We start from the raw sequence: 72,089 nt of genomic DNA, 5'->3' as shown, positions 1-72,089 counted from the left end.
GTTACTATTTTTGGATGAGATTGTTTGCAACCTAGAAATGTCTTTTGTTACCACCGCCTGTCAAGACTATAAGAATACCTCAAAGGCATTCAGGTACAGAATGAACATCTGGAGTTAGGTAAAATGAATCCAGAACTTTTGGCAATGACAATTTGTATATAATTTTCAAGCCACCCTATACAAATCAAGGTTATATTCTAAAGACACACACCAACAAACTTTTCCTGTCAGTTAGGAGCTCACTCTTTTGTTCCAAGATAAGCTGGTATAACCCAGCTTCAGAAACCAAGCAATGATTTTTACTGCAGTACTAGTTTAGGACTAATAATCTCTACTGCCTGGCAATGAAGGAGGATGCAGCACTCTGCTAACAAATTCCTAACACTTGCTCCTTGAGCTGCTTTGCACCCAGGTCCTTTGCCCACAGGGAGAGCCAGTTCACTCCAGACTGAAACAAAGATTATCTAAATGTACTGAAATATGAATATGTTCAAACTCCAGTCTTACTTTTTATGCAAAAATCTTGAGTGAAGTTCTTCTCAGGGTTATATTCTTAGAACCCAAGGTCATCTCTTGATCTTTTTACCCTGCAAGCCTTTGGCGTTTATATCAGCACAAACAAGGATGCTACCACAGAGTTACATGGTTTATTTTTCCTTGAGAACAGAGATTAAAATGTTAATGAGGTATTTCTTCATCAGGTAGTAGTTTGTTTCCATTCTACCCATATCTGTAAGTCAAGTTCAAATATTTGCAGCTTTATTCTATGGTGGGACAATGAGCTAGAATTTCCATAAAAATACAGCTTAGCATAGCAACATTTTGAAAAAGATTATTATTCATTATTTGGAGAAATAATGAAACATTTTCTAAGTGTAAAGTAAACCCCATAAAATAGAGTTCTTTTTTTGCAAAACAAATAGCAATGGAACAAAACCCCAGATAACATTACCAGATGGCATTATATGCAGTCAATGCAACAGTACCTGGTTTTGGGGTGTTGCAAAAATGAAGAATTGCACAATAAACAATTTCTAGAGATTTCTGTGGCTAAACTTTAAAATAGAAAAACATTTTGGCATCAATAAAATCATCTAACTGTGACATATGTCAGAAAAAATAAATGTGCTTCAGTGAGCTACTAATGCAAGTTCCAATCACCGTAGTCTCAGAAGAAACGATGTGGTTTAAAACTTGGCAGTCAGTTTCAAATTTTACTTTCTGATTTCTAGTCACCCGTAATTTAATATATAGCAATAAAAACATTTGAAATAATTAGATGCAAAATAACCATTAATAATTTACCTTCTGACAAAGATCCAGTCATTGAAATCAAGTATTTCAGTGCTTTTAATGAAACCAGTAATGAATCTTCATATTTAAGTGCTACAGTCTCCAAAATTGAGAAAAAAGCACTCTCTGTATGCTCCAATATGTAATGCATAGAGCATTTACCTGCAGATATCATAAGGGTAGTCCCTTTGTGTTAAAATGGTGGCTATGAAAATCATATTTAATCAGTACTTGTACTCTTTATATGAATTTTTTCAGGACCAGTCCCTTTGTGTTAAAATGGTGGCTATGAAAATCATATTTAATCAGTACTTGTACTCTTTATATGAATTTTTTCAGGACCACTTAATGAACAACAGCTGTATTCAGTAAAGAGAATTATAAACACTGTCCCGTGTTTATAGGATTTACCCTATGCTTTAACAATTATGGAAATAAATGATGAAATGATACATAAGATTATCATGCATCTCCAGATTACAAAAGAAGAAATGTATCTGAAAATAATATTGTCTATATTGCCTGTATTTGTAAGTCCTCTAAAATGTCTGGGAGGAGTTGTAATTAACGAGGTGAGCTGCCTACAGGTGGAAATTGAAGGTAATCTGTAAATCTGTATGTTTACCAGTAAACCACATCCTTTTGTAGACACTTTTCCCTCCTTTTGCAGACAATATTTCTTGAGGAGATTACAATTTCTTTGCAGAAGGCTCCATTTTTTCTTGCTAAGAGAAACAGAGTCCTGTCCTAGAGGTTGTGCTACTACTTGGCCAACTTCTGTGTCCCACAGACAACACAGCATCTGCTTCCCACTGGGAGCTGGGCTGGATACAACCACATTTACTGTCAGTACTAGAGCAGGAAAGGAAGGCAAATATTCTCATTTATTGTATCATTTAGGGGCACGACAGAAATCCTTGTACATGTCTAATTCAGACACTATCAGTCAGTAGTTGTTATTACAGTAGAGATTAGTACTTTTGCATTCTTTCAGGTAATACTTTAATCAAGACAGATCATCACTCATTCTCTTGAATGAGGATTCAGAACCAATAATACAGAATACTGAACATTAATGAGTTTAGAACAAAAAAAGAGTTCACAATTGAAATTTGTTACTACAAACAAGATATGCAGCATTGCCCATACCAAGGGAAAGCCACACCTACTATTAGGAGAATTGTATGTTTATAAGAGCTGGAGCACCAAAAAGGAATAAAATTCAATATCACAAAGTACAGGTTTATGCCCTTAAGGAGCAATAACAAGAATTTCTGCCTTTAGGTAGGAATTTATCAGGCACAAATAATGAAAGTAGAAGGATCTGAGTGTCTTAAACAGTCACTAGATGTCTGCAAGCCACCAATATGATAAAGCTGTGAAAAAGGTTAACAAAGATCTTTTCTATTTTCAGGAGATTTAGACAGATAGTGCTATCATCCACAGCTCTCCTGAGACCTCAGTTAGAACGCCATTGTCATCCACATTTATGAAAGATCAATTCTAATGAAAAAAATAAAAAAAATGACCAATACAGTGGTGTTATGAATGGAGAGCCTGCCTTTAAATGAAGCAAAGAAAAGAGTTTGTCTTACAAAAATAAAGTGTAGGTGTAATATGGTTCCTTGGCCAAAATATATGGATATCTGCACTCCAAAAAGACACAAATATTAAGTAGGCTGAACATGGGTAAGAAACAGTTACTTGGTATTGAGGGCTGAAAATTACAAGGTAAGCAGGTAGTCATCATATTTTGGAATAAGAGAAATTAGAGGTAGAACAGTGGAGTTTGCCTTCTGAAAAATGGAATTTCATGAGTTTAGGAAAGGCACAATTCAATTACATCTTCAAGATATCAAGAAATTGGATTTGGTGATGCAGAAACTTCCTTCCAGCCTGTGTCTCATTAAGAACTAAGTGCTACAAAGCAAAGGCTACGTAAAATGAGTCATGCTGATGGATTTTGAGTATTTTATCTCACCTTTGCTTGTTAAATTCTTGTTAGGTGTTGGGACCCAAATCCAATTAAGTGTTTAGGATCTCTTATTAATTTACCAACTTCCTATTAGATTCAGTAATTCATTTATTGGTGAATGAAGGAACCTAAAACGGAGCTTGAATTTCAAATGGCAACTATGTCACAGAGAGTGCAGGGAAAGGGCAAGGTGTGTGGGGAGGATGATCACATTTAGACCAGAATAGTGTTGTCCATAATAGGACTCTTTTTCATCTTTGGAGTACTATAGACCAGAAAATACAACAAGTTTTACATCCCCTGTATGAAAAAAAACCCAATTTTAGTCTATTTACGCACAATATTAACTGCAATAACAAGTATTGTACTTGTCTATAACATGTGTTTGGTTATCATGTAAATTATAGGAAGCCATCCAATCTTGACTTGAAGGTGTCAAGAAATGGTGAATTCATCAATTCTACTGGTAGTTTGTTCCAGTGATTAATCATTCCTAGTGTAAAGAATGTGTAGTGCATTTCTAATTGGAATTTGTCTGCAAGATTAAAGTGCCATTTTATATCTGCTATTTCCTCCCAGCAGAGTTTTATGTATTCTGCAATGAAGCCAATGTTTAAGCTCTGTCTATACAACACTGGCAGCACACCAGCACCTTATCAGAGTGAGTTAAAGGCATACATCATATCCCTCCCATCACCTGTACTCTGATTTCTTTGCAAACAAAAGCCTGGCTTTCAAACTGCATGGAAACCCTGGGTCTAGATTAGCAGAAAATCTTAATTCCATGGCAGCTCATTCTCTCAGGAGGTAAATTGGATATAATTGCCTATTTTTTAATTCATCAGAGAAACAACTTTTGCCATAAAATATTATTTTTCAGCTTGGAAAATGCGGCTCTGCTTCATGTTGCCCATGATTTTAGTGTCACTTTAAAACTCCTTTTATATTTGTATTTTATATTATATTCTTGTACTAGTCTCACCAATGACATGACCCTGATGAAAATCACCTTCCTCCTCATACTTCATTAACACATTCAAAAGATACTTGTAGTGCTTTTCCCCCTATAACCACAATGGGAGATCAGATCCAATCTTTTATCCCTTATGACTCTACATCCTTTTCAGCTATTTCTTTTTTTTCCTAGGATGCTGTTTCTTCTCTCTCAGTGTGAGAGCTATTCAGTATCCTAATAAATCCCAGTTAATACTGTGGTCCAGAGGAATTTAACATGGAACGAATCCACGTATCCATGACTTGTAGTTTTTCATGACCTTGAAAATGTGTTTCCAGGAGGAATTTGGATAATTTTTTTTTCTTAATTTTAGTATAGAGGTGAAAAATACACAGGGATGGAAGAGAAAATAAATACTTGTTCACAAAACAAAGCTGCATCACATTTTCAGACACCAGCAAAGCCTTTGACAGTTCTCAGCATTAACTAAATGATCATGATGAATACTTAATTATCCTGTACCCCATTAGTCAAAGAACAGTTAAAATAGCATAGTGGTTCCCTTCCCTGGCTACATTTTCAGGAAACAAATGCTGAGGGCTCAGTTGTCTGAGCATAAATATCCAGTGCTTTGGAGGTGCCCCAGTGTGCAATGCATTCTGTAATACCCATGGTATTTGTAATATCTGTGAGATGCCCAGGAATGCCTCTGACAAACCAGAGCAAATCAGGCAGCATTATGCTCGGGAACAGAGTCAATGCCTGCCTGCCTGGCTCTAGTAATGGATGTGCCCAGCCAGGTCTTTCAAATCAACAGCTGAATTGCAGATATTGTTATGCAGATAATATAAAGTCCGTGGTTTACTAGCAGTCAGAGAATCATAGAATGGTCTGGGCTGGAAGGGGCCTTTAAAGGCATCTAAACCTGCAGGGAGCAGGGACATCTTCACTGAGAGGGTTGTCAGGCATTGGAATGGCCCAGAAGAGTGGTGGAGTCACCATCCCTGGAGGCATTTAAAAGGTGTTTGGACCTGGTCGTTAAGGACATGGTTTAGTAGTTAGATTATGGTGTTGGTCAAAGGTTGGACTGGATGATCTTGGAGGTCTCTCCTAACCTAAACATTCTGGGATTCTGTGATCTACAACTAGATCAGGTTGCTCAGGGCCCCATCCCACTTGACCTTACATATTTTCAGGGATGGGACATCTATCACCAGGGCAAACTTGGGCAATTGGTTTCAATGTCTCACCACCTTCATCATAAAAAATTTCCTCCTAATATCTAGTCTAAATCTCCCCTCTTTTCAGCTTAAAAACATTACCCCTTGCCCTAGCAGTACAGACTCTGCTGAGAAGTTTGTCCCCATCTTTCCTTTAAGTATTGAAAAGAAGAGGATGGGCAAGAACTTGTAGGAAATTGATTGTGTAGAATTTTAAAGCTATAGCAATCTTTTTCTACTACATGATTTTTAAAAGGAAATCCTACACCAATCCTATAGTAGAACTATATGCCAACCATTGATAGTAATAGTCTTATATATGTTTTACCTTTAGCTGATTGTCCTAAAACAGAGGGAGACATTTTTGTTCATAGTAACTCAGAAAGGATATAATAAAGCCAGGAAAATACAGAGAAGGCTGAAATGGATAATTTTTTGTGTGTACAGACTTTCTTGCTAAAAGCATCTAAGTCACATAAGAGTAATTAGCTTTGACTTTTCAGCCTGGAAAAAGCTACTCCTGAAGGAGATAAAAATTAATGAGTGACAAGCATATCTTGATTAAGAGATTGCTGCTTACTACCTCCTCCGCTATAGGAAGAACTAAGGGTCACCAGCAAAAGCTTCTGTGTGACGGGTTGAAACCAAAGCAATTTTTCTCAGCAAACACAGAGTTGTGTTGTAAATACTACAAATTTTCTATATGTTCCTACAAAAACTGAGCAAAACAATTTTACACTACAGTTACTAACTATGGAGAGACTGCAATTTTCAGAAAATATCAAAATCTTGGAATATATTCAGAAAGCATGTGCATTACTTTATACAGTGTCCTCTGTAAAATAGACTTTGTTACAGATAAAAAAGTTGGTACATCATGAGATATCAACAGAGCCTGAAAAATTAAAGTGTGATGCAGTTCAATAGAGCACTTAGATGTATGCTTAGGCTGATTTCATTCAAGCTTCAGTTTCTGCTTAACTGCTTTGTGAACTGGAAAAGGAAACAACTATCAGCTAATTCTTCTAAGGAAATAGAATCTGTGTTTATATGACACAGCAAACTAGAGATCTTTGAACTGAAAAGGCCTGTGTTGACAAAAGACATCTCAAGTGCATGGAATTGCATATGTTGAGGATGCTAAATTAGGGCTTTTATGTGACAGAATAAAAAAGGACACCATTTAAATGGGGTCATTTTGTTTTAGCAACATTAGTCTTAAGTAATAACCCATGCCTGCATAGCCAGGTTATATTTGTATTCAGTCTGTTATAAAAACTCAGTCCTGCTGGACTAAAGATGTGCATCTTTAAAGATATCCTGAAGGATATACATCATCTAACAATATTCCCTGGCAACTTCTGGCTCATTGACTTGCTCTGCACTGAGCAGTAATGTGGCAGTAATCTCACCAGGGAAACAAAACTGCCAATTCTTAAAGTTGCACCCTTGCCCAACTTTCTTGTCTAGCCTGAGTTGATGTTTTGCCACTGGATAAGTAAAGAAATGGTTTAAACTACATGTAATGAAAGTAGGAGTTGTGTTATCAGCTGCACTAACTTGTTAAATATCATTAGGACATAAAAATGTCCAAATCTGGGGGAGCCTCAGGAAATGAATGTTCTTGCTGCAAATTGTTCTCACCTTGGCTTTCCACATGTGTCACGTGGGGTTTTCAGGTCCTTCTTGATGTCCTGATAAAATCTCTTGCTCTTCACATCGTTTATCATATCAGAGGTGTTCAGTTCCATTCAGGCACATTCACGGAGGGAACAGGTTTGTCACAGGACCTCAGGTCTCATGACTGGCATTTGGAGGCTACGTCAATGCCATATGTGTCTGCCATCCCCACATCACCAGAGGCAAATCAGAGCTGAATCAGCCCAGAAGTTCAGCTCTCTGGGATGCATTATTTCCTCTACAAAGAGACAGACAGCAGATTATCAAAGGCATGCAGTGCATTTGGAAGACTTTATAAGAGAGTCTGGAGCAATAAACACCTGAAGAAAAGTACAAAAGTGTCTACAGAGCCATTCTACTGTGAATTCTTTTATATGGGTCTGAATCATAGGACATCTACTGACACCACCTGCAACTCCTGGAACCCTTCCATCAGTGTTGCCTCTGTACAGCCCAAAACATCCCCTGGACTGACTGTGTGACCAATGTCACTGTCCTTGAACAGGTAGGGGTCACCAGTACTGAGGCCGAGCCAATGAGGACACAGCTGTGCTAGGCAGGGCACGTCTCTAGGATGGAGGATCACCACTCCCCTAAGATTATGCTCTGTGGTGAACTTGCCACCGGCTGCCACAACAGAGAAGCCCCAGAGAGGAGATACAAGGACTCCCTGAAACAATCCCTCAGCTTTGGCCATGCTGACTTGCCACCAGTGCTCCACTCTGGCCTCCAATCCAGAGACATGGAGACACCATCCATAACGCTGCTGCCTCCTTTGAGAACACACATAGAATCAGCCTCAAGGAGAAAAGACAGCACAGAAAGAGCCATGCCTTGGCTGTCCTGTCACAGGACACTTTTTGCTGGGCCTTTTGCAGCCACACTGCCTGTCCCACATTGGCCTTTTCAGCCATCAGCACACTTGCAGCAAGCATGGGGAGAGCCCTTCTTAAGTCTTCGTTCACAAAGCCAAGCCATAGAATCATAGAATCACCTGGGTGGGAAGGGACTTCTGAGATCATCAAGTCCAAACCTTGATCTACTACCATTGCAGTTACTACACCATGGCACTGTGTAGCGGGAAGAGCCTTTCTTGCTCCTGAGGCTCGACGAGCTGCTGGCCTCTCCATTGCCTCGCATCAGAGTGAGCTTCTCTCTGTGGGTGTGTGTCCCACCTTTATTGGCCCCCTGGTAATAGGGGACCTGTCCTAACGAGGCACAGGTGGACTCACACCCACTCTTTGGCAACTCGAGGCACCTGGTTTATCTTGTTTCTCTACAGCACTGAGTGCCACATCCAGTCATGAGTATGCCATAGAGAAACCCAAAAAACATTAAATGTTTAAGAAACTGAACTCCTTTAGCATTGCATCAGCTTGAAATTAGCAAGCAAAACCACAGATGTCTTCATGGGCTTGATAAGCTAGGTATGGCTGGCTACCTTCTAAACCAAATGTGAGCAAGATGTTTGGAAAACTCATGCCCTAATGAAGCAGCCTGTGAGGTGAGGAGGCATCTCAGAGGGCATGAGAAGCTTGTGTAGGTAAATTTTGCACTGCAAAAACATTGGTAGTGTGTCATGCCTGCCAGCCCTTTGGGACATCTCAGATAAACCAGGGTTCTCAAGTGGCCAGGGGCTCCCAATTCAATTGAATCTGATTTTTAGTTTTCAGTTAAATTCCACATTGGCCACTTTGTCTGCTTCCTATCATATTTTTCATTAATATTGCTGCTGTGCCTCTAATGATCTTCTGACAGATAGCTTGCAGGCAAGCTACCTAGGTATGAAAGACTTCTTTCCAAAGTTCACTAAACTTGTGTTGCTTCTTTGCTCTTATTTTTAGCATAATGATTTTGTCATTTCATGACTGTGTTTGCACAAACCATCCTCCATCCTTTCTCTTTTTTACTCAGAATCAAACCTAAAAGAGCCAGTCTCCTAAATTCTATGTCCTTGGCATATTCCAAGAATTTTGAGGACCACCAGTGTCTTATCACACTGTGAGACCCACACTTTTTAACCACATGTAGCCCAGTTAAGTGGCAAACCACTCTCTTACAAAAGAAAACAAATGGTCTAGAAATAGGCTTTTTCCTTTTGTTTTCTCTTAGAAGTAACTCCTTCTCTGGAATTCCCTTCTGGAATTTCAAAGCAAATGTTCTTTTCATGCAAGACAAAAACCTCTTTTTTTGACTTGCCTGCTGGTTACATTTCAAATCTTTTTACAGTAAAAGAATTTAGTTTAAATCCTATACTAATTCTATAGTAAATAGAATTTATTGATAGGCTCATTGAAACCCTTAACAATTTTGTAAAAGAATTATCACTGGTCCAGTTACAATCATATTATTATTTTTAGTCCAAATGGTCTAATTATTACAGGAAGATGTCTTTAACAGTTAAAATTGGTACATATAAGCTTCCTACTGTTTAAATATCCATCCTTTGTGCTCACCCTTCAAGTGTCCTCAGGTTCTGAGGCTGATAGTGCCAGCCTATCTCAAGGACCATAGGGAGGGGATCACAGCTGGGCTTTGGTGTCCCAGATTTCTTGCTAAGTGTGGTATGATATTAGTCACGAGGTTTTCTTTATCTTCTGTTCTGCATCCACATGGAGTTTTTTTGATTCATTTTCTAACACTATGCATATTCAGTCTTTCCTCACTGTCTCCCAGTTAAAATTTCTCTATCTCCAACCCTTATCTGTTACTTAATGTTTTACAGTAGTTCCACCCTCCCTCCATCTTTTTTAGACCTTTTCAATGTATGGTATAAACAGATAACTTAAAGCTGCTAAATTAGCCAACAGCTACCTGACCAATGGGCAATACCTGTTACTGCTGAAACAACTGCAATATGCACAGGGAAATACAAGTTCAGAAAAATTTTGGGACCTGCACTGTCAGGTGAATACAAAGCTCGTGTCCTATGCTAGTAGTGGCACAAACATATTTAGATGGTCCTGTGATCACATAACAGTGTAAGCTGCACTGACTGTATTTTAAGGAGAGGTAGTTGTACCAAACCAAACACACTGTACAGATCCCAGAAGCTAGATGGTGGCAATGAAAAAAAAATAAATACAGGTGTAAACATCAAAGCTGGTATCTTAAAGAAGTGATATTTCACTTTCTCTGGTGTCCTTGCTCTCTGATTGTCCAAGGACTTTCAAGGTCATTGCTCTTTAGTTGCAGCATCCTGGATCTCCCCTTAGGAGCTGCAGATTTTAGTGACAGTGATTGCCTCCTCCTTTACATTTGCCTGGGTCCAGTTTTATTCATTTGCTGCAATAGTCCATATAATCCTTCTAAACTGAAGTTTTATATGTCAGAGTGCTGCTGCACAGAGTACTTCCTCAAAGGACTGCAGTACATTTACTTTTATTTAAACTATTTGTTAAAGATAGAAGTTAGATCACAAAATTATTGTGTTTATTTGTGTCCTATAAACGTTGGACAAAGGTTCATATTATCTTCTCAAGCTGTATATCCTGGTGTGGGAATTTTGATTAGGTTACAACCCCAGTATCCTGGTGCTTAAACCAAAGAAGAGCAATGTGGTTAAATGGTTGCTCAGGCAGCTGAAAAATCTGGCTCATAGGTGAATCCCCCCACCGGAGACACTTAGACACAGGTACCCACATGTAGGCATCTGCCACCACTGGGGACATCCTAGACTGCATGAGGCATCTGTACAGGGATGTGTGGTATGGTACAGCATGGTATTTATAGGAAAGTCCTTTGGAGCATCAGCTAGAAGTGGTAGCAAGACCTTGTGGAGTGTCAGGTAATAATTTTCCTCACTTGTACTTTGTCAGCTCGAGCAAACCACTGCATTTAGGAAAGTAACTCATTTGTCTAAAAATAGAGCCACCTGAGGTTTCCTAAAGCATTCAGGACATCCATATGGAGACACTGTGACATTCTGTCAGATAGGATATTCCAGGATCTCTCAAATGACATGAGATGCTTCTGTTTAGGCAATTGAGTCAAGACATAGGTCTCTGATTTTGATTCACACCCTAAATGTCAGTTTTATCTACATTAGCACTCTGATAATGTTCACAAATGTATCAGCATGCTTTTAGACCTGAGTTAATTAAAACCAGCTTTTTAATCAAGAACTTTCCTCGTTTCCTCTTAATGACTGTTAATATGATTTTGTAAATCATTCATTTTTATCAGTGTCATGCCAATGCAGAGGCTTTTAAAAAGATTTCTTGCCAAAATAGATTAGGAATATGTAGCAGTGTACCTTGTGATAACATCCACATAGAAAACCATTTCATGATTAATTATTTTCCGCAAGGATCTTAAGCCTGCAGGCTATAACTGCAGATAAATCAGAATCCTGGAACTGAGTATCATCTAATCTGAGGCATCTTTTTATTGTGTTCTATTAGCATTGTTTATTATAGATTTCTATTTTTTATGGGGTCTTTGTAAACAAATACTTAGAAATGCTTGATTTTTTTTCTTTCTTTCTTTATATTGCACAAGAGAAAAAAAAATAAGTTTTCATTCAAATGACATTTCCTGATGGAAAACTGTCTGTAATATTTTGTTTATTTGAGCAACAGCTTGAACAAAATAGCTTTGATAATAGTCTCATTCATTTAACTTTTTATTAATTTGCATTGACTTGTTTTCTTTTTTAGAAACACGATGTATATTACATTTTTGCCCCAGAAGGGAATACACTGACAGGTTGTCTCCATCAAGGTTTTGTCAGCTATCCCTACAAAGCCCAAATTTCATAACGTTTTCTACTTGAGTTTATTGAACTTCTGACAGCTGTGACTGTGAAACATAACTGGATGATCTAAGTCTGAACAGCTTGTACAACACTTGCTAGATAATATATTATTCAAATGGTGTGCTTTCTGAATTAAAAACTATCAATAGACTAGGCTGCATATCAAAGGAATTAAATGACACATGCTTTGCTCAGTTCTCTGCTGTGCTAAAGCATCCTACTTGGCTGATGTGGGCTCCCTGTTTGGCAAGTGAAGGTGCTTAGAGGGAGTTTGAACACGTAGCAATGCATTTTGTAGCAAAACCTAACTTGGAGTAAGCAACTCTTAAATTTCCAGCCTTCTAGGTAATATGCAAAAGAATATAGCAAGCAATGCAAGCAGGACATTTCATTTTTCCAAGTCTTTCTGGGTCAAATAATTTTTAAGAACTGATTTTCCAAGATAATGTTGGAAGCCATTTCAAAACAAGGGAATTTGTTCACCTGTCAAAATATGATGTGGAATGCCAATATTTCCTATTAATCCCTAAAGATTAAAAAGTATTTTAGTGAGCTGGAGCTGTAAAAGAATATCTGGAAACAATTAAAGGGAAGCTACTGGTGGAAGAGAGAGATATAAAACAGTCAGCATCATAAAGCTGGCCTCATGTTTTTAAATTACTGCATTTGTGCTAAAAAAAAAAAGTTTCTTCAAAGGGTAAGACATCTGTTTCATACTGAGCAAATACACCTCCTCAGCAGACCTTGTCCTTTAGCCAAGGGCTTGAAATCTATGTGAAAGTCATTCAATATTTGAGGAATAATATATTTGTAAATCTTAGTTCCTAAATTATTGGAATGAAACATACCTTAAAGGGGAGAAAACCAAAAATAATCAGCACAACTGCACCTTCTGACTCCCAATATATCATTAGACACAGGATGTCAGGATCCTACTATCATTTCTACAGAGAGTGATTTATTAAGTTGAGATTAATGTCTGTATTTTAGTCTTTCAAAGCTTTTGGTTTGTGAAAGATTTTCAGTCATACAAAGTTCACTGGGTTTTTGAAGTTATTACAGTGGCCATTCCCCCTAATGTGAAGAAGTTCTGTCATTTCTATGTGTCCAGCTTCACTTCCAGATGTTACCTTATCTTAAATACCCTTTCATTTTAATCTAGAATCATAAGAAAGTCTCACTTTTTGCAGATACTTGAGACTGTGGTCAAATCACTGCTAAAGTCATTTGAGATTAGCTAACAGAAAATCTTTCTCCCTGAGAGCCCATGCTTCTACATCTGTAGTACTCAGCAGCTGTATTTTTTCTAATTCTATATATGTGATTAAAAGTTTCCTTAATTTTTGTTTGCCTGTTTAAGAAAGAGCTGCTTCAATTTCAGTTTTAAACCTGAGATGCAGGCAAATAAAAACGGAAGTTATAGTACAAATTTCTTTTGTGAAAGCTACTGTATGTAGCTTTCTTCTTCATGCATACTAAGCTACCTTCCTCCTATTCTGGATTGCTGTAGAATAAAGGTTTCTATAAGGCCAGTGAGTGTGGAATAATTGCCAACAGTGCCTGCTTGCAGCCCGGAAGGCCAATTGCATCCTGGGCTGCATCAAAAGAAGTGTGGACAGCAGACTGGGAGAGGTGATTCTGCCACTTTGCTCTGGTGAGACCTCACCTGGAGTTGTGCATCCAGCTCTGGAGCCCTCAGCACAGGAAGGATGCGGATCTGATGGAGCAGGTCCAGAGGAGGGCTACAAAAATGATCAGGGGGCTGGAACACCTCTATGAAGCCAGGCTGAAGGAGCTGGGGTTGTTCAGCCTGGAGAAAAGAAGGCTCATGAGAGACCTAATTGGGACCTTCCAGTATCTGAAGGGGACCTGCAGGAAGGCTGGAGACTGTTTGCAAGGGTTGTAGTGATAGGACAAGAAGGAATGTTTTTAAACTAGAGAAGGGTGGATTTAGACTGGGTGTGAGCTAAAAGTTCTTACTATAAGGGTTGTGGAAAAAATGGAATAGGTTGCCCAGGGAGGTAGTTGAGACCTCATGGCTGGAGATATTCAAGGTGAGGCTTGAGGAGGCTCTGAGCAACCTGATCCAGTTGAGGATGTTCCTGCTTACTGCAGTGGGGTTGGACTGCATGACCTTTAGAGGTCCCTTCCAACCCAAATTATTCTATGATTCTGTGATTTCCCACCTAATAACCTGTCCATCTGCCATTATGCCATGGGGCACTATGCTAAGTCTCTAAGAAAAGCATTGGGCTTTAACTGCACCTTTCACAGTTGAAATGCTGACTTTGTTCAAAAGCTATTCCTTGTCTAACATAGACACAGTAATAAAAAAAAAAAAAAAAGCAAAAATTACTGGGCAGTGTCCTCATCCTGCAGCATTCTGCTCCCTGCAGCAAATCTGCATGACTGTATTTTTTCTCTTCTTGAAGATTTGATAATGCAGCAGCGACAAGGAAATGTCAATTAACACTTCCACTGAGTGCAGATAGATCCCCATTGCCTTTGTGAAAGATTATATACACATATGATTGTTTACATGCAGCTTATCAGATCCAAATGACTTTGCAGTAGCAAAATACATAGGATTTTTTCATCTGAAAAAAAGAGCGATGCCACGAAATGACAAAGAGATTGAGTTAAACTGTGACAAAACAAAGTCTTCACACAGACCTTCCAGAATATGCTGAAATTCTGATTAAGAGAAACACATTAGGCTCTACCTAATTCCTGCTAAGAGATAAAGGGGCTTTATCAAGAGCTATAAGTATACCCAGAAGACTAATGGATGCCTGAACAATCTGCTCTATAGATTGGCATTAAAACTTTAATTTACAGAGAAATTTAATAGCTTTAGAAAAGGTTGACCTGAAAGAAGTGTTCATTCTGCTGTCTTTTAGATATTTCTTCTCTTAAAATCCCTGTTTCTTTTGTACAGCTGTCAGCAAAAGAGCACTGTTAACCTCACTCCACACATCTGTGGACACAGCACTTCCCTGGGGTTTAGATTAAGACCCTGAAACAAGCATCCCAACCACCATCCTGGAGAACTTTCATGTTCATCTTCCTCCTGCCTTGATTCATCTAAGCAGCTGGGCAGTACCAAGATGATATCATGGACAATATGGGCTTAATGCATTTCTAGAGATTGTCATCACTTTAGAAGGGAGATGCAGAACAAAGATGTGATAAACTGTAAGCAGTGCAGAACAACTGGCAAGGCAGGGGTTAAAATAATTCACTAGCTACAGTACAAGGTAAGAGAGGGATGTCCATACATTTGAAAAATGTAGACACCAAGTGCTCCAGGTTCTACTAGGGCAGGATTATGAATACAGGTATAAAATCAAAGAAAGTAGGGGTTGAAAAATGCATGCAGACTGTTCAGTAGTGGGAGAGGAGAGTTGCATGTTTTTCTGAATGGGACATTTATATCAAACCTGGATGACAGTGACAGCAGAATGATTTTTTTTGCTGTGCCACCTTGGAAAGATTGGAAAATATCCTGACAGATACAGCTGCAATTTTTGAAAACCTTTTTGCCTTCTTGTCATTTCAATTTCTTCCCTTCCTGTGGCCATTCACCTCCTGTCTTCCCAGACTAGAATCACACCTATCCTTTTTAAGAAATAAAGATATGCCTTGTGAGTAGAGTAAATCTCTAGCATCTCCTTTGGCTGCTTTTTGCTCTTTATTTTCTTCTGCCCTATGCACCTTCAGAAGTTAAGCAGAAGTTACAAGAAAGCCCCCCATGAACATAAATCTGCTTTTAAAAGACTCAGTGCACATTTTGCCAGGGATTTTGAAGGCAACAAAGTTAAGCTGTATTCTTTTTGAAATCCATGGAGAAATTAGCTTTCCAGCTGGCTGTGGCTGAGGAAGTTTCCTGAGACATCAGAAGGGAGGAGAAGTTTTTGAATATTACTGAAGGGGTCTATTAACAGCAGCACATGGGAGCTGCCACAGTTCCTCTGCAATTAAGGCTGAAAAATAAAGTCACAGAAGCAAACCAAGTGGAGTCACAGGAAATCTCCTCCAAAGGAGTTAAGACAGAATTGCCAGATGGAGACGTAAGTCCTAAGCCTCAGCAGCATAAATCAGCAATGACACCAAACGCATTCTTGATCCACTCAAAGATTTTCTTCTATTTCTGGACTCAACTTTCCATGCTTTCTCCTTAGGATTCTTCAGCTTACTGAAGAGCTCACTGTAAATGCTCATTTACTCTCTTTCTCAAAATAGGAACAAATGGTCTATTAAAATCTAACTAATCTTTACTTTCTTCTCTAAATATGTCGTGAAGGCTTGATACTGCTACAAAACAACAAAAAAAAACCAAAAACAGTGCATTGCTCAGGTTACACAGATAACAGCAGGAATTATTTCTCTTCTTCCATCCTAATCTTCCTCTGAAGAAGAAAAAAGCAGAACTTATCTTCCAAACCACTCACAAAGCTGTGTCCTTTCCTCGGCCTATTGATTCATTCAAATGTTTGCTTTTCATCTTACCCAAAGGCCTGAGGGCAGTGGTCACTTCTCATGCCTCAACAGTGTCAGCCAGAAAAAAATATATTGCCTTTGGAGATATATTTGCAGTTGTCAGCATCACCCTACGACGCAATAATCCACAGAAATTTTTGATCTGGGATGAGGCAGAGAAGCAATCCTGTTCTGCTAGAGCTTAGGTGCTCTGGTTCCACTTGAAACCCACTGGCTCTACCAGGTATTTCCAGATATGCTTTATGAAAAAAAGCAAAAGAAAGGGAGAAAAATCCCTCCCTGCTTATGCTATCCTCACACAACAACTTTTTGAGGAAATTTTTCCCATTACACCATGCCCCCCAAACTGTCAGGATGCTGAGATGTGAACTAGAGGACCATAACAAACTCAGTCCAACTATCTTAACAGAAAGAATTATTTGAGATTCTGCTGGTACATTCAAGTTATAGAATAAGAGCTGGATATTTGGTACTCTTCTGCTGACTAATTTGCTGCATTTGACTATTCTGATGTTTGCTTCACCACAACCCCTGGGATGCCTCTGGCTAAAACATTGCTTGTAACCTGGATTTCTCTTTTATTAACCTTCTCCTTTATCTAATGACAGTCTGTCATGTTCTGGGATGCCAGAACAATGTTTGCCTGATAAAATGTCTCCTGGGAAAACAGGCAGTTATAAAGGATAAAAGCATGCAAAAAATGGCCAGCTTCAGCAAAACCTGCTGCACTTTGAACCTGCTTTAATTAACATGGACACTACCCTTGGTGCATTTGTCCTGCCACAAATGTCATTATTTTCAGTTCATTAAGGATATCTGCAAAGAGGTTTCTTCTGGAAACCTGACCACTGTCATCCAGATTGGTGATATGAAAAATAAAATAGAGAAACTTTATTGGAAAACTATGGCTGTGAATTGCATGTTTTCATTTGGACATGGTATAGGGTGATATTCTAGTACCAGAACCATGCTATGAGCAATCTGTCTTCGTTGTGCATATTTAATATGCATAGAGAGAGAAATAGATTTAATTTCAGTTCTCCCTTAACCATGATTTTTTCCTTGGATTCCCTCATTTTATTTCCCTCCATGAATGCTTTTATAACTCTTCATGGCTCTGAAGAATAATTATGCATGTGACATGCCCTTTTCATGTCTTCTTAGCCACCACTGTTTATTTCTGACAAACATTCTCAATTTCCTGACCAATAAATAAGCTTTCTGAGGATAGCAATTTGAAAAATGGGTGTGAAATGCAGTGAAAATTTAAATTAGGTATGCTCCATTTCAGTGACTAGGCCAAATTTTTATCCTGAATTTGCATATAAATCTGTGTTTCATAATTTTTTTGGAGTCTGAGTGCTTGAGAGTTTGACATGGACCACTCACTCTTCTGGGACAATACCCCTAATAAATCAGAAAACACTTTATTTAGTGAATATATGACTCTCATCATTGTAATAGGTGGACTTTTCTATTTATTAAAGCATAAATATGTCTTGTGTCCATCTTGCCTCCTGTCATTCTGTGGTTCCCCAGGAGTTCACAGCAATAAGACCAAGTTTTCAAAGCTATGTTATAATTCACACAAACCTCTTTACATTTTCTGCTTTTTTATTATATCTTTGCATAGGAATCTTAGATGAAAATTAAATTTATCCTCTTTTTGTATCATCACAGATTCTGCCTCCAAAACTTAACTTCAGATATTCAATATTTTTTTTCAGCGTTGCAACAAACAGACTTCTGTAGTATCCCAAGACATGTAGTATACTCCCAGTGATGGAAAGAATGAGGCTTTTAATGAAAATCCACTATCCAATCCATTGGATAGAGACAGATAATTGCAGTCTATGTGTAGATAGACAGATAACTGCATCCTATGTGTAGGACTACCAAGTGCTATGCAAAAGCCATCCTGTAGCAGCTACAGCCCATAACAGACAGCCCCTGTCCATCAAGCCATGTTAAGCAGTCTTCATGCTTTGTGAAACCTCATCATAAAGCTAATCCTAATTTCCAATTTCCTAATTTCTAATTTCCAATCCTAATTTCCAATTAGAATTTTCCATAACAGTTAATGAGAGATACTGAGGGTAACAAAAGAGTCTAAGCATGGGTGGGATCTGATAAGACACCCATCAGGAGGAGGACACATCCCAGTTAAGAGAACACAATATTTTTTTTCTCTTCTCTAAGTTCTACAACCTTTCTGTTATCCCTGGGATCAGATTATTTGTTGGTTGCATGAGTTTGTGGTGCTGAGTTTTCTTCTCAGTGGCACAAAATATTAACCCACAAACACGTTGTGAAATATACAAACAGTTCAATTTCATATCAGCTTCTTTCTCCTTTTTCTACCCACCACCCTCTTCCACCTACATTCAGTATGATCAGCATTGTCCTTCTTTCAAGGTCTTCATTTATATATGTCCTTGATGCTCAGTGGACTATATATGTAGACATAAGACACCTCTAATTAGGCATATCCAGATAACAACACAGTGCCATATCAGTCAGCAATCTTTCAGGTAGATGGACCAAATGCTGTTAGCTCTAGCCCAAGAGCACTGCTCCCTTGGAGGCACATTGATTAGATTTTACAGCTCATTAGTTAAAAGCAAGAGGAATACTCTGCCCAAGTAATCTGTTTGCAGCTTAATTTCTCAACATAATTAATTATTCTTCCCCAAAAAGGGTGGGCCCCTCTTGCCAGATGTTATTTTTGCTGCTATTAAAGTATTTACTGAGATAACATGGGAAACACAGCTAATTGTAAACAGCTGAGCACTAATGTGACTTTGATAGAAGTAAAGCATAATGACAGAGTGCTGACATTTTTTTAACTGGGACTAAACTCTATCATCCTTTTTTAATTCAGAGGATAAATTAAATGTCAATCTGAATGCCCACATCTGCTACAACAATCAAAATTCAATAAAGGCAGCTGAGAAAAGCAGTCAGAAAAGAACATTATGCTTTCTCAGGTTTGTCTTTGGAATTCCTGTAATTATCTACAGATACCTGGTATGGTTAAAATGCAGAACTTCTTACATCATATACTGAAGAGTTTCCACCTACCTGTTGCCTCGTGATACAGGAGCCACTTCTCTTTTCCTAAGAGGTGAAAAACAGATGCAGTCTGAGGAAAAAACAATTCCCATCATCTGAAAAACTGGCAGGTGAAGGAGGGAAATCTGATCAGATGTGTCACCAGCATCTCTGGGTGTCTACCTGCCACTTGGTGTCTGGCCATCTACCTGCCACTGAGCAGAGCCAAACAGTAAGCTATTTACTTAAGCTATTTTCATTTCAATTTTCAAATCCTCCTAAGTGTGAAATAGTGTTGGATTCACCATGAAGGAGGTGTTAGACTGCTAATGTTCATACTTAGTTGTACACAAGGAAGCAAATACAACTCTAATAGACAGGTTCCACTACACTGTTTCAGACAGCTTGGGCACCAGTTACCCATAAAAAATAAAATTTACCTTTCAGCACTCTTAGCTGCCAGTGCAAATAGACTGAAGAATGGCAGTCTCTAGATCTCACAGAGAACTTTTCCCTGTAGTATCCTTATAGCTCCATAAAAGAGGAAAATGCTGTGTGGGCAGGAAACTAAATGATGCTACTGGACAGTTTGTCATATTTTTATGTTATGACTCTGAACATTTTTATAACCAGTAGGCAAATATTGGGACACTTTCTTATATATTTTTGGTTTGTTTTTTTAATTAAAAAAAATGCACTTATACTGTATTTTCAGAAAAGAACAAAAAACACAGATCAGGAAAAAAACATGAATGAAACTGGAAGAAACAGGGATGACACCACATGTTCCAATCAAACCTGGAGCAGGGTTAATTCAGATAAGGAACAACTAGAAAGACTTTTGCTCCTCATCACACAAAAAGCTCAGTCAGTCTGGATTGGATAGGATGTCAAAAAGACAAGGTCATGTACTTTCATTAAAAATGACAGCCTTGGTATAAATCTGTGCACTTGCTAATCAGGCCTCAAGACAGCTGAACAAGAGCAGACACCTCACCCTTTGCTGAGCACTTAGTATTTAGTGTGTGCTTCCAGCATTTTGTTCTGCTGGGAACTCCTTGCAGCTTTCCCTATAAACTTGTGTTTGAGGGAGGGAGCTAAAACCACAGAGGGATGAGAGAAAAGATTTTGGAGTGTTTGCAAAGGCAAAGTGGGGACAAAAAACATTGATGTGTTCTGGGGTTTTTTTCTGTCTGTGGGTTTGGTCATCTGTTTGGAGGGCTATTGGTTGCTGTGTCTTCTGACCTGTCCAACCTCAGCCCAGTGATTTCTTACTTGTTTTTAAGAGCAAAAGTGACAAGCAAAGTCCCTTTTTTCAAAGCTGAGTAAGCAGACTCATGACAACTTACAGAATAGGAAAAAGAGATACTTTGGCTATGTCTGTAAGAATATAAAAAAAAATATTTTTCTTTGTTGTTCATTTCCATAAATGAGATCTCAAAAATGAGAACTAGCTAATGGGGACTTTTTTTTTATTTTATTTTAACAGATGACATTCAGCAATTGTCTGTGAAGGAGAGAAGAGGTCAATGTGAGGTCAAAATGTGAGGTCAAAAATAAATAAATTATTAGAATTATTAATCATTAGGTGTTTATTAGATGATGATCATATCACTATTACTTGTAGACCAAAAAGAGAGGGAAGTCCTTGAGGGAGCAATTGTGTTATTAATGTGTCCCCTTTGCTTTACCCTATGAGTAGTAAGGTCCAGGTAAACTCCCATTCCTGCCTCCAGCTTTAGCCTTCAGCATTTTGTAGTTATTTGTGCTGCCCCCATGCCACCCAAAACAACATCCAACAGAGAAATGTGCACTCCAAAATTCATGAGCCCTATTCTCCCCAGCCACATCAGGATGATGGTTCCCTACCCACATGGAAAGTGTGGGGAGCCATGGGCCTCAGGACCTTTTTCACAAGTGTCAAGTAGTCCTGGAGTCCCTGGATCCCAGCAAAACCAAGGAAACTTGATCCTTCTGCTGCCCAAAAACTGCTAAAAACAGCTGCACGAGAGTGCTTCACAACTCTTGGAACACCAGGGAAAGACTGGAATGCAGTTTACAGTGTAAAATAGAATATCTCTCCATGATGAAATATATATTTTTTAAAAATTAATTAGATCTGAGTCTCAACATTAACAACAACTTTACTGTTTCAAAATTAAAGTACAAGAAAACTGCACAAATAAGCTGTGCTCATCTCTGCAACTGGAAAAGAAGGACTGTAAAAAGGACTGTAAAAGAAGGACTTCTATTCACACAGATTTCTTTGTGTGCCTAACCTAGAACAGATCCATATTGTCCCATTAAACTGTGCATTTGTCTGTCTACCTGTATACATGTAGAAAAAATACATTTTAATTTAAAAAATCTTTCCATAATTACAAGTACTAAGGGGAAGTGATGCTTCTGTGACAAATTGCAGACTGACCCATCGAGATTTACTGTGGCCATGTTGTTGCTTTATTACTGTGAACTACTTGATTTGTACATGAGATAAAGCAATTTATCTGAGGCAGCCTGGTCTTTCTGCTTCAAAGGTATTATTCATCTAAATCCCTGTATATGAATTGTGAAGTATTCCAGGCCCTGAGTAGCTTTAAACAAGTGATATTACTTGCACGCAGCTGAACTGAAAGGCAATGCCACTTTTCTTGTAGGTGGTAAATTTGACAGTGACTGTGTCTGAAGACTCAAAGGGCAGTTCAGCAACTGGATGATTATGAAAAATAATAGGACTGGCTTCCAAAGTGCTCTCAGTAGTGATTTGAGTTCATCCAAGTGACCAGGAGGAGTTAGATGACAGCTTAATTTCAGGAGAATAGATGTTCACAGCACAAAACCCTTACCAAAACTTACAGCAATGAGATTCGTCAGAAAAGGGTGAAGGACTTAATGGATTTGGAACCTGAACCACCTCTGGGTCAAGCCAAAAGTGCCCTGAGGAGAAGCCTGATCTGTGATGGGGGAGAGGAGACTTTGATCTCCAAGGCTGTATCAGTCTTCAATCAGCACTGCATTAACAAGAACAATTCAGAAGCAAAGTGAAATGAAGGCTGTGGGGCTCTTATCACAGTCTGTGACCTTCACAAAGAAATCTAGGCTGGGGGAAAAAAAATGCTGTGTAACAAACTTTGCACAAGGCAAAGTGATGCAGTAGCTAAAGTTTAGAGGACAGCACACATCTCTGGGTCCTGATGAAAGGGAATCCAATCAAATATAGCCAGGGGACACCCAGTGGAGGAGCTGGTGACCTCAGCAGCTTTTGACAGTAAATGTCATTGTTTGCTAACAAAACCAAATACTTAAATTTAAGAAATAATTAGGTGTGCCTGCTAAGTTTCTCTGAAGTCCTTCTGCTTGCTTGTTCTCAGTCATCACTGCACTTTCCTACGTTTACTGTGGTCCGTAGGAAGGGAAAAATCATCACGGCAGAGGAGCAGCTGACACTCAGCCCAGTCCCTGAAGCAGAGATGGGGTGAGTGGGGCAAATCTCAAAACATATCCGGGTGCTACCCCCTCCAAAGGGAGGAACTTTTACCTTATTTTAGTAGGAGGCTGTTGCTGCTGTTCATGAGTGCAGGTCTCTGGTTTAAGTACTCTTCACTCTGCCTGGTCTTCTTTCATACTGTAGAATTTCTGTTCATGAACAGGCTGGAAATTATGCAGATGAGCAAGCACCATGGATAAAATGCCTTTAGTTTGCTTTATTTTTTTTTTCTATTTTTTTTTTTTCTTCCCCCTATACTCTTTATGACAAGGGCTATTCTAGGGTATGTGGGTGACCATCCTGCATATTCTAAGACTATATTAAAACCTGTTGTTTCCCATAATTTTCTCCTTTCTTGAAGCAAGGTCTAAACCAAGTTTTGATGCAGCCATCCTAGGCAGCTGCTATTGCCTCAGAGTTTCTTTGATTTAAGGTCAGATCCCAGTGTCAAATGCCTTGATACTTCCCAGCTGGGATGCACTCCCATGGAGAAAAAAGGAACACAGAGATGCTCACTTGTCTCTGCTAAGTCAGGGCTGGTCAGGAATGTGCTAAATCCGTGCCAGGAGAGTTTTTCCAGCAGATTTTCAAGAGTGGGAGGTGGTAATCAGAAAGATGCTTCCATCCCTCAGCTCTACCTGATCACTTAACATCCTGAGGGAGAACAAAACCAGGATGACAATTTAGCTGTTCATTCTCAAACCTTGATTCTGTAGCTCTGGGAATGGTTTCTCCTCCTCTGAAGAGCAGTGATGCTCTTGGATTCAGTCACATCTGCAGTGCCCTGTGCAGCAGAGCTCTGAGAGGGCCCACAGAAATCTGCTGTGCTTTATGTCCTGGACTTTTACAAACTGGACTGATAGGAAAAAAAAAAAAAAAGTTTTCTCTCCCCAGAAGGTTGGTTGTTTCCAAAATAAATGTCCTTGGCTCCACTTAAAATTGAGAGGGTGAATCTGTTGTGCTTTTCCTGCTCCACAGGGGCTTTGAGGTTTTTTTAGGGGGTGGTGACAAGGATGTCAGATCATATCAGGCTGTTTCAGACCCTCAGCTGACTCAGCCTGGACATCACTACAACACTGCATCTGATTCATGAGAGCAAACCTGCCTGAAGAAACACCATGGACACACTCTTGGGAAAAAAAAATTATAAAGGATAATAAAGACTCTGGCAGCCCTGTCAGGGCTGAAAGACCTAAATCAACCCCTGAGCCTGCTGTGATAAATACTACAACTCTCCAGCTTCCCATGAAGTTTGGCTCTGTGCTTGATCATCAAACACAAAATGTCTAAACATAAGGCACCAATGTAAATGAGAACATGACCATCTACCTGGAGGAAATTACATCCAAAATAAAATGGGTTTTCCTTGCCTGAAAATATTAAAAACTCTTTAATGTCTCAGTAATGTTAATAAATGATGCTTAAGGCATTTCATAGAGAATAACAAACCGTGGTGCTGTACTTGTCATGCTTACTTTCAATCTCTTCTACAACAACAGTACATGAGAAAGCAAAGACAAGTTTCTCATTGCCTACAGCTTCAGATAGCTTTTGTAATATTATTTGATAAAATGTCAAACACTGCAGAGTCTAACTATTGTCAACCTCAAACACCTTAAGTTGGGCTACCCCATAAATTGTGATGTTATAGCAATAACAATCAAAGTGAATATTTTTTATTCAGTTTCAGGTTCTCAGCATTTATAGGTCATTTTTTATTGTTATTTTTTATGTAACCATGGATGCTAAAACATTTATGTCACCACTGGATTTCAGGAACTGGAGCAATAACAAAACCAGACAACATTTTGAAACTCACACTGGCAATATCATGCTCTATTCCAGTGCAGAGTGACTCAAAAGCCAGAACTTTCTGGATTAATGAAAATACTGATGTATGAACCTGGTTGGCAGAAGAAGGCCCAGTTTGTTTGTGCAACTATAGGTTCAGATAAGTGCATTTGAAACAAATCAAGTAAATCCATGAAATCCATTAATAAGAATACATGGAAGATGATAATTAAATCAAACAGAAATAAATTAATATTTGAAATAATTTCATTCAATTAATATTGGTGATAAGACAACTCATATGCACGATGTTCTGTGCCATTCTTGTTGGTCTGTGAGGATCAGAACAGAACAAGCCAGCACCCTTCTGAATCTCTCCATGAGTCAGTTAAATCTATTGCACTGGACATTCATTGCAGTTGAGTTTCTAGGAGAACAAGGGAAGAGTTTGCATGTTCCTTCTCTATCTCAACCTTCCTGTGTCTCCAAAATGTTGACTGTACTGAGTCCAATTACAGTCAGACACCAGGACTCAGTTGGTTTACATCAGTGAGTCCTTTTCCTTCTGAAAAAGCTTGTTGCAAGCACCTGTATGCCAAAGAATTTCAGTTCCCCAGGTAAGATATCTCCTACATGAACCAGTTTCATGTGAAGAGTTAAAACTGGGTTTTTATGATACCACTGTAGATGTTTTGCACCACTGGACATTGCATGGATGGACTCCAGACATTGGTCACAGAATGGTGATCACTAAGATCACTCTAAGATCACTAAGTCCAAAACATCAACCCAGAAAAAAAAACCTCATGGCCATAAGACCATGTCCTGAAATGTCACTTCCATGTAGTTTTAATACCTCCAGGGATGGTGACTCCAGCCCCTCCCTGGGCAGCCTGACTACTATCTCAGTAAAGAAATTCTTCCTAATATCCAGTCTAAAACTCCCTTGAAAAGACTTCAGAGCATTTCTTCATCCTGTTGTGGCCATTAGGGGACAAAAATATCAATTCTATGTACATGCAGAATATTTAAAGCTATTTGAATGCGCTTGTCAGGATCTGTGAGAGAGGCAATACAGAAAAACCAATTAATCTTAGCAAGCATCTTTGAAAGGGAGCTGTTGACCCCAGGATTCCTCTCCATGCATTGGTTGGAGGTGGAACAATCATCTGAGATGTTTTGGGGTGGGTTGGTAGACCAGAACATCTTCAAGAGCCACAAGAATCTCAGCACTGTAAGAAAGTTTCCAGTCATGAATCAATTCAATCTCCTGAATCTCTGTCAGCTCAGAATACTGAGAACATTGAAATAGATCCAGACAGAACCTTTCACATAGCTTTTCCCTTTGGTATTAAATGAGGATAACATAGAAGAAACACAAATTCTGGTTCCAACTGGGAGCTTCACCCTTTAGAAAACATTGAAGATTTATAAAATTAATTTTTCTGGATTTGTTGCTTGATTTTGTTTTCATTTGCAGTTGAGGGTTTGGGTGGTTTTTATTTTATCTTGCTTTTTTTTTTTCCAGTGGGAATTTTTTCAAAATAATAACTAGGAAAGATTTGATGCTCAATGAAATGACACTTGTTTTCAAAAGCAAATATTTCCTCCAGAATTCACTATCCACCTTCAGCCTCCCTCTATTTTAAGATCAAAGAAGGAAGTGGGAAATCCTCAGATTTCCATAGAAACAGTTCTTTTACCAGTCTGAATCCTAGCTAAAGTTGAATCAGAGTTGTTATGTGATAGTGCCCGCTGTGACCCAAGGATCAATGCCACAGCTTTCTATTGATGCTATAGAAATGCTGCAGATTTATTGGGAAGTATTTTATCCTCTTGCCCTCAGAAGGGCATTTTGTTCATGATATTTTGCAGTATTTACATGCTGCCATGCTCTGACCACACAACATAGTTCATTTTATCCCACTCAGCTGCATTATGTTGGGACACTATTAAATATTTACCTTCTGCAGCATAATGCAGCACTTAAACACTAAACTTGCCATTTCTGCCAGACAAACATAAACCATAACAGGGCTTATAAAGTTCTGAGTTCCAGATGGTAATGAATAAGTAATGTTGCACCCTGGGCCTAATTGCTCTAAGTTTCTAGATACCTGCAAACCATCAATTATACATTACAAGTGCTGCTCCTTAATTGTTTCTTGCTGGGATTTCAAAAGAAAATGTAGCACAACAATGGCACTGCACTTGCAAGGAATTTCTCTTTTAAAAACTTTCTTTCCCATTACTAGATTTTTAATCTGGTGTTTGGCTCTGAATGAAGTCCACAAAGCTGGCATTGAAAATGTTGCCTGAAGAGAAAACTGGGAGTCCTCCTGCCTACTTCTCTGCTAAAAATGGGAGTTTACTTGCTGCATGGCAATCAATGTGCTTAATAAATAATCCAATAAGAGGTTGGGCACCGTGTTTCCCTTATTAGTGATTTGAAGAGGCCGATCTAATTATTTGATCCTAATCCAGTCTCCACTGGCAGCAGAAAAATGACCACTGAGTATTTCACAGATCACTGGAACTTTCCAGCTCTGGAGGAAGCTTGGTTGCAAGCTCAGCAGGAGGCAGCTGCCCTTGTCTTTCAGAAATCAGCAGAGCTCAGTTGCATTCCTTCACCTCTTGACCCAGCTCTCTCTCGTTGCTTGTCCTCCTCTCCAAATGGTGATGGGGCTTGCAGAAGACACCCAGTGAGGAGGATGCAGTCTGCAAGCCAGACACAGCCTTTCTGTGAAATATAAGTCCTCTGAGTTTGGGTATTAACATAGGATGCTGAGTTTAACCACAGCAAAAGACTGGGAAAATGACAAAACAAAATTGTAGTCTGATGAACATAAGAGCTCCTGTCTGCTGAGAAAATAAATTCTATGGAATTCTTGAAACAGCATAAAATCATAAAAAAGAAAAAAAAAAAAAAGTAAAAACCCAAATCAAACCAAAAGCACTCTGCCAGAATAAACTGTTGTAGTGATTAAGATGATGAGCTGAAAGATATCTGCAGTCTAAACCCAGTGACTGGTTGTATGGATCCTTTAGGAGGAAGACTGATTTCTTCTCAGGAAATTCATTGACAAATTGGACCAAGGAAAACTCACCAACGGCATTGCCATGTCTTAGTCACAACATCAACAAACATGTTACTGTCACAGCTCTTGGATCCCACACACTAACTAGTGACCAAGTATTTATTTCACTGATGATTTCTGTTGTTTGCTGTGCTAGTGAACACCTGTAGTATGAAGGGATGGGCTTCTGGCTGAAGGCAGAGGAATGATTCCCATCAGAATATGAGACTTCCTGAATGTCCACTCACTTTAAAGCTGAATTCTCATGCTAGAACTGGCAACCTACTTGCAGATAGCTTTGCAGTGTTCCAAAACAGCAGAGGAGCAGAAGAGAAGCCTTGCCAGGTATATGTGCAATTAGCTGCAGTTCCTTTAGTGTCTTCCTTGTTAATTCTGGCAGAAGAAACTGTACATTCTTTGGGAAGAAACTTTAAATATTACTTAAGTGTTCTCCTACAAATATATAGCAACTGTCTTGGATATGAAGGCAGACACCATATATTTTCCTATGTTGCTGAGTTTTCTACTGGGATTTTGCATTTTATTGTGAGTGAGCTCCTCTCCCTACCTCTCTCTTCTTTCAGACAGACCATGTGGGGAAACATCCACCCTTAAGCATGGTTCCCCCAGTTATTCTATCTACTACAGGATGAAAATGTGTAGACATTGAAGTGGTAGTTATTTTACTTAGATGAAACTGTTTCCATGTGTCTCTTATTTGTCTTTCTGGTTGACTAGAATAATTTTCCTGTGCAGTATCTCTTTGGCCCCACAGACATTTGCCAGCCAGCACAGCTGTTTTGCCTTCTGCATTGTGTACAGCAGGCTCAGCATTTCACCTATTCTTCATTTTATGTATTTCTTCCCATCCACCTGCCTGGGTTGCTGCTGTGTAGCCTCTTCTCCTCTGTGAGTACAAGTCAGTGCTTTGGCCTTTTCTATACCTTTCACAAATGGAAGAATTAAACCATTTCCTACTCTCTAGTTTTAAACCTCTGCCCCATTGTTCTTGATCAGTGTTCTAGAGAAAATTTTTTTCTTGGTAATGCAGAAAACACGCTGAACTTCTTCCCTTTCTGTTGGACCATGGATCCCAGTCAGTGACTTTGTCCAGCCATCGTGAATGTAGCTGCATATATATTTTATTTCAGTCTATTTTGTCACTTACAGTCTGGTCATTTAAGTGTGGCAGAGCCCACATGCCCTGTTCATCAAACAATAATATTAAAACCAAAACAAACTGTAGTGAAAAAACCCCATATGGCCTATACATATGTAGATATCTATATTTTTCTAGATGAAAAGGATGTATGGAAGAAGAAGATCTAGAATTTCCTTCAAGCTTTCAAGCTCTCTACAGAAGGGAGTTTCCGAAGCTGAAAGAAAATTTTCTCTGCCTTTTTAAATCATGGGAGAGAAATCAATAGACCCCAACTCTGCTCAGATGCATTGTTTTCTATACTAATAGATATTAGAGTTTGAAGAGGTATATTAGGTTCATACAATCCATCTCCCTGTTATACACCTAGGTTGCTTTCTACTGTACAGTCTCTACTGCCTTTCCTGATTTATCTTTTAAGCCTGTGCAGCTTAAAATAGCAGAATAGAGACAAGAAGTAGTTAACTTAGACTTATTTTGTCCTCTATTAAAGTACAGTATTAGTGCATCTGTTCTGTAAGACTCTGACCTCTTGTTAGCTCCTTTGTGTCAGTGTTTGCAGTGAATATACAAAAACTTCAAGCTGATTTTGTTTGAGACATCAGTAGTTTGTCCCAGGTTTTTTCCATCCATTTTAAAGAATAGTGGTTTCTGTCTGATTATATATTGCTAAGTTCCTGTGATGGATTTGGGGGTTTAAAACAGTGGTGCAAAAGGAGACTCCATGGAAGCAGGATTCAGAAAAAATCAGAAAAATATTCTAAAGACTTATTCATATTCCATACACAACATACAAATGCTCAGGGCTCAGAATCCAGGAGGTGGGAAAATGCAGGAACATTGCTGGAAATTATAAAATGGAGCTGAAGGAAGCCTTTGGAAATGGATCCAGGGAGCAATGAGCAGAGCAGTTTCTGAGACCCTGGAGAGGTGCTCATTAACTAATGTGCTACAAGTCAGGTAAAATACAGAATCACAGAATTTGCATGGTTGGAAAAAGCCTTTAACATCACCATGTCCAACTGTCAATATCTCTTCCTCCCCAAAATAATAAAAAATAAATGAAATGAAATTAAAAATATATATATATATATATATCTCACCATGCTGACTGCAGCATGTCCTGAAGTGTCTCATCTACAGGGTTTTAAATACCTCCAGGATGGTGACTCCATCACCTTCCTGGGCAGCCTGTTCCAGCACCTGACTACTCTCTCAGTAAAGAAATTCTTCCTTCTTTCTGGTCTTGTACCTTGGACTTGATCCTGATCTCAGCCTCTCTGATGTTCCAGTGCTGTGTCTGCACTGACTCAGAGGAAGATGACCCTGATTTATCACAGCTCAGGGCAAAGTTTGTCCCTGGAACTAGAACAGAAGCAGATTACTAAGGAATTCTGTTACAAGTTTAACCTTGCAGCCTCCAAAGAAACCACATGGTTTAGGGGGTTTTGAGATACAATGGGACTAGGAAGCAAAAATCCTTGAAAAAAGAAAGCAAGAAACACAAAACCCCAAACCAAACATAACCACAACAACAAACAAAAACCCCTACCAACAAAAATTAATTAATTCATTCTGACTTCTGACTCTTGGGACCTCCCATCACCTGACATTCCTTCATTGTCAAGGTTGTCTTCACTGTGGCAGCTGCTGATGTACTCCTCATTTCTTCAAGAAGATATATTTGTCCTTTTTCACATATTCACATTTTCTTGGTGCCTGATTCTCAGCTCAGGCATTTTGAGTGTTGCTGTTTCCAAGTTTGTTGTCAAACTCTCTTTTCTTATCCCCCAGGGAATCTCTGATATCTCTTTTCAGGAAAGAAAGACAAAGGGAAGTTTCAGAAGGCTGAACACAGAGTGACAGGATCAGAGCATCTGCTACTGCCACTGCTCTCACCTTGAGGCCTGCAAGTTATCCATGCAAGGGAGATGTGATGGCATAATAGATGTGAGGCATGAGGAGATTCCCCTGAGAACCCCTGAAATCCTTTAGCCTCAGCCATGATGAGCATCTCTAGCCCAGGGGCATACCTCACAGATCCATTTCTTATTGTACAATCACATATTTCAGAGGACAATCTGGTTTGCAACACCTTCATAGGATCATAAAAAAGTTTGGGTTGTAAGGGACCCTAAAGATCATCTAATTCCAACTGCATGGGCAGGGGCATCTCCCACTAGACCAGGCTGCTCAAAGCCCCATCCAACTTGCCTTGCTTTCTTTTTTCTCAGACTCAATAATAATAATGCCACCCAGTAGTCCTTGGGACACTTAGACCTGCAAATGGAATATATTTTTCTTTCCTCTTTGAGAAATCAGATCAGAACACTTGCAAGGATGCAGATATATTCATCTGAATTAGTTTAAGAAACTGAACATGGTAATGGCAAGAGTTTACTTTGGGATTGTTTCATGACAGCTGTGGGATTCTCTTGGTCACTTTCTCTTGCTGGTGCACAGGATTCCTAAATGTAATAATATATTGTAGGAGTTCTTCAAGGCACAGTTCAACAAAATGTTCTGTTCACATAAATAGATATTAAGATACAGAATCCAAACTATCAGGCTGAGACCAAACCAAAGAATGCCCATACAGGAAGGTAACAGCTGGTGATCTCTGAACTGTCTGTTTACACCAAGAAAAGATACTTTGGAAACATAAGTGCCTGTTCAGTGCAAATATCTGCTTGGTGTTTTGTAGGACAAAAAAGATGTTGGGAACTACCTTGAAAGGAAAAAAAAAAAAAACACAAAAAACAACAACCAACCAAGCATTTTTATGCAACTCTATATCCATAGACTGCATACAATGTGCTGTCCTGATTCCCCCATCTCCAAATAAAAAAGTTAGAGAAAGATGACTGAAGAAGAAACAGATTACATAGAAACAGAAAAAAAATCCATGAGGTTCTTCTTACTGGAACATGAGAGGAACATAACAAAGGATCCCCTGTCCTGCAGATGAGAGTCAGTTAAGGTCTTCAAACCTGCTGAAATTTAAAATCTGAAGACTGTGGTGTGTCTACATTCCCTGAGCTCCCTTTTTATTAGCAATAACAATTAGAACAATAAATATTTCTGCCAGAGGTCCCTTCCAACTCTGATGATTCCGTGATTCTGCGATCTATAGGAAGTGAGAATCTGTCCTTGAATGTTGCTACTAACTTGGTACCAGTGCTGGAGAAAAATGTTCAGTTCTGCACCAAAAGTCCTTTTTGGTCCACCTGCTGTAGCAGCTGCCCAGAGCAACACAATTATGTGACATCTGGAGCACCAGAGCAATGGGAGATTCACCACCACGTCCAGTTGTTACTCAGTTGATGGAGAGAGATAGTTGAGGCATCATATTTAAACAGCTATAGATTACATCCAGACACAGCTTGGGCTGACAGGCATTTTCCTTTGAATTTCTCCCCCTGAAGTCTCCAGCAGACCTGCAGAATAAGAGGGTTTCAAGCCAAGTGCCTTGCTCCACTGACCCAACAGGGCTCAGGACTCCTAGGGCCTGTGTTAGCAACTTGCTTTATTAAGCACTTTGTAATTATGTGCAGGAAAGAAACCCAAGAGAGAGGAACTGGATCTTAAAATTTCCATTATCGGCCCTGGAAATAGTAATAGTTTTCCCAACTGGTAGCTGCTGCTTTTGTTTCTATTTTGATTAAAAGTATTCATAGAAGGAAAGTAATACTTATGGGGCATCATGGAGCCTTTACGTGCTGTTTAAGCAATGCACATGATTTCAACAAGCTCCAACTCAGTTTTACCCTGAGTTATTTTAACTTTTTAAATGGTACAATAGCAACAAAATAATGACAAAGAATAGGGTTAATCCTCACTACAGCCCCTACCACTCTTTAAAAATAAGCTGCGAAAGGATAATAGCACCATCCAACAATATCCAACAAAGAGCACAATCACATAACCTCAGAATTTCCAGTTCAGATCCTCCATAACTCAAACCTTTCCAGACCTCACGTTTTCCTACTCTGATACAACTGCTCTTCCCTGCCTATTGAAATTTAAAAGGCTAAAATGTAATGTTTGAAATTTCAGTCTACTGACACATGGCAAAGAAAAATCTGAGTAGGAAAGCAGGAGAATCAACTATTTAGAGTCTCACTGGAGCCATGTCTTTAAAAGTACTATTTTTTTCTGCTGAATTTCCAGGTTCTTAAACACCTTTAACTATCTGAGCTTGAGGCTCTTTAAATGCAAATGATAGGCAGATTAATTCAGTAGCTCACTTGGAAGATTTAACCAGAGGAAGAGAAGATCTGCCTGCTGGAACCCTGTACCTAAGGTACAGCTGTTCAAGAAATACAGCAAAGGACAGGTTTGAACACAAGAGAACATAATGTACGAGTTAAATAGGTTCTTTATAAGCTTGGTGCAAACTCTCTCTTAGCTTTCACTCCTTTTCAATTTGGCACCTAGCCCTTCTTAAAGTTTCTCTCTACTAACAGTAGAACAAAGTAGAAGTACATTTAATTCAGAGCTTGTCTTTTCCTTCCACCTTTTCTAGTAGCTGCCTGGTTGTCAGGCAATACAGCCCTGCCCCACACAGCAGATTGAGAAAGATATCACCATAAATGCATCACCCTCCACCTTCCAGAAACCATTCAGAGGTTCCCTCCATTAATAAGTTATTCCTTTCAGCTGAGGAATGTATCCACAAGGGAGCAACTGGGACAGCCCATTTTCATGCTGATATTTTTACTTCTCTAGAAACTGCAGAGCCAGAGCAAAGCTGCTGCAGCATCCAGCTTAGAAGCCACTAAAAGGCACTCCTGAAAACAGGCAATAAAAGGTTTTTTGTCCCAAATTCTTTACACAAGGAGGCTGAACACACTTCGCAGCTTTGAGATGAAACCATACCCAGCAGTCTGAGGCAGATTAATGTGGACTTGCTCGTATTACTCCCACTGATTGACAGAGTGCAGAATCTAAATCCCTGTTTTCATGCAGAAAATTTGGACCTGATATCCAGCTAAATGAACTGTGTGGATTTTCAACAAAAGAAGTCTGGGATAAGAAAGCATTAAATGCACTTCAAAAATATGTCAGAAAGACACAGCACCATAGTTCCCAATTTCATATAAGTGTGTTCATATATTCAACAGATGCCTTCAAGATCAGTAGTCATGAACTCATCTGCTGCACATTATATTACTTAATAATAACCCACAAATGGTAACAAATCTGTTGTCATGGCCTTGAATTACTGAGAGGGGGTCCACACTTACAGGGGTCTTGCTTTAGGAGTCCTCAGATAGCAAAAGGTTGAACACCATTTTCAGGGGTGATATATTTCTTTTCTCTGAGCAATGGACTGAAATAAATTCAAACCAAGCAGTCATTGCTTGTCTAACTGTTTCACATTTCTTTTCAGAAGGCAGTTTGTATTGTAGTTGACAGAAAATCAGTTTTCAATAGACAAGAACATCAACCAAATCCTCTGTGCTGTGACACCAAAAACGTTTACTCCTTATAGAAGATGTGCAATGTAATGATGATATTCTAAATATGTCAGGGAAACCTTAATGACAAGAGTCACTGAAGGCTAAGAAGGTAAACAAAGCCATGCTGACATGGGTGCATCAAAAATCAATCTGTTGCTAACTTTACAAATTCATAAATTAAAGAACTGAGTTTCCCTGAGTTGTTGCAGAAACAACTTCACTTTTTCTTTTTCTATTTCTTTTTCTCTTCCTACTTTCTTTTCCATTTTTGTTTTCCTTTTTCCTTTTACTTTCCTTTTCCCTTTTATTTTCCTTTCACCTTTTGCTTTTCTTTTTTCCTTTTCTTCTTCTCTTTCCTTTTCTTTCTTCTCTTTCTCTTCCTTTCTTTCCTTTTCTTTCTTTCTTTCTCTTTCTTTCTTTCTTTCTTTCTTTCTTTCTTTCTTTCTTTTTCTTTCTTTCTTTCTTTCTTTCTTTCTTTCTTTCTTTCTTTCTTTCTTTCTTTCTTTCTTTCTTTCTTTTTCTTTCGTTCTTTCGTTCTTTCGTTCTTTCGTTCTTTCTTTCGTTCTTTCTTTCTCTTTCTCATTGTCTTTCTTCTTATTTCTCTTTCCCTCTCCTCTCCTCTCCTCTCCTCTCTTCTCCTCTCCTCTCCCCATTTTTTCCATTCTCTCACTTTTTCCTTCTCTCCCTTTTCCCTTCCCCACACAGCCCCTGCCAGCCCATGCCAGGAGAGCTGCAGTCCCAGCCATCCTTACAAGAGGAGCTTTCAGCAATAGCTGCAGCTGCAGACAGAAACAGCTTTCCCCTCAGCTTGAGTCCAAGCTTTGCTTTTTTCCTTGCCAGAGACCCCATCCTATCTGCAGCTCCAGAAGGCAAAGAGGCACCTGCTGGTAAAGATCTCCTATTCACTTGCTTTACAACAAAGAAATGCCAGGGCAAGCTGTCTTCAGAAAGGACAGTTTCCATTGTAAGAAAATAAATTAACTCAACGTGCTTTCAGACAACTCATAAAGGTAAGTGTTATTCCATTATAAGTGTTATTCCAGGTGTTATTCCAATAAATCCATTTGTTGAGCTGTTCCTCTTTCCCTATTGCAGACATAGGATAAAAACCAGCATATTAGTCAAATAAGAAATATGATTGCTGAAGTATGATCTCTGGATCAGTAGCAATCATCATGCAAGCTACATTTAGTTAAGTTTAAGGACTTGAAATCATTGGAGGAAGTATTTCAGCCATATATACTCCATTTACTGGTATTATGTGAGGTATCTCAGTGGCTTGGGGTTTTTCAATTGAGATCATGAAGTTAAAGTTACTGTACCACTTCTATTAATGACAATACACAGACTTAAAAAAAAACAACAAAATTTTCACCTGAATTTTTTTTTTTTTGTTTGTTTTTCTTTCAGGGTGTTCAAACCAAGATTTCAATGAGCTCATGAAATCTGGATGTTTAAATTTTCTCAATTTTTATCCATAGTCAAGAAAAAGCCAGTGAACAGAAATAAATGGTTTGTGGTCCTTCATACTTGCTTGCACCTGAGAATTTTACCCATGCCCACACATGAAGTAAGCAGTGTGTATCCAGGTTGTCCTCAATGGCATCCCAGCCAGGCTATGGCATCTACTCTCAAAAATGAGAAATGAACCAGAGTGCTAAGGGACTGGATCCTTGCACAGTTACTGGAGAACAAGTTGTGATATCTCAGCTAAGTCAGAAACCAACATGATTTCAACATGGCCTTTTTTTTTTTTTTCTTTTTTTCCTGTATTTCCACCTTTATCTTTATAGGGTGAGGCTCCACAGTCCTGGAGAAACCCCTCAGATATCAGTGGTAGAATATCCAGCCCATAACAGGTGAGGCTTTGACTCCATGCAAACCTCCAGTCCTGTGAAGCCACCCCAGCCCCTTCTGCCACTGTCACCTTTTTCACATGGGCTGCTCCTAGAAAACATAAATTATGTCAACTCAAGATAGTTTGACAGGCAGGAAACAACTTAACATAGCTTCGTCCTTTCCCAGGGAAGATGGGTAAAGAGCAAGATAGCTCTTTTCAATAGAATCTGTTCAATTTACACTTTTCTCTGCTGCTCTATTTCAATTAGAAATGCAGATTTATTTCTTCCAAATGTAATTGTGTCCAGCAAACCACTCAGGTGTTGCTGACCATGACTAATATTAGATGGCAAGGATCACTGGGGCAGCTGCTTTTAAAGGTAGGTAGATATGTTTGTGGCACTTCCCTTGGAAAAAGAAAATAATACAGAAGCTAAAGCCCCATGCACTTCATGTACCTTACAGGCTGAAAAACACTGAATTGCCATTAGTACCTAGCGTGAAAACAAACACACACTGAGAAAAAGCCTCTTACATGGGAGCTCTTCATTTATAAGAAGGTTATGAGTACACTATAATTGCAGTGAAGTGTTGTGCAAGATTTTTAACCAAGGGTTTTCAGGTCACTGTTACCCAATAATTGTGATTTATTCAGTTTCCCTCAATCATAATTTCTCACTGTGCACACTGGTATTGCTTCAGTGAAAAAGCCTGCACAGTCAAAAGCCTGCAGTATACTGATTTGCAAAGATGTATTTGTGAAAAATAACAGATTCTTAGAGATATCATAATCAGGAAAATGAGATAAAATATGTAAACTATATGCCCATAATTACATTTTCATAATAGTCTTCTTCAGTCTTCCTCTTGTGGGCATCTCTGCACAGGTCAGAACTTAGGTGATTAAACATAGGCCTCTGCCTCAGGTAAGCTGAATTAAAATTTAGATTCCATTGCTTGTTTGACAGATCAAAAACTTATAGGCAAATATATACCTATAAAATAAAATATAAAATATAAATATAAGAACATATATTTTATATAAAATATAAAAATTTTAAAATACATCCCACTTCCATCCTTTATATCTTAAAAATATACTGAAAATAGTAATAAATGCATGACATTCAAGTAAACAATAGTTATCTTAAGAGACCTGACATAAGAAAATAGTGTTATTAAAAATAATTTATTTTTTAATTTACCATTATGTAACAATTTACTTGCTATAGAACACCTTTTACATTTCATAAGTACTCTGTAGTCCTGGGGTTCAGCACATTCTTGTATGAGATCACTGACAACATTAGGACCTGGCTCCAAAACCATCCTTCTGGGTATTGTTACTTGACAAGTTATTTATTAATCCAAATACATACCAACCTGAGTATGCTGACATTTTTATATTAGTTAAAAGCCAATAAAAATTGTTTTTTTAGTCCCCAGTATTTTCAGGGTTTGTGAAATTTTGACATTTTCCAAGAGAACAAGAAACCAGCCAGTCCTCAGAGTCTGAAGAGAGTGAGAAAAGTGACCTACAGCCCAAGTGTGATACAAGATCCACTGGGCCCCAAAAAACACTGGCAGCTCTGCCAGTGACAGCTCTATTAAACCCAATCCATTTCTCAGAAACTCATTTCCAGTAGATCTGATAATTTCTGAAAAACAACCCCACAACATTTTCTCTGAAGACTCCCAGGATAGCAGTTGCATTCATCCATTCATTCATTCAACATTATCTAAAATACAAATGTCCTGGAATTTAGTGTCCCTGCAAGTAAGGTAAGAATGATTTCTATTTTACAGATACAGAAGTAGAAAATATAGTGGCTTTTTCAAGGTTCAATGGAAAGTCTCATAAGAACCAGCTTAATTATAAAGTCTTGATGCTATAAAACATGCTTTTTCTAGCACCTGTTTTTCTAGCTCCTTAATCACTTTCCCCCCCCTTTTTCTTCTCCAGTCTCACTTCTGGGTCTTGTTACTGCCAAATATTTCAGTCTTTCAAGGACTTTATTTTCTTCCAAATATTTTTACCAGGACTTCTGCAAAGGAGTGATGAAAGTTGACTCCTCTGTAGACAAGACAATGACAAAGAGCAGTAAGAGGAATCCAGATTAGAAATCAGAGTTATTGGCTTTCAAACTTGCCAGTTAGCAAGTTCATTTCTTCCTTGGGAAGTGCTTTAATGACTTGAACAATATGCAAAAGAAAGACAATATTGATGGTCCTAATTGAGGTTGTTAATCATCCCAGCTTTACAAACTTTTTTTCAGACTTGAATTGCAGAAGAGGTTTAGGAATGAAATGGCCACTTGTATCCTCAAAACAGAAATGTTTAAGCTTGTGACTAAATATTCTTGAAAACTTTATCCACCAAACTTTGAGATTTTAGGAGAACATTTTAAAACAGCTACAGAGAAAGAGGAGGTAGGCACAGCTTCTGTTCGGGGGGGAAAAGAGTTTCAAGGGTCCAAGTGAGATGTAAAACAAATGGATCTCACCCTTCATCATAGTACATACACACAGAGGAAGAGATTTAAGGCTCCCTAGACCTCATTAATTTATTGTTTCCATGTTTCTTTTTGTTTCTCAACACAAAAGTCTGTTTTAGGTGGGGTTTCTTGAATATCTACGTCTAAATGTACATTTCTCACTTTTTGCTCTTTAATTTCTTTATTTATAGAAGAAAATGTTGCCAGAAATAAGGAAAGAAACTATGTGCTCATGTAAAATAGTGCTGGACAGAGATTAGTTCAGGAGCTAAAGTACTTTATGAAGGTCATAGAATAATGTGGAATAAAACTAGGAAGAGAATAAAACTTTCAAAAATACAATTGACTTTTAATGTATCTTTAGTCATACAGCTGAGGCAAGTCATACAGTCATACAGCTCTTCCACCCTAAACTGATCTCAAGTACTGTTTGATATATAAATTTATATATATTGATATATAAATTATATATATAAATAATACATAATATGTATAAATTATAGATAGATATATAAATTTATATACTTTCTTCTTATTCAGAGTTTGTGAAATGTGAGTGGGTGTTTTGCACTGGCATTTGTGGAGATCAAATGTAACCTTATGAAAATCACCATTAAAACGTATACATAGTCCTGGTATTTTCAGAAATTTCCTGGAGTTTTATAATCAGAACTACAGCAATTATAATTGCACATAGCAAAGATGAAGTGAAAAATACAAGTTTTGCTCATTGTGCACAGTTCAATCTGGGTTTTCTTAATCCCTATTTTTCTATCATTTTTAGAAGGGATTCCATAGAAAATTAGACAACATCCATCCAACGAAAATGCACTCAGAACTCAAGAAAATGTGTGAACCTCAGCCAATGTTCAGCTTTGCAGTTCTTTCCACTTGTGAAGGCTGTGCTGCTGAAGAACTCATTACTAAAGAACACTCTAATGATTCTTTGTGTTAGCTAGAAGACTAAAACATAAAAATAACTGTAAATATTTATCTGTCATTATAGGGGGAGATGTCTATAAAGAACAAGATAACCACTGTGCAGTGTTTACATATTTGTTTTCAACACACTGAAGCTTCCCTTTAAGCCTAAAGCAGTGATAATGATCTTCTGTACTCCTTAAGTGAGGAGCAAGTTTAAGTGGAGTTTTTATTTGTTGAGCCTCCCAAATCATGAATAATCAGTAAACTCCCAAAGCTCCCAAATTATGAATGTTTAAATAGAAATAAAATACTCAGATATAATACAGGGGACTATTTCCAATTTATGTTCTCCTTTTGAGCTAGTCCCACAGCCATCTTTTTAGTCAATGTGTAGAAAGAAAAAGTAGGATTCATCTCACTATAGAGGTTAAAAACAGTTCAGACAAATTATAAAAAATATATGTAGTTATTTACCACATCTGATAATTTTATTTAAGCTTAGTAGTTCTTGAAGTCAACAAACCTGGAGTCTGTTTGAGGTCTGTAAGCAGCTGGAGCTCCATCCCTTTATTTAAAACCACAGTGATTCAGGCCAGGAGAGAAGTTTTGACTCAAGGATTTCTAAAAGTTAATGAACCCAATCCATTTTGAGGTCAGCACCATATGGTAGGGGCAAAGATTTTTAGTTATTAACTAAAAAAATCAGTTTAGTTTGACCTCCAGCAACTCATCACCACCTCACTGAGCAGAAAGCATTTAAAAATTCACCAGTAAAAGACACCCTGCCTCTTCGTGAGAGTGCTGGTGGTAGGAAGGTGTCAGGCATCAAGGTAACACTGAACAAAGCTGCACTTATGGCTCCCAGAGGGCACTTATAATTAATGTAGAGTAAAAGCATTCTCCAAAGGAGTTCCCATTCAATGCATTAAGGTGTTTTAATGAGCAAAATGCATGGACTTTCCAATTTGCTGCCAGATTAAACCTTATTTTATTTTGATGCCCGTAACTTGTCCCTAAGTAGACCCTTTTCCCATCCTGGTTCTTATGCAAAGTTGGCACAGTGTAATAAATTTGCATATGTCAGAGCAGCTGCTTTAAGAGGTCACATTGCTCAGGCATGCAGACTTAACAAAGGACAGATGATGAAAAATGCAGGGCCTGATTTACTGCTTCAAAAGAAAAAAAAAACAACCAAAACTCTTGATGGAAACTCAGAAGAGTTTTAGAATCAACTACCATCTCTATAGTTTCCCAACTAGATTTCTAAGCATTCCAGTGTTATGGTCATGCACTAGATTTATTTTTTTTTCTGGTTTGCTTGAAACATGGCTAATTCTACCTTGGACTTGATATATAAAGAGGCAGTAAGTTATCACAGGAGCTCAACTATTTAGCCATATGGTGAAGGAAAACAATGTGTCCTCAATGCTTATCAAGGTTCTCTGACTAATTTTGTCATGGAATTAACTCAAAAGACACAGGACTCAATCCTTTTACTTGTACATAATCCACAAGGGTTAAGATGAGAGGTTTTTTGGGGTTTTTTTTGGCAGATATATATGTTTCAAAGAAAAAAACATGCAGGAGATTTACATGGGCATTTCCCATCACCACTTAATACTGTGGGCAGAGTCTTGCCCCAGCCCATGAATGATACATCTGATTTCAGTGAAGAAACACAGGGAACTGTAATTGCACAAAAGACCACAGATGTCTTCATGGATGGCTTGGCCAAAGATTCTTCTCTGACTTCAAGGGCAATACAGGAAAACTACAAAATCATCCACTGCTGCAGGTGTGCAACCACAGGGCTTGTTGGCACCAGAGTTAAACCTCCTTTGATATTTTGTCATATGGTATCCAGCCTCAGCACTGGTTTTAATCTTTGCTACTTTCCCAAGTGTATGCAAAATTTATGTCTTTCTTCCCTTTATGGTTTTGTTTCTTTTTTTTTTTTTCTTTTTTTGACTGAACTTCAGCTACTGGAAGCTCTGTGGGTTGTGCTGCTCAGCAAAGCTTCTCTTGCATCTGCAGTACCAACTCCCATGGCTGGTGCAGTTCTGGTCTCAGGCACTAACCCTGAATGACAAAGTGTAGACAGTAAGAAGCAAGTAATACCTTCAGCATATCCAGCTTGTGAGGAATCACACTCATCTGGGTCAAAATGACCTGACAGATCCTTCTTCCTGCCATCTGTTTCTGTAGAACACGTGAACAGTTTCTTCAGTGCAACATTAACCCTTCTCCTCACATTGCATTGATTATTCTGGATTGCTCTTTGACAGGACCATTTGCTCTTTGCAAAGGCCAAGCCCTGTAAAAGCCTTAATTAGGAAGCCTCAAAGATCCCATAATTGTTACTGTCTCAGAGGAGAGGCCATCAGTACTTTTTTATCATTGGCATCATCAGTAACACTACATGGAATCACAGATATCTCATGTTGGAAAGTACCCACAAGAATCATCAAGTACCACTCCCTGCTTCCATCAGGACTACGTAAAATTAAGCCATCTGACTAAGAGCATTATCCAGATGCTCCTCAAACTCTGGCATCATTATCATCCTCCCATTTCACAAGAATCATGACCATCCATCCTGTTCCAGGAAGACAGGCAATAGCAAAACACCATCAAAACTGTGAACAGCTTATTTGCTCTATCATTCACTGTCTCAACTCCTCCTCAAGGTGCTATCCCTATGCATCTGCCTTCATTTACTTGCTGTTCCACTTGAGACTCCACAACCAGCAGCTTTCCTAAAACATGGCCATTGCCAAGCTTTTGTTGGTAGGCAGCACCTGAATTAATCCTCTTATAAATTGTGCCTCATCAAAGTAATGAAAATAGGTGTATGTGGTTTCTGAGCTAAAGGCTAGAGGATAATGGCTGCAATTACAAAGGGAGCATTTATCCTCCTTCTATCATTTCACTGGTGACACTGATAGCATTGGACATTAGCCTCTGGAGGACAATCTTTATAAAGTGCTCCCTGGCCCACCCAGGCTGTGGCTACAGCTTTGAGATTTCAGCACTTACAATACTATGATAAAGCCAATATGAAATGCAACGTGTTGTTTATTTTATAAGTTTCACATTCCTGAAATATTCTTTGCTATTTCATTTTCATACTTTTAACACAACTTTAGCCATATCTGAGAACACACAGTTGCTGAAATCCCAGCCCTTCAAGCAATGAGAAGCATCCCTGTTTTCCCAGTGTCATTATTACCACCACTTTACCAAGTCAGGATAAATAAAAAAGAATTTTAAAATTATTAATCTAATCAGAGAATCAGGTTAGGGTTGGAAGGGACCTTAAAGATCATCTATTTCCTACCCCCCTGCCATGGGCAGGGACACCCTCCACTAGATCAGGTTGCTTCAAACCCCATTCAACCTGGCCTTGAACACTTCAAGGGAAGGGACATCTGCAGCTCCTTTGGGTATGAGCATCCATGCCTTTAGCTTTCTGGAACCACCAGGTCTTCTGACCTTACAAGAACTGCAGTGAAGGCTGCTGTGGGGAGAAGGAATTAACCAGAAATCAGAATGGGTTCATAAGGGTTTTTTCCAGATGGAATGGCTTTGGGCAAATTAAAACAGAATGGGATAACTAAAGAGTGGCTGATTCAGGATGTATTTTTTGGATCCTTTGGTTGTGATGGCAAAGCCACAGCTGCTAGAACAGTCCCTGAACTTCAGCATAGGCAGTGATTTGCTTCCTCTCCAGCTCTGCAGCACAAGTTCCCACACTGCCACTCTTTTGAGGCTGCTCTGTGAGCAGGATGGCAGAAATACAGCTTGCATGTAAGTTAAATATAACCCTTTGAAATGAAACAGAATGAAGTTCTCCAAGCAGTGTAGACAAGGATGTGGGGATATGTGTGATACGTGGAGGTACCTCTGTGTGGGAACAGAAGGGAGCAGAAGGGGAAGACGTGTATTTCTGAAGCCAATTTTACTATCAAAAGTAGCATTTTGTGAATCCACCCTCTTTTTAAGTATCCCATTCAACCAGATGGTGCTACAGCATACCAAGTGTAGGGTTTGTTCTTTTTCTCACCATCTTTGTATGTGTCTTCTACAGTTTCTACATCTTTCCTCAAGTCTGTGTTTGTACTTTGCCCGTTTCTCAGTGTTTCTCTCAGCTGTCTTGTCTTGTGTCTTTTTTTTTTTCTCTCCCTCATTTAGTTTCTTTTCTGTCTTTCTGGCTTACTGAGTTCTGGCTTCTTTCCAGCTTTGCAGCAGTATTTGTCCTCACAGCATCTTGCAAGGTTCCTTGTGCAGTTAGGTCTTTTATTCCTAGTTCATTAAAAAAACCCCAGGCTTTCCTTTTAGATCTGAGACTTCATTTCCAAGAGAAACATTTTCAATTGTATATTTGAAACACTCTCACGAACATCTGTTAACCTATTAAAAAACTGCATTTTACTGTTCAGAGCAACAACAACAACAAAAATATTTCTCTAGAGATGTTGCATAGAAAAACACAATCCTGCTAATAAGAAATAGAAGAACAGGGGAGTTCTCTAGGGGAAACAATTCACCTAAAAACCAAGATACAAAATATAAATACACCTCTCCAGCCTTGTATCACCAACAGTAAATTCTGATGGGACTCAGAAGAGCAAGCAAGGCACAGCCTTTAATTAATTTTTAACTTAAAACCAAAGTAACTATTCTGATAACAGAGCTATGAAAACTTGTTTCTGTGGAGTTCTCTTGACGCTCAGTAAGAAGTCAAGCTTATTTCACAGCATCCCCAGACAGATGCTGGGTACAATATTGTTTACTAAATACATCAAAATGTATTTATATGCAGATAAAGTAACTCCTTGTCTTGGGTTCTGTAGGGAAGCCCACCTGACCTGCAGCTGCTGCTTCAGAGAGCTGTGGTTTCTTTGAAGTCCTGTATTCTACCTACCAGCCCTGTGCAGATATATGGGATGCTCAATGCTGCCTTCAGAGGAGATCAAAACGAGTTTTCCACAGCTGAGGTCAAGCTACCCTTACAAAGACATTCAGTGAGATCTGAGGTGTCCCTGGACACTCCTAATCTGTTCTCTCCTTCATCCCTTGTCCTGTCTGCCAGCCTCATCCATGCAGATGGATGTCTTGGGTGCTTTAGGTTGTCTCAGGTGAACCCTCTCTTTATGTGTCCAGATCACACTCACTAAGGTTCACTGGCTGTAACTAATGAAGATGATTAAAATGAGATGATGTTTAAAGCCATGCAGCTGTCTCAGCTCCTGTTATGGTCAATGGATACCTAATCAATAAGCCAATGGCATGGAGACTGTGATTCACATCTCCCAAAAGGAGGTACCCAGTGACTGATCTGCTGAATTACTCTCTGTGCTCTGCTGAGTAGCTTGAACACCTCTCTGCTGACTTAGACACTTGGTTTCCATGCAGACATTTACATGCAAACCTTTGTATTATCTTATCTGAACCTTGGACTGAACCCTGCCCACAGAGGCCATCAGGCACACTAAATATCTCATGGGTTAAACAGTAAAAAAGAAAGCCCTTCACATATTTCCCATGTTCCAGGAATCCGAAGTGAAATGGCACATTAGGGATCAATTTAGTCACACACACAAAGGTGTCTAATGTCCTTTGAGATGTGCTGGGATGCCCAGAGATATCCAGATGGAGATGTCAGATGTAACATCAAAGGTACAGGAGACCTATATGTTTTGGGATGTCAATCCCAGGCCAGGCAGGGTACCCCAGACATCTCAGTTGGTACCAGTCACCCATGCACAGTGTAGCTGCACTGGGACCACATCAGAAAGTCTAATTAAAAACAGACAATTATTAAGAACACCATACCTCAGTTGTGACCACATGACAATCCTTCCTGTCCTCAGTCAGCACATATAATTGTATTGCTCTGACCTCAGAAGACTCTTGGAGGAAGCTGCACAATTTCTCACTATAATAATTTACAATTAAGAAGGATTTAGGGGATTTCTTGCTTCTTATTTATTTACTTATTTCTGAAATTAATAATGAGGATTGAGCAGATGATCTTAAACTATACTTCAAACATCCTGGCTTCATCTGAGGCTGAATGTGGAGCCACATGCCTCTTTTTCATGGACTAACAATTGCAGGTATTTCCTTTCCTTCCTTGCCTACTTTGATGACTTTGAGCTTTCCTATTTCTTTGATGTTTTCCATGTAATCCCATTCATACCTCATTTTCCTTTCTAAAACATTGTGCCATATCCCCAGTGAACACCTTTCCAGTCTGCCTTCCATAATTTCCATTCAAACCAGAGCTCATCCTCCTGCCCAATCCAGTTATTTGTTCTTTCTGATATTTCTTTTCCCAGACTTTCCTGTCAGCCAGTTGAAATGAACAGAAGACATCAGCTGCTTAGGTATAATACAATCCCTTTTCTGCAAGTATGCTGTCAATGAAGCATGAAATGGGCTTCATATAATGCATGTACCCTGGGGCTCATAGGCAAATCCTATGGCAGGCACCTCAGCATTGCCACTGGGGCTAACCAGGAGTTACAAAAAATCCAGGGAAATTCTGCACATGATGTAGTGCTCCACATCTTTCTTACTTTCTGGGAAATAAACAGGTATGGCCAAAATCCAGCCACGAGGTGTTGTTGAAGAGTTAGATATATCCTGAATTTATTATTCCATACAGTGGCTGAGCTTTCCCATACCAAGGTCTAACTGCTCTTAAAATTGTGAAATGAAGTAAAATGGGTATAAATCCAGCACAGCTATAGAGTAGAACTGACTGAATAGGTCTATCATGAAACTGCACTAATCAAAGAATCCATCTCTATTCCTTGAAAATATTCAGCTTCTTTTAGGAAACAGTTTTTCTCTTTTGGCTGCCAGTTTACCAGTGTCATTTTCACAGCTTCAGTTGATGTGGCCAATCCCCTGAGCTGAACTTTTTCACCTTCAAGCTGTCTTCATTTCTAACCTTTGTGAGTCAACAGTCTGCAAAAGTGGAATTAGATTATAGTTTTGCATTCTGCTTATTACATTTTTCCAGTGGAATGTTTCCATCTTGAAAATCTTGGTTAGATGAAGTTCTTAACACTATCCAGGTGCAAGCTTGTGTTTAATCCTGATAGCCCTCCTCAAGATGATTGCAGATGACTGGAGAGCTTTGATCTCCTTGGGGAGAGAATTTTCAATAATTACTTACTTCAGCCCTATTAATTTTTGAAGTAAGTTAAAGGAAGACTTATCATGGACTCCAGGACTGTCAAAGAAGACCCAGACACTAGGCCTTGAGGAGTTAAGAACACCAGGTCCTTCAGCTGAAATATTTTCATTTTACTTCCTTTTGTACTCCTGCTCTGGCTCAAGCCTAATGAGTAGGACTTTCTTTGTTAGAAATAGCATTTATTTCTGAGAGATTGCTACTAGAGTGAGAAATTATTCAGTTTTCATGTGGTATCAGGACCCAAACATCAGGTGCAACACATCTTACCTTAGAAAGCTTTATTCCTTCCTCATGTAAGATGTTATTTATGTCTGGTCTCAGTGATCTTGCCTACGTGAATCTGTGTTTGTAAGAGCTGGAGAACCAGGCCAGAATCACAAATAAAACTTTTCTGAGTAAAGCCACAGTCATCTGAGACAGACAACCCTGGGAAGAATTCAGCACTGACCTGGATGCAGTGGGGATGGGAAACAGGGAGTGCTCCAGATCTGCCTCTGGAAATAGTCACAGCTGCCCTGCAAAGCTGGAACATTCCCTGATTTTCCCCATCCTTTCCCACCAGTGTCTTGGCAGGAGTCCTTGCTTTGCTCTTCACAGAAGCACAGAACTACCTTGGTTGGAGGTCTTTTCCAACTCAAACCATTCCGTGATTCTATGATAATTGTAAAATTAAGCAGAAGCAATATATCAGGCTAATTAGTCAATTTAAATTAGATATAACCATTTTGGTGCTCTCTGATTTATGCCTGTCAAAGCATAAATTTTCTAAATTTTGACAAATTACCTCTTCTACCTATGGCACACGTGGAGCTGTGATTGTGGCAATTTGTGATTCTTCAGACCCATTGAAAAGCAGCTGAAGGCTCCAGTACACAGCTTGGAGACTATGGATGTAGGTGTCCCAAAATACCTGAGGAACAGGGGCTGAGAAGGATTGAATAGAGAAATACAAGTCAAACCTTATCACTAACTTTTTGCTGGTGTTTGTGGAAGGATTTTTGTTGCCCTGCCTGAGACTATCAACGAGTGGGAAGCACTGAGATGCAGAAAAGCCCTCAGGTATCCAAAGTATTAGATTAAATAATGTCAGCTCAATTTGCATTTTAAATATCTTTACGAGGATTCTGTGTCTTGTGAATTGCTTTATTGGATACTATTGGATAACAAAACAGACTAAATTAAATGTCCTACAGTCCAGGTTTACAATATACTGATAAAAGTATATCCCCCTTCTTTCATTTCACACACACACAGAAACAAACAAACAAAAAAAAAAAAAACCAAAAAACAAACAAACAAAAAAACCCAAAAAACAAAAAGATAAAAGCATGCAATCTAATTTTTAACATCCTCAAATGAGTGTTTCTTCAAACAGTAACTCCTTTGTCATAGCCAAGGAAAAAATTATTTTACCAAAACATGCATTTCATCCCTGTTTCTATTAATTTCTGAATGATTGCAAACATCACTTTTAGCATTTTTTAATTGGAGTGTAATGGTGCATTGCTAGATTTCATAACCTTGCAGTCTGGTTTTTATCACCTCTTACAATTTCTCTAGAACATTAAATTCAGCAGGAGTAATGGCAGTTTCTACTAAGACAAAATTTGACCCACAAATATATGAGAGTAATGTTAAATACACGTTGAAAATTAGCAGGTCTCAATGTGCTCATGGTGCAGTTTTTTCCATGACCTTGTTCTGTGTGTCTTTCTAAGCTGTATTTGTGTTGAAAAAACAGTGATCAACAGTGGAAGTGCCACTGATTCACCAATGATTCACTGATTCACCTCTAGTAATACCCAGTGTGAAACCCACATTGGTGTTTAACAGTCCAAAAAGATTGGATTTAACCTGATTTGCTGCCTTATTTATTTATTCTCTTCCCAAAGCTTCCTTTCACCCAGTAAAATTTACTGCAAACTCCAACACTGGCTCTGTCTTAATCACCATATTCACATCTTGGGACCATGCACAGAACCCTCAATCCCAAGAACCTTCAGACTCATTAAATTTATTTTTCCAGAGCCAATAAAGGCTTTGTAACTTAATACCTCCAGAAATCATCTGAATTTACTTCAGTTTACTCACAGTTTAATATTGCAGGTAGCTTTAGCATAAAACTCCCAGCAATTTGGAGGGGAGGTGTTCTCTCCACAGAGAGAGCAGCTCTGAAATTAATCAACAGTAATTCAATTAAAAAGGAAGTAAAACTCTTCAAAATCAGCTTGCAGTGCTCACAAACATCAGCAAGGAGAGGCAAATGGAAACATAAGATAGTGTTTGTAATTTTTTTAGACAATTATTTTCCCATATAGGTGATTTAATACTTGGGAAGGACCACTAATAGAAATCAGTAAGGGCTAAAGTAAATCAAATTCCACAGGGAGAAATGAGCCAGACCTAAATTTTTCTGTATAAGACCCATGTAGACAGTTTGTTTTTATTCCTTATAGTGTCCATATTATCTATTCTTATGCTACCTAAGGTTTTAAAGAATTATTTTAAAACGTGAAGCAGATGAAAAAGGTAAAATATTTTACCTTATTTTTACCCTTAAAATACCAGAAGAGATAGTTTTAAGAGTATTGTAGATCATTTCATTTGTAATGAATTAATACTTTGACTGAAACTATGCAAAAATTTTCCAAGCCACTCAAACCCCATTATCTGTGAGTATTCAGAGCAGTAGATGCAAGAACATAAAAGTGTTCATCCCTGACGTCTACTTGTTCATTTCTATATGTCTTTTCCACTCAGTCCCACAATAGAGGATGAGGTATTTCAGTTTTTCACTGTCCTGGGTGTTTCCCTAGTTTGAGGAGGACAATAGATTCACTCACTGAGCTTCTGGCTCTTCCTCATCATGTCTTCTGACAGCAGAGATTGGCAGGTATCCAGAGCTCAGGAATGGGTTTCAACTCTTTTTGGCAACATGGTAAGAAATTAAAAAGGGCTGTGTCAAGTTTCTGTGACCTAACAAAACCCCACATCTCAGCCTGAAATATTCCCACTTGTACTGATGCCTTAATGCCTCTGTTAATGCAGCACTAGAAGATATCATGATGGATTTAAGGAGCTTCCCTGCCTTGGTGGACACACTGTGATTTTGCTGTTTGCCAGAGTCCTTGTATATATTTCAATATAAGTTTTTCAGACTTAGTTGCAGGGTCTTATGGATCCAAGATGAGCTGAAGGAAACCATTAGAGTAACAGTGCTTACCAGTGAAAGGGCATTGATACAAACCAAACCCACTACCAGACATTGCCCTGTTCCTTTTGGGCTTCCTTTAGACTGCCAGAAATGTCTGGGATCATGAGACTTGGAGATTAGAGTAGAAACTTGATGTGGTTCTTCACTAATCTGTCTTTCATAACGAAAAGTTCACATCCACTCAGTCTTAATTTTGCATAGCCTACTTTGTCTGTTTCTAATAATGGTGGCTGGAACTCCATCAAACAAGTGAGCATCCTTTCTATTCCAATGCCTCCCAGCCATCCTCCCCTTTCTTTGCTCCTGTCACAGGCTTGCACCATGCAAAGCAGCAGAGAGAGGAGAGGGGAGGAGAGGAGGGGCAGAAGGAGCACCTACTGACTCCAGCAGGATGCAAAGACAAACTGCAAGCTGCTCATAGATTCACAGATTCATGGAGACATAACCATAGAATCATTTTGGTTGGAAAAGACCTTCAAGATAATCAACCCAGCACTGCCAACTCCACCACTAGGCTGTGTCCCCAAGCAGCACATCCACACACCTTTGAAATCCATCCAGAAATGGTGCCTCCACCACTTCCCTGGGCAGTCTGTTCCAGTGCCTGACAACCTTTTCATTGAAGAAATTTTTCCTACTATCCAATCCAAACCTCCCATAGAACAACCTGAGTCCATTTCCTCTTGTCGTGTCACTTGTTACTTGGAAAAAGAGAACAACTCCCACCTCTCTACATCCTCCTTTCAGGTAGTTGTAGAGAGCTGTAAGGTCTCCCCTCAGCCTCCTTTTCTTCAAGTTAAATGACCCCAGTTCCCTCAGATGCTTCTCATAAGTCTTGTGCTTCACCAGCTATGTTGTCCTGCTTTGGACATGCTCCAGCACCTCAATGCCCTTCATGTAGGGAGTTGTCAGTAGGAATTTTTCCAAAGACATTAAAAAGTCATTCACTGGCTGCACATTGACCTACAACAGACACACACCAAGGAGACCAAGAAAAAATGAGGGCTGAAAATTAGCCATGATTAAAGCACCTCATCTCATGCTTTACTACCTGCAAGCAGATAGGTGAGATCTGATGTTAGCAGTAACCTCGTGGCACAGAAAAATAGAAATAGTAATTGCAAAAGGTACTTGTGCTTGAAGCTAGCCAGCTCATTTTCCACAGTGGTGGGCACTGGTTGAGACAGGAAGACATCAGGGTCATAAAACAGATGTGTGGATTCCCAGGTTACCTCACGCACTGACAAGATTCCCACTCTGCTTCTGCTTCCTCAACAGACTCTTCCTGAAACATTTCATATCTTTCCTGAATCTCATTCAAAGTCTTCTGAAGTCACTTTGAAAAGATGACTGAGAGCTGAAGCTGCTATAGCAGCTTCAGAGCTATAGCTATGTGGAGGATTTATTTTCTTTTCACCATGTGCATTGTGGGAAAATGCACGTGTGCATCTGCAACTTCAAGTTGCAAATTAAAAATAAATAAATAAATAAATAAAAATTAAAAAAGAGGTGGAAAAGGACAAAAAAATAATCACTTTATCCTTGTTTCTGACTGCTCAGCACCAACTGATGGTCCACAGCTGATCTCAGAACAAAAAGTTAAGCCAGTGTTGCCCCATTTCAGCCACTGCTTTGCAAAAATAATTTGGTTTTGTTAACAGGGACTGCATGAAATCTTTTGGTAATGAGCACCAAACAGCCCAAATCAATTATGTTAGTGGGGTGCTGTCTGGCAGAATTACACTGTAAGCTTGATTGGTAGTAAGAAGAAATCTCTCATCCTTGCCTACTTCATGATGTAAAAGAGAGTCTAGATACATGGAGTGGAATGAATGACCTGTATTATTTTCAACATTTGAGAGGATGCTAGAGGTTTTCTTGGGGTTGAAATATACAAGAAGGTATGTTTATGATTAAAAGATGTGTTCCAGGTTTGACTGAAAGAGAATGTTTCTGTTTCCAGGAGGGAAAAACATTTTTTTTCCTCTACAGTAAGAACTTGCTGTCATTCTAATAGGAACTATGCTCTTAAGATAATTTCTATAAATGTTCAGGTAGTTTCTGTATTCAATAATGCTTAGCATTATTGAGCCAAACATCTGATTAAGCAGAGAGTCCTGAACAAGGTATTTTTTACAGGCTTGCAGGCAGGTAGGGAAATATCCACCAAACCCAAGAAAGAGAGAGTTAAAGCATTTCTGACTCAGAGCCCCGATGCCTGCTTTTAAATATTCTTGTGCAGTTCAGCAAGTTGCATGTGCTATTAATTTTAATGATGCCATTAGAGCAGCAGAGGCCATCATCTATTCCTCTGCATCTCTAACCAAGGAAGGGACCCATGCAGGCTGGTTGTGTCACCCTGAGCAAAGACACAGCTGCACCAAAGCCTTCCAGCCTGCTGCAGACCTCAGCTGGCAGAGGAGGCTGGAAGGCAGGTGAAAGGCTGGGAAGGATGCTCAGCCCAATCAGGGCAGGAAGGTGATGGTCAGGTTCTTGAAAGCTCCAAAACCAGGTGCAGGCTAGTGTTTATCTCATTCCAAGATCTCTCATCCACATCCCAAATTTTAATGCTTCTTCTTTAAGTCTTTTCAGGATAATTCTTCTTATATTACTGAAGCCCCTTTGTAAGTTCCTAGCTAGTGTTTAATAGAGCTGATGCTCATCTTACTCAACATGATGAGTTTGGAGCACATGCTGTCCAGACAGTTTTGTGTGATTTACCCACACTCTGTGTGGTCCCTCACTCCCAGCCCAGCAGGGACTGCTCTCCAGGTCATTTGCCAAGTGGGATGTACAGGCTTTCCCACAAAGGGTGCCAGCTGCATCACTGGCTTGGAACTGTAATATTAAAGTTGTGATTGGTGCAGCTGAAAGAAGCTGAAAGTGGTGCTACCTGAGTTCCCAGTGGTTTTTCACCTTGAGGTTTATTCCTTGCATATAATAAGTCTTTTTCATGTCTCTATGTTTATACTTTTAAAATTGCCTTTAAATGTAGCTGTGTCTGCTATTCACTGCCCATAGGCTAAAGTCATAAATCTCTAGCAGCTACAGCTAAAGCATCTGGCAGCCATTTTACATTTGGTTGACAGGAAGAAGTTGCAGAGGAGACTTAGGTGTTAAGCTTTCTCCTTGAAAATCTCTCGTTGTTCTCTTTGTTTTATGTAGAAAAGGAGCATATAAGTGAACTAAAAAACCTCAAGAAACTATTACCGAGCAAATAATATATTCCTTGCCCATGCAAATCACATTAGTGAGAGCTGTGGATTAATTGGCCTAATCCCCATATCGTTTTTATCACATTTTCTTTGCTCCTTCCCTGCTTTTTAAACCCATGAAAGAGTTCTCTTCACTGTATGCAGACAGAGGTAGCAGCCTACAACCATAACTTTGGCATGCATCTACATAGTGGATCTGAATATCCATCATTACAGAAATAAATCTAGATAGGGACATCTCTAAGAACATTGTGCCCAAAGGCAAAGGACCATGTCAATAGGGTCCCAAAGAAGGTCAGTATTGACTGAAGGGTGGCAGCCACATCAGAATCTGGGGCTGTAGGAAGCTTTCCCTTGCTTTTCTCAGGTGATGATATTTCTGTAGAAATGAGATGTATCTTTCATCAGGCCAAGCAAGGAGATGTAGTACCATGGGAACTATTTATAAGTGTTGGATCCTCAAGTATGTTACTGATGTGTTAACACAGTTTCATTGATCCCAGTGGAATGCATTATGGCTCATAGAGCTGAAGCATGGAGCAGCTGGCAGTAAAATACAGAGAGATCTGCTGTATTCTACTCTTGTTTAGATAAGTTTATTAGTTCCTGGGCTCAGCTGACTCTACCTGCTGCTCACTTCTTATTTCTGTAAGCATTAACAAATTGAAAATGTGACGGGAGGCCCTGGACTCACTTGGAGATCAGGCAACTTCGGATCTTCTGCTTCAGTGCTGTTAAGATGCCACATGCTGTTGTGCTTTCTGTGCTATGTTAAAAGTCATCTTGCAGATGAATTTTACTTCTGTGAGGCATATTACGAGGCTTAGCAGAGGGAGGGAGTCTTGCTCTTCAATTCTTCTCATCCCAGTTCTGGATTAAGTCTGTACTGGCTACTGAGCTTGCAAGAGATAAGAAAATCCTTAGGCCAGAGGGACAGTTGCCTATCACCAAGTCTCCTTTTTAATTAAGGGTGTTGAGAAGCACTGTCCCAGTTGAACATTCTATATTCAACTGCAGGTGTAGGGTTAGTGATGCATCCTCTCAGGATGTTACATTGATTTGAGGTTACCTTGCTTTCAAAACTTCAGCAGGTCTCAATTTTGTACACACAGCTGCTCAGACACATCACTTGTCCTTTACCCAAAGGAAGCAGAGTCTTATTTTCATAACTAGGTGAATGAGCATGTTTGTGAGATGGACATTTCCAGCTGTGGCCCCAGCATTCAGCAGGGAGTGAGTCAAAAGGTATTACAAAGGGCTTGAGATGTGCTTGTAACAACACCGGGGCAAACACGATCCACATTTTCAGCAACTGAGGATCCAAACACCTCAGAAAAAGCAAAGAGGCAATACAGATACACTTGATTTAACAGAACAACTCTTCTTTGGATCCAATTTTATGTGGTGACTGCAAATTAAGAGGGGGCAATGCTTTGTAGTAGTAGTTCTGTTACACTCTCCCTCCTCATCCCCAGGCAATCATTGCCTTCAACAGCAGGAGGAAAATCAAAGCACATCTCTTCTCATTTATTTGATGGTGTTGAAAAGCAGTTTGGAAAACTCCACAGCACTTTTCTCATGTGCTCACACAACGTAAATGAGGCAATCATTACAACTGGCTTTTTTTTTCTCCCAGGGACACTGGATACTGTGCTCAGGTTGAGAGCACTCCTGCCCCATCCAGGCAAGCAAGAGCAGCAGGAGAGGCAGCAAAGCATGCAGAGCACAGGCAGATCCTGCCCAGGGCTGTACTTTGGAATAAACTATTTCATGAAGATTTCTTTATGTAGAAAAAAATATCAACAGAACCATGATTCCCAGAAACACAAGTAAAACACTCAGAGCTTTCTGTGCACCATGTACATAGGCTACATAAAGCAATAACAAAATTAATTTGTGGTAAATTGACCTCTTGGAGAGATTTTGTTCTTTATATATTGAAATATGGCCAAAACAAATTTACAAAGTAAGTTTTCAAGAGCTAATACTAGGTGTGCTAAGACACAGAGGAGATCCCACAGCCCATTCTCAGGGCTAACAAAGATTTCTGATGTGAGTGGCATCTCTACAGTGCCCAGGGATGCAGTCCCTCTGCTCACACCTTGATCCCAGGAGTCCCAGACTTAATTTGGACACCATGAATACCAACACAGGGAAGGAGGGTCTTGTACATAGCCCCCCAGTGGGAGTACCTTGTGCCACGTTTGCTGAGAATACTTTGTGTTTGATTTCGTAGTGAGGTATTAACTGCCCTTTGAAAAAAACCCATCATTTATTTATGATGGCTCATAGCAGCAATACCTTTGTTGTTGTTTAAGCCTTATCTGACTCCTGAATCTCATCACCCTGAGTAAGAGCTCTAGGGAAAGGTAGTAGTTGTAAAATATGTTGAGTAAAGTTTGATTTTTGATTGCAAAGTATTTTCCGTGATTGAGAAAAGTACAAGCTGGATGAATGGGCTTAAATGGGCTGAATATTAGTTGGATTACCAGGCTCAAAGGGCAGCAATAAATAGTTCAGTATCCAGCTGGCAATCAGGAATAAGTGGAGCACAATGGGTGTTGATTCTGAGATGCTATTATTCCACATCTGTATCATTGGCCCGGGATGATCAGACAGAATTCATCTTCAGCAAATTCACTGAAGATGGGGTGGATGGAAATAAACCAAATGGCAGTAAAACTTCAAGTCACAAGGAACTTGGTAAAATTACATCTGTAAACAACAGAAATCTCAAGATGTTGAGAAATTAAACTACACAAAGTTCTGCTTATGGGGCTTTCAAACTGCATACTTGGCTGCAATAGAGGGATTTTGGTCAGCATATTAGAAGTCATAACCTCCTCTTGTTTGCTTATAGGGAAGTTACACCTTCAATGTTGTGATCTGTTTTGGATCTCAAGAGATGTGTTGAAAAACAGTGTGCTAACAAAATTGTCAAGGACTCAGAGCATCCAGTTTTCAAGAGGATGAGAAAGTTGACTTTGCTCAATCTGGAAAAGATAATCTGAAAAAGAATCTAATTGCAGACTGATTGAAGGAAGGATTTAAATGTGCTGGTGCCAAATTCAGCTCAGTAATAATGGCAGGTGGTAAAACATCCAGCAATACCAATAAAGTGTAGCATGAGAGATTGGGGTTGGATTTTAGAACAAAAATTTTAACTTGAAGGGTGGTGCAGCCCTGAAATCACCTGCCAAGAAAGGTTGTTGGATCCCCAGTCTCAGAGGTCTGCAAAATTCAGTGGAATAATTCCATGGTTTACATGATTTGCTGTCAGCAACAGCTCTGCTTAAGGTTGGGTGTTGGATTAAGTCCCCCCAGAGGCCTCTTCCAGCCAAGGTTTCAATGATTTGTTCTCCACAAGTGCATTGACCACACAGATCTGACAAACACTGAGAACAGGTCATTTCCTCACCTTTCTCTGTTTAGTGGCTGTGTGAGGCAATCTCAGCAGTTTTATTTTACAGTCTATACACTATAATAGTCTTATCCTTTACAGAGTAGAATCATGGGGGAAAAGAAAGATTGGATTGGAAGGGATATCTGGAGGTCTTGTCCAATCTCCCTGATGAGCTATCTTCAGACTAAGGTCAGATTGCTGAAGGTTATTCAGTTTTTTTTTAAAATCCCCTATCTTGTAAAGATGTTCCAGTCCTTAAACACACTCATTATGAAGAACATTTTTTTCTAAAGTTCTATAGAAATACCTCTTGTTGTAATTGGTTTCTGCTATCCCTTCTCACCCTGTGTGTCTGGGAAGTGCCTGTTTCTTCTTCCAGCCACTCATCAGGACATGAAGACCACAAATGAATCCTCCCTTAACCTTCTGTTTCCTGGCTGAATAAACCCAACAGCCTCTTTCAGCCTCTCCTTGTAAATTGGATGCTCCAGATCCAGTTCAGCACCAGCACTACAAAAACACATTTCTAACTTTTGTTCCCAGCTATCCCCAAGATTGTTGTAATCCACAAATTTGTTAAATCCAGCCTGTTTAGCCTGTTTATCAGCAACATTGTTCTTCAATTATTCAGCCCATACCCCCTCAGTCTGGCTACAAGGACACCATGGGAGACTGTGTAAAAGGACTTTCTAAACTCAAGGTTTAAAAAATGACTTTTCTTCCCTCATCCTCAGAGCCCATCCTCTCCTCAAAGAGAGCAGTCAGGTTGGTTTAGCAAGATTTAACCTTGGTAAATCAAATCTAGCTCTTTCCAGTCACCTCCATGTCCTTTATGAAGGTGGAAATGGTTTCCTTGGATGCTACCCCCAGCAATTTCCCAGGTGTCAGTCCCCACTTGACCTTTTGCAAATGGGAGCAACAAAGAAACCATTACCCTTTTTTTTCTTCTTCTTCTTCTTTTTTTTTTCTTTTTTTTTTTTCCTGGTCTGCAAGGAAACCCCAGTTGCCTTTCCAAGATGATAGGAAGGGTCCTCAGAATTAAGCTGGCCAACTCCCACAGCACCATGCAAAACATATCCCAGAGAATTAAATCTATAATTACATTTTCTAAGGGAGCTCAGAAATAGCTTTCACCTTAGTTATAGCTTGCATGGAATTAAGTCAGCAGACTCAGAACAGGGAAGCTCTCCCCCCTCTCCTTTTAAATCACAATTCTTAATGTAATATTTTCTAGATATTACTAAGAAATAAGGGAGGATGTATAGGCTAAAAATAAAACCAAAAGGGTTTAACTTTATCAAAAAAAAGCATTATATCAGAAACATACTGGAAAATGTAAAGTAGGGAAAGCCTCGGGGAGAGCGACAAAAAAGGTTTTCCTGGAAAAGTTCAGAAACAAAACCAAAAGTGAGTGGCACAACAATGAGACCCATGAAAAATCAAAGCTCTGCTGTTGGTGTCCAGCAGACAGCACGTCTCTCCTCATTAGAGGAATAAGAGAAGAACAGATGAGCTGCCCTTGCTGTTCCTTTTGCATTGCTGCCAATGGTGCAACACAGAGGTGTTGCCAACTCTGATGTGCAGAATTCAAATTAAAATCAGCTACTCTTTCTTTGATTTTTTTTTTTTGTGGTCTTTGTTCCCATATTCTAACTACTGCTATTTTATTTTTCCCCTTCTCCTGCTACATTTACTGATTTCCACGACCACCTTGAATTCTTTTTTCACTGTGCTTCTCTTCACTTTATTTGTCTTTTCTGACTCTCCTGTCATGGGCTTTGGTTATTCTGTGGTACCCAGCATAGATCCCTGAGATCCCTGAGACTTTTGTCTTCTAATTTATAGTTTCCAGACATGCAGCCTTCTATATTTATGTGACACAAATGCAGAGAAACCTTATTCCATGTCTGGAGCTCAGAAACATTAAAAATAATAATACATCCACATGCAAAAATAATAATACACCATAAATGTTAGGAAAATATATTTGTATCTCCATAGAAAGTTACAGAAACAGTTCCCCAAGGCAACTTGCAAACTGATCACTGCTGGATGACTGCACAGTTCACCAAACCTATCTCTGGTCTGTGTAGCCTAAATTAGGGAATATTTCAGATCATTTCTTCATGCAGTCCCTTTCCTGTTTCTTCACAGAGCAGAAAACTCATTTGGGTCACAGAAACCACAGAGGGTCCTTGTTTTCTAGTGTCTCAATTCCTTCCCACCTTCCCAACAGTTCTCTTTCCCTCTTATTCCCTCTGAACTCTACTGTGAGACCAGTGTTTGCCAGACCTATTGGCAGCAGTTTTCTCTCTCCTCTTTCCAATCTCCAGTGATAAATCCCCTCCAGATTCAAGCCTGAACTCCATGTCTTGTTCTCCTCCCTGTGCTCACAGCTGTTCTTTGCAGCAGTTTCTTGCTCCCTGGTGCAGAGGAGCAGTCACTGTTCCCTGGTCACTGCCAGGATTTATGTGAACAATCTTTCTTAATGTTTGGTGTCCCATCTCAGTGCCAGCCTCAGAGATGGAGAGATTGAGAAATGTTCCTGTCACTGTGTCAATATTCTCCTTTTTGAGATTCTCTGTTGGTTCCTGCTCTCCAGCACATCAAACATCAGGCATGGACAGTTTATCCCAGACCTGCCAGGGCTTTTTCTGTTTGATGTAACACAAGTACATCAGGGCTACTCTTGACATCAGCAGCATGTTAACTTTTCAGACACTTTCAGTTGGGTCTGCAATGCTGTGTCCCCATAAACACCTGGGAGGCAGCTTCAGTGCTTGCTTTCAATACCCTTTGGGATCTCTTCTCTCTCAACACCTGCAAACAATAAGGCAACTACCAAGATCTGCAAGAACAGCAGCCTCATTTTGAGAACCAAAATGCTATTGTTTTGGGAGGAAAATTATTGTTTATTCTGTCATACTGGATTATAGATACTTGTGGGGCAGTCAACCATGCTGTGCTGTTTTTTAGGTAGCACCTGGTACATACCAGAATTGGGGCATCTAAGCCAAATTTGTGCTAATGTTCTCTGCAGGACATGTTACCTGACAGCCAGGAGATTGAGTCAACAATTGAGTTTGTGGGCAGCAATTTCTCCTGGAGCCTGAGATACTGGTACAGGATATATCCACACCCCTTGGCTGCTCAGCCAGGCACCTGCATTCACCAAAGCTGCACATCCATCCCAGCCCTGCTGCTCTCCTTGCCCACTCCAGAGACATGAAAAGCACCAGGCTGCAGTCAACCTCAGCTGTTCCTTCAGCAGAGCATCAGTCCCAATCCCTGTTGCCCCCAGTTTCTTGGTGGAAGCTCAGAAGCTGCCTGTACCCTTCCTCCAACCCATGGTAGAAGCAGCCCACAGGACATTTAGTGAGACAAAACCCAGTTTTTCCTAACACTGTGGAGACTTCCTAAGGTAGCCTCCTCCCTGTGATCATTAATCATGGAGAGCACCTGGATAATTAAATGTACTCCAAGCTTACTCAGAGATGTGGCATGAAGAACCTTTTATCCATAGTTCTCACAGGAGCCAGTTCCAGATAAAAGGAATACAGGAACATGTTGCATTAGCAATTCTAATGCCAGGTACTAACCCAGGGAAAGAACTGGAACTGGCAAACTTTCCTAGTAAAAGGGTTTTGCTGTGACATTCACTGGATTTTTTTATAAACTGAAATTCCTCATTTTCTGCAAGAGAGATCTAGTTTTTCCTCCAGCCTCCTCTGATCCCTCAGGGTTTCTTTTTTTCCGTTGATGCTGATTTCAGGTGATGCTGATTTGAGTTTCCAATTTTTTCTTTTTTTTTTTTTTTTTTTTCACATCCCCAGAAATATGTCTACTAAATTCTGCCATCTCCTTGATGTGCAGTTTCTTGGCATTGCTGCACAGCAGCATTGTTTAATGGGAAGTGCTGAAGTTACCCACTGGCACCTGCTCTCATTCTCTCTCCAACTTCTCTTTAGATTGAATGAACTTCTGTTATGCCAGATATTAAATTGCTCTCTGAATCCTACACTTGGCCAGTTCTATTATCCTCTCACTTGCATTTTCCAAAACTACAGCCACAGTTGGCTACTCTTAAAAGGTCTTATATTGTTTGCATACATAGATTTTATACTGCACACAGCGAATTTAGTACACCCAAGCATGTTGTCAGATATCAGTAACTGAGAATGGAATAAATAAAACAAAATAGCCAGGAGTGCCAATGTCATTAAAGGAAACCCTAGTGCCAGAACAGGGGCCATATCCAGGGTGACAGTGCAGCTGAGGAAAGGTCCCTAAGACCCATAAAAGGGTGGTGGAGCCATAAAGATCAGCCTTACAATGCCTTTCCCCACACTAATACCCTTCTTCCCCCATGGATAAGCTGTATGTCAGGTTTAAGAATGTCTGTGCTGGGACATATAACAGACAAGAGGAATTATGGCATTTAATTTGGAAGCTGTTAAGTTCCTTGGCTTTTTTCACCCAGGAACAGGCTCTGTCCACCCATAGCACCTCTCACCCGTGAACTCCTGAGAATGAGCATCATACCCCTTTCTGAGTCACATAAAAGGCACTAGGACAATATGATGGTCACAGAGGGGCCCAAGATCAATAAACCAATGCTTAGCAGCAGGGAGCAGCAGAGTGGAAGAATTGGCTGCTCTGACCTACAATAGAAACCATGCCTTGATAGCTCCTGTAGCACCTGCCACGGGCAACTGAGCTCCCCAACTAAACTGTCTCAGCCCCCACTAAACCTTTACAGCATCCAAACTACACCCTGTGCTTGCTGGGATCTCACTGATGCCCCTCAACTCTGTAGTCTTGTCCTTTCCCCAAAATTGCAGTCAGCCCCCCCTCCCTCTCAGGAACCAAGGCTGCTGCCACAGCAAAACTCGGAGTTGTCACCCTTTGGATATTGTCCTGGGGTAGTTGAGCTCATTCCTGCCTGCAGTGTTGAAAAGACTTGAAATGGCTCCTCCCCAAAATGAAGCTAAAAGTTTATTTTTCCCTGCTGAGGAATGGAGAGAAGAATGTCTCCTGCAAATTGTGTGGGCCCTGGGGAGGTGACTTCTTGCAGAGAATCCCTTAGCTGAAGTCTCCTGCAGGAGCTGTCTGCCTCACAGCAAGGAATCACAGAATCAGAATGGTTTGGGATAAAAGAAGCCTTTAAAGGTCATCTAATCCAACCCTCCTGGAGCATGCAGGGATACCTTCAACTAGATAAGGTCACTCAGAGCACTGTCCAACCTGACTTTGAATGGTTCCAGGGATGAAGCATCTATGACCTCTCTCAGCAACCTGTGTCACCAACAATAACTCTAATTTTTAAAAATTCCTTCCTTATACATAGTCTAAGTCTACCCTCTTTCAATCTGAAACCATTCACCTTTTTCCTATCACTCCTGGCCCAGCCAATATGTTTGTCCCCATCTTTCTTTTACCTCTGTGTGCTCCTAGACTGAGCCTCCCCAAAATGAAACCCCCCATATTAAAGCATTTGTAAGCTAACACAAGTCAATACCAGAGCAGAGAATCAAATACTTTTGCTCCTTCAGCCAATGTTCTTTCCACTTGATCGCTCTGTACCTTATATAACAACACTTTAAGTAGATAAAATCCATCCCAAAATGCTAAGTTGAAGTGAACAGAAAAGTTTTCCTCATGACAGAAGAAAAATTATTTCAGTCTTTGGAAAATACATCTGAAGGATGTTTTTAAATATGTTAAAGTTATTCTGAAAATGCCAAAACTATCCTTTAAACAGTTAATCCATGTTTTTCTCTGTTTTTTTATATTCCATCAGATTTTGTCACAAGCCAACAAAATCAGTATTTTATACAACTTGCTTACCTTAGAGCTCTTCCTTCTGCTCTAGCAGTGGATCAATACAAAATTTGTCTGCTGATTTCAGTGGGACTCTTTTATTAATCTCACTGGAGCAGTCTTCTGAGGACAAACCTTTATAATGATCCCATATTCAATCAATAGTTAAAGAATGACTTTGTGGTTTTAAAAAATACTGAATTAAGGCAACAACATTCCTACTTTGTGATGGACTAGTCCTTGCTTGTACCTACCACCATGCATGAGAGCTCACACATTATCACCTGATATAAATAATCAGGTCAGAAAATTGCTGCTACAGTAATTGAGCCTTTCAGGTGCAACTTTTGTTGGAGTTATCTCCTTCCCATGGCCCAGGAGGCAGAGACAGATGAGCCCTCAGATCCATGTACTTGGAAACACTCCTAGCATGGAAAACTGCAATGTCCTGGTTTGTTTTCCAGAAATTAAAGCTTGTCCTCAGGGGAAAGGTGTTATTTGAGACACAGAAAATTTAACTATGAATACAGAGAAGATTGTCAGAGTATATCTGAATCAGCCAGTATCAGGACTGATGTTTCATTGCCTTGCAGCTTTCTTTGCCTATTTATAAGTTCTAAGAGTTAGGTCTAAAAGAGTCTAGAAGTAGAAACATCTTTTGGAAGTTGGAAACTTTCATTAGGTGGCACCCAACCTGGGCGTTTGCTTACCATCTCTGGGTGTAAGGACTAAAGAAAATGAGAATTACAAACATGCTGAATCTGGTGGCCTACTTTGCAAATTCATCATAGCATCGTGTATTCAAGTCAGTCAATTGATCATCACACTGCACACATCAAAGCCTTATGGGGGTAGAGAATAGCTGAAACACTTTTGCAGCTCTGCCTTGCAAAGCAGCTTCATGGTCTAAGCATGTCAGAACAGCAAGCTTGTCACCCCAGGCTCTGCAACGTAAGTGTAACCTCTGCCTTTCAAAGTTCCTGAAGTCTTGTGCACACAGTTAACTATAAATAGTGCGAAAATGGAAGCTTAAAATGGAAGGTTGTGTTCCCTGCATCTGAACATTAAATCCCTTCAAGATCAGGCTGCCCTAGATAGAAGTGGCTGCATCCAGCACTGTGATACCTGTATTACAGAATGTTCTTTGAAATGATCAGGTGGTAAAAGCAGCTTCACTTGTACTTCACTAAAGAGCCAAAGCAAAGAGGAAGGGTTGAATACACTGCCTTTTCTAAGTGCTCAGCTAACAGCTCGAGGATGTTTGTTACAGCTGCTTGACCTCAGGAATATCTGTGAGCTCTCTTTATACCACTGGAGATGGGATTGATGGAAAGGGCAAAGCCCACAAAGAATGGGGGTTAAAGCCTGTGGCCACTCAAATACATAAACGGGACTTTCCAGATGCCAGGAATTACTTGGTAGGATTTATCACAGACTTTCTGGACTAGTATGCAGCCAGAGATGTAAAAAACTGAGACCCCGAAGCCTTCGCTATTCTTCTGCCATTGCAAATTGACACTGGCCAGAACTATTTTGTTTTATCCTGAAGGACAGTGACTGGCAGAAAACTATACCTGAGTCCTGGAGAAGTCCTTGGAGAAGCTGGCCCCCTTCAGGCCTCACTTTGTCCCACTGTTTTTCACAGAACCACAGAATCATTGTTGTTGAAAAAGACCTTTAAGATCATCGAGTCCAACCCTACCAGATCAGGTGCTAAACCATGTCTTAAGTTGAACAGCTTGAAAGTCTTCAAGTCTTTTAAACACCTCTAGGGATGGTGACTCCACCACTTCCCTGGCAAGCCTGTTCCAGGGCCTCACAACCATTTCACTGAAAAATTTTCTTCTAATATCCAATCTAAACATCCCCGAATGCATTATGAGGGTATTTTCTTTTGTCACTTGTCACTTGGGATAAGAGCCAACTTGCTGCAACCTTGCTACAACTTCCTTCCACGTTGTAGAAAGTGAGAAGGTCTCCCTTCAGCCTCCTTTTCTCCAGGATAAACAATCCCAGTTCCTTCAGATGCTCTCCATAAATCTTGTGCTCCAGACCCTTCACCAGCTTTGCTGTCCTTCTCTGGGTACTCTCCAGTGCCTCGGTGCCTTTCTTGTAGTGAGGGGCCTAAAACTGAAGTTTCAGTTCTCAAGGTGTGGAATTTCTTTCTGCCCAGGTAAACCCTGACAATGTTGGCTGTTTCTCACACTTTTAAACTGCCAAAGGCAGATCCTGTAAAGAAAATGACCCTCAAAATGTTTGTGCAGGTTACTCAGCTTCTCATCTGCCTGTGGATCTGTTCCTACAGGCTCTCACCAGAAGCACTTTGCATCAGCATTGCCTGTCAAGTCTTTAGGTTGTTGAGGGGGTCTGAGGTCTAAGGGGACTCCAGGGTCCACAGGAGCCAGAGAACTGGGTGGTTCTGCCCATCATCAGCTCTGCAGCACATCAGGCTTTGTGTTTGGGCACCTATGTGAGAAGATGTAGGTGTGCTGTAAATATCATAAGAATTCTTGGAGACTGTTTTGACCTTCAACTGTAAAACCAGACAAATCTCTTCTCTCTCATTCTACCCTTACAAACAAAACAGTAGCACTTTCCAGCATAATGTGCTTTAGGAAGCATGAAAGTTCTTTTCAGATAGCAATCAAATGAAATCAGTGAAAAGTTCCCTTGTACCGTGTGTGAAGGACATCACCACCCCTTGGCACAGAGCAAGGCCACAGCCTGAAGGAGTGTATGAAAGTTCCCAAGGAGACTAAAAAATGGCACCAACATGATGCCCACTCTTGACACAGTTCAGCCTATAATCAGCTCCAGAGCAATGATGAAAATTCTGTGATTCAGGTTTTGCATGTGCAAATATTGGTAGGATCAGATACCTTGGCAAGAACATAACTGGCAAATGTTAGTGCTGATACCTTGTGCAAGCCTATTTTTACAACTTCATCTCACATTTCATAGAAATCTCTTCAACTGCAGTGTTACAGCCTGATCAGAGAGGCAACAAAAGCTATAAAGGATTTTACTGACTGATCTCCCAAGGGCAGAGATGAGCATCAGTTCTACTCAGGGAAGCAGGTACTGCAGAATCAGAGCTCTGGTTTTTGTACTTCATTGACAGTTTAACTTTACCCTCTCAGTTACTGCTCTTGACCAAAAATCTAGTATTCACTTATTATTAAAATTCCAACACCATATTAATCTGAAAAGAATTCAAAGAATAAACTAGGTTTCATGGCATTAATCTAGCACTTTGGCAAAAATCAGAGTGATGGGAATAGATGAAATACAAGCTTAATCTATTCTTCTTTGAGTCTCACTGTCATTTCAAGGTCCACCACAGACTGTTATATGGGCTGGCTTTTAGGTTAGATTAAGTTTATGAGAAGAGATTAATAAGTATCTATTGATTGTATCTTAAGCAAAGACAAGACTCATCCAATTCTTTTTGGTGACATATAGATTTTATGACAATATGTGTTAGCTTATATAATCAATGTTTTTCAATCAAGATGAGAACAGGTCCTTAGCTACAAGTATGTATTCCCTGGGTTATGCTGTGAGAGCCTTGATTTTGAAAATGTATTGTATAAAACTCACAAGAGAGAAGGGACCATTAAAAGCAAACCCACACAAAAAGAAATCAAGATAACAGAAGAAAATCCAGTTCAATTTTTTTGTCAGCTCCTAAATGGCCTGTCCCCCTTCCTTTTACTATCCTATTTCCCATCAGACATGGTGAACATGTACTCAGTGGCAGCACGAGACAGAAGGCAGTCCCAGGATGCTCTGGGTGACTGCTGCTCAGTTCCTTGGTGCCATCTGGTCTGAAGATGCTTGTGTCATCACAGGCATATAAGAATGTACAGATGCCTACAATTTACTGTGACTAAATAGTAGTGACTGAAAATGACAGTGGTAATGATATCCTGGCAATCAGAGCTGAGAATGAGTCACACGCTGGTTTTAAATGCAACAAAAAAGACCAATTGTATCTCAGTTCTGCAGGTGTTGGAAATTGCACTGGGGCGAATCAGTGTAGAAGACTCATTTATTTTTTCTGATTTGTTGATATTTGTGAGAAGTGGAAGCTCAAGCAAAAATTTTGGTTGAGCTGACACAAAACCCTGCAGATAGAGCTTTTTTAAAATCCAGAAACAAAAATATTTCAGATTCTATGATTATTTCAATTTCAGGCATTTTTTTTCCATGCTAAATCCAAAGAAATCTGAAAATTAAGATAAGTCCTATAAAAAGCTGTTTGGTAATTGTTACCAAAAAAAAAAAAAAAAAGAAAGAGGTGAATATTTTGTAATTATTATTTTTATTTTAGAAAATGAAAATTAGAAAACTTGATGCAGTGTTATGAAATCTTCACTTTTGGAAAAAAAAAAAAAATTTGAAGCCTTTTTTACAGCTTCACATCTAGGACTTATCTGATATATTAAGACTATATACTCAAGTTACACATAATTCTGTTTTGTTCATTTAAATTTCATAGTAGGGCTATGACCCAAATATAATATTTTTTTATAAAATAACACTCTAGCTCAAGGGGAGCTGCCTTCATCATCTGTGTGTCTCTGCAGGCAGAAGCCATCAACTTCTCTTTTCTGCAGAGTCAAAGCATCCAAAATAGAGAGTGCAGCATGTAGAGAGCAGCTTCATACAGGTAACAATCTAAAGGGTCCATGCAACAGTATCCATTCCCTGCCCCAGTATCCATTCCCTGCCCTAATCACAAAAGGACAAGACAAAACCAGCATCAGCTCCAAAAAGTAATAGCTTGTGCTGTTGAGTTCACAGATCCCTGATTCAGCTGCTATTATATCAGGAAAAATAGCAGCTCTCAGACACGTATCCTAAATGCACATTAGAAATTGCAGTTGAAACTCTTTCAAGGATACTTTTGTAATAAACAAATCTCTGTCTAACCTATCCTATTCCCTTTGCAATTGCAGAGGTATTACTGACAATTCAAAACCATTTCAAGAGAACATTCTACAAAAACACTACAAATGCTTGCTCAGTCATATAGAGCTCTGAAGAGCAAATAACTTCTCCCATCCACAGCTGAAATGGTGCTACTGTCTCATTGGTGATCCAAATAGATTGAAAAGCATTCTTGCCAAAAAATTAAGTATTTAATCAGCAATTGTAATTCGTGCTCAAAAAAATTCTCACTGAGATATCTCAATATTTTACAAGCAAACTTCATTGATGATCTCTTCATGGAACTGAATCTACTGTATAGGGTGCAGTGGTGCCAGGCAAAGCTGAATGGTTGGTACCAGCCATTCAATAACCTGTTCACCATCCTGAGATATTAAGTCTTGCAGATCAGACTTGTGGTCCCTCTGATGTTCTCCTGACAAAACTTGCTGTACACCCAGGACTTTGAAAATGCATAAATGCATCAGCAGGATCCTGTTGCAGTAGTAACTAAAGAGATCCTCTGGGAAGAAGAGCAGAAGAATGGGATGGAAATCTCTATAATGACTCTCATGCAGCTAAGTTTGAAGGAGGCCTTGAAGAAAGCTGAGAAGGGAATTTTTACAAAGATGTGCAGCAATAGAAAAAGGGCAAATGGTCTCAAACAGGAAGAGGGGAGATTTAGGTTAGACACTGGGAAGAAATTCTTCAGCTTGAGGGTGGTGAGACACTGGCACATTTTGCCCAGGGAAGCTGTAGATGCCCCATCCCTGGCCAGGTTGGATGTGGCTTGGAGCAGCCTGGGCTAGTGGGAGGTGTCCCTATCCATCCAGGGGGGTTGTATTAGATGATCTTTAAGGTCCCCTCTAATCCAAACCATTCTGTGCTTTTATGATTCTGTGATAAATTCTGCACTTGGGCAAGCACAGTAGGGAGAGAGACACTTTCAAGGGCTTGGCACTAGATATTGCTGTAAATATCAAATCCAGGCTGATTCACTGAGTTCTGAAGGAGAAAATATTTTAGAAAATCTTTTGAAAATTTCCTAAAAGTTTAATCACTTCAACCTGGGTAGCATTTAATTAACAATCTATTTAAAATTTTTGATATTTTTTTAAATGCATCCATCTGGCACCTCCCCTCTCATTTCTAAATCTCATTGTTACTTTGGGGCTTTCTAGATGTGCCGAAGCTTGTCAGGGCACAGCCAAATTCTTACCTTGATTTCAAAGAGGATTATGCATGTGCACACAGCCTTTTAAATCCCAATTGTTTCAGAATCTGCTTTAAACCCTTCTATGGTTTTATTACAGGTTTTATATTCTAGAGAAAAAAGTTACAAGGAGCAAAGGTAAGATATTTCTTACTTTTCTTTTTGCAGTAAAACTAGTTAAGACATTTAAGAAAATATTTTCCTTCTGCTTTATTCTGTGTCTATTAACAAAAAGTATAAGAAAAGGAGAAGATAAATTTCCAAGAGAGGAAGGACAGGATATGAAAGGTCTTTTCCAGTCAAAACAGTTCTATGATTCTACAGAAATTGTAGGCTAATAAAAATAGCTAAATCTTACAGAACACAATGAAAGGCACACATTCCTGTAGTGGAACAGAGCAACCAGGTGCCTCTGATCATCAGGAAGTGGGTGTGAGCCACTATCAACTCCACCTGTGCCCAGTCAGGGCAGGGCCCCTATGGAGCATGTGCAAGACCATGGGGCCAATAAATAGTGAGGCTCACACCCACCGAGGCAGCTCGTTCTAGAGCTAGCTTAGAGAGTGGCTGGTTGCTCCCATAGCAGCAAACCATCTTTGCTAGTTCCACACTGTGGGCAATAGACTCAGATCACATCCTACGAGTCTATATCACCGTATCAACGCGTCGATCCCGGACTAGAGACTCCTTTCCGGCAACACATTCCTTTACATTCATCTTCTTAAACCAAAATCTGAGTTGAACTTCTGGAATCCAAAGTTTATTTCCCACTACCCTCATCCTGTTCTTCTGGTTTGCAGTCCAAAATAGGGAGAGAAGCAGGGAAAATCAGAAGTCATCCCAGCCTGGAGCATTCCCAAGAGTCACCAAGCTCTTGTGACCACCAGTAAAGAGAAGTGCATGGATAGAAGTGTATATGAGTCTGAAAACAGTAACTGTGACTAAACCCCTCTCAGGATTGAGCCCACGTTCCTCTAGTGTTTTATTAGAATAAGTAATATTCATCACTCTGTGTGGAATGCTTACTTATCAGATTCCCATATTTATATTTCTATTTTCTCGCTCTCAATATAAGTGACTTCTACCTACCTGCTGAAAAATTAAAAAAAAAAAAGGAAAAAAAAAAAAAAAAACCTCTTTCATCCACCTCCTGGGTGTTCTGACAGTTAAAGCTACTTTCATACCTTTATTCTTCTCTGAGATGTGCATGGATCTGATAATTAGGATGTCACAGACGTCAGTAAAGCTGAGTCCATTCTGCACTACTGGTTGGGCTTTTTTTGCTTTTGTTGAAGATAGTGGTCTTGTTTAGTCCTTGTGTACTCTGTACATTGGCTTCAGCTTCTGTAATCAAGCAATATTTATGAAATCCAGAGGTGTTTTAATGGATATAATTAATTGGTATTTAAGTGGATGTAATGATTGGCATTAAAGTGAGGCACTAACTAGATAAATCCAAACGTTCTCTCTCCCTTTCATCTCTTAGTAAAATAAAGAAACATCAAAAACATCTTTAATATACCTACATACCAGCACAGAACACATATCTGAGAACTTCTTGCATCTACTACCAGTTTCCCTTCTGCACTCTGAGGGCTGTGTCCATATTAAGTGCAAATTATTTTGAGAATTCTCCTATTGCCAAGAGATTCTGCATCATTTGGTGCTTAATGACAGACAGCAAACTTCCTAAAATGGCAAACACCATTGGCCAGCAAGGGGCCTATAAGTACAACATCCATGACATTAATCAGACAGCCCCTAAAGGAGGTCATCCTTGCCACATTAGCAAGAGGATCTGTTTTTTTCTGTTCTCTTCCTGCTCATTTTACCCCCAACAACAGCCCTTTCTGAGTCCTTAATGAGAACACAGCTCAATGAAGTCTTCCCAAAATAATTGTGGTTTAATTCATTTTTGTTAAATACTAAAGTAGCCTGCAAATCTAAATGTGCTGTGTCTGGCAAGGTGATAAAATCAGGAATTGATCACAAAGGCTGTGATGTTGCCATGCATGGACTGTACTGTCCAAACCATGTGTGTTGTGTTGTCAACCATGTTTGGTTGAGCACATGGGACTGATAATCAGTCCAGGCTGTTGGGACATTTGGGAATTTTAGGTTATCAATGAACAAAATTATGTATGTTTTGGTCTGTCTTCTTTGACCAATCTACTAGTTGTCTTTTGGGGAAGAGAGAAGTTGGGAGTGATGAATCAGTTTCCTGATGGAGCAATGTATAGGAAAAGACTGACAGGTCGTTGATTTAGCCCAGAATTATTAGGGGTAAAGAGTCAGCCACTGGGGTGATAGAAATGGGTCTCTAGAAGGATGTCTGATACCTGAGGAGGGGCTGCCATGGATGCCTTATTTATAAGATGGCATTTCTGCTTCTATTGATCACAAACAGGACTGTATCACATATGCAAATTCCTTCATGCCTAAAGGCTAGAAAAAATAATAACTTGTGCATGGTAAAGAGATGAGAATCAGTTTACTTCATTTTCAAGGGTTTAGAAACCCTCTGCAATACAGAGGGACAGGACTCACTGGCTTCAGTAGCTTTTGATCTGTCCTTTTTTGCTTGTGCTTAAAAATACCTCACAGAATGACTGCTCCTATATCAACAGTCCTGGTAATACCATTCTGTAGAAATAAGGTCTGAGCACTGCTGCATTTTTGCTTTCCTGACAGAAGGTAGGCAAATTTTGCTCCATGCTTAACGACACAGTTGATCTAAAAGCAGATCTGCTATCTCATTGCAGCTCAGGTGCCCTTCATCTTTTTGACACACTCTTTGTTCCCTTGGATATTGCTGTGTCCCATAAGGTATTTGCAAACTCCACAATAATAATCAGTACTGAGGGGAAAGGATGGAGTCAGCATCTTTGGGTCTGCTCAGTAACAAGCCAGAAGATATTTTGAATGTAAATGATTTTCTTTAATTTACAAATTATATTAAAAAAATGAAGAGGGCATAGAAGGAAGAAACTAGACCAAACAGATGCAGATAAAATTTCCCAACATTTAAAGTTTTTTTCTTTTATCCAGACTAATAAAGTTGTCTGAAAAAGAGACACCAAACACTGTACAGCAGCAAAATCTGGCAGTAGCATTCTTGTCTCCTTGTTAATTCTTGGAGCATGAAGAATCTGGTTTCTATTTCAATGCTTTCAATGTCAGTTTTTTATTTACTATATTGTGCTGATAATTATTTTATGTAGCAACTTTTACACAAGTAGCTGCTGGATGATTTTGCTTGAGATGTCTATTAAAGGTGATAAATATATTTTGTTATTAACATTCTGTAGCATGTAAAACAGTTTCAAAAGGACAGATGGCCTCTTATAAATATTATTTCTGTTAATTATTTATATTTCTGCATTGTCTAGAACTTCAGAAAGATGAGAATATTTCTATGTGA

Source organism: Calypte anna, chromosome 3, assembly GCF_003957555.1.
Source record: "Calypte anna isolate BGI_N300 chromosome 3, bCalAnn1_v1.p, whole genome shotgun sequence".
Classification (NCBI taxonomy): Eukaryota; Metazoa; Chordata; class Aves; order Apodiformes; family Trochilidae; genus Calypte; species Calypte anna.
This window is presented reverse-complemented; position numbering follows the sequence as displayed.